Source organism: Vombatus ursinus, unplaced genomic scaffold (assembly GCF_900497805.2).
Source record: "Vombatus ursinus unplaced genomic scaffold, bare-nosed wombat genome assembly UNPS02014791.1, whole genome shotgun sequence".
NCBI lineage: Eukaryota > Metazoa > Chordata > Mammalia > Diprotodontia > Vombatidae > Vombatus > Vombatus ursinus.
The window spans coordinates 29,892,833-29,964,921 of NW_020954569.1; the positions used below are offsets into that span (position 1 = coordinate 29,892,833).

Here is a 72,089-nt window from a genome sequence, read left to right on the forward strand (position 1 = left end):
GATGAAAATTTGGAACTCAAAATCTTGTGGAAGCAAATGTTTAAAACTAAAAATAAAGAAATTTTTTAAAACAGGGGGAAAAAAGAAAAGCGTGGAGGGATTAAAAGTCATGATTAAAATAAAGAACGGGCTTATTAGGAATAAAGCATAATGACAGAGCATATGATAGGAGATTTTGATCAGATAATGGAATTTTATAGTTCTTAATCATGAAAATATATTTGTGGGTGATGTTCAGATCAAAAGATATGTAGCTATGGTAGAATGAAAGATCCAGTCATGGGAACCAGGCAGATCACAGCAACACGATATTTGAGATTTGGAGAGGACCTCAGCAGTAATCTGGTTTAACCTGCACAGGAAATAAAATTTTAAAATAACATATTTGAAAATTTTGAAGGACTGTGAGCTTAGAGTATTAGATTCTTGCCATGATATACAACCATGCAACTTTAGTATAATTTTTTAAAATGAATTTTATTTTATTTTCAAAAAAAATTACATTGGAAATTAAGAGAAATTATATCAATAGTGAAAAAATAACCAGAAAATGAGTGATTCAATCATATATTTAGACTCAGGAATAAGAAACAGCCAACAATTCTCTTTGGCATCTGCCATATCAAGAGATCTAGAAGAATGTTGGGTGGACATTCCTAGGATGATACAAATAACAGTTGCAGGGGATCAGAGATTGTGGCTAATCTGTGATGTCTACCCACATTAATGAGGAAACAGATCCATCAAATAACAGATTAAAGAATTTTGAAGAACACTTATAGGTAATAATTTAAATTCTCAATTTTCTTTTACATAGGTTCAGACAATATTATTTATATTTTCCACATTAAATATACCTATGTTCATTTTTCTTTTTGACAATTTGACTCTCTTTCTCTCTCTCTCTCTCCTTCTCTAAATTTGAAGCTTACAGGTTATACATTTTGTTAGGCTTAAAAAAACCCTATAATTCATTTGTTTTAACAATTTGATTTATTTCCAATTCCAATTCTCCTTTCATTTTTTCAAAATTTCTTCTTCTGTGTTTGTCTTTAACTTTTAAAATTATCTTTGTATTTTATATATATATTGTATATATGTATATATATCATATATACAATATATATATATGTTCCTCTTACTTTTTAAAACTAGCTAGGAGATGTGAGCATCTTTTGTTATAATATATTTGTTATAATATATTTCCCCTCCACTGTAAGAGCCTTTTGTTCCTTGAGACTGGTTTACTACCATTACTATTATTGCCTTACTCCCCCATCTCACAATATATATATATTTTATTCTATCAAATATAAGCTATAATCTTATCATTTGTACTCTCAATATGTCATGAAGTTTGTGGTTTAAACTGCATATTGGACTCATTGTACATCGATTTGCAGCTTTTTGTTTCATATAGAATATCATTTTCCATTGTTTTGAAACTCTCAGCAAGCACAAATTTTCATTCATTTAATTAGCATTTAGTAAACAGCCACTTTGTTCTTGGTACTATGAGTTCTTAGAACTATGAGAGGCACAGTGAAATGTGGAAAGATGAAGACATAGTAACTGAAACCACATCACCTGGGTCTCTGATTCAATGATATTTAGGTGAAACATATCAGAGTCCCCTCCTCACCCCAACCCAGCACCCATTGTCCTGGACCTTCACATTTCTTCACCCAACCAACTTCTTGTCTTCCTTCTAACCACTGGGACCAGGTACCTCTTTTCCCATGTCCTTTGCAGCTAGACTCCTGCCACTAGTGCCATGAGCTCTACTTCCAAGATTTGCCAAAACATTTCTGGAGGTCAAGGCTCATGTCAATCACCTGTCCAACCTCTACCTGCAGGATTCCTACTCCTATGAAAGCCTAGGTTTCTATTTTAGTTGGGACATAGTAACCCTGAGTAGGGTGTCTCACTTTTTCCATCAGCTAAGCACCTTCTATAGTTTGAGAACCAGTATGAGGGCTGCATCCTCCTCCAGATTGTACAGAAACCTGGCCAATATTAATACAGGAGTATCCTGGAAGCCATGGAGGCTGCTCTGAACCTGGAGAAGTGTATAAAACAGGCCTTCTGAAACTGTATGCCTTAGACTCCCACCAAACAGACCTATGTTTCCAAGACTTCCTGGAGATCCACTACCTGGAAGAGGAGAGAAAATTACTGATGCACTTTGACAGCCATCTAATCACCCTATATGACCAGCAAGTGGGCCCCATTAGTGGATTATTAGAGTACTTGGTCAATCCAGAGATGTTGACTGGAAACCTGATTGGAATCTGGTCCTTGCTGTCAGCCTGGCCTAGACTGACCCTGATATTTTGCCTTTCTATTTTACCTGGAAGTATATGTCAACAATAAAGCTTTCTACCAATAGGAAGTAGCAAAAGAAAAAAATAAAGTAATGAATCTCAAGGAACTCACTGTGAAGAGAGAGAAAACTGAAAAATTCTACATTATGGCTCAGATTCTTAAAATCTCGCCACTACTCATATTCTTATAATCTAACCAATAGCTCACAGATGTTCAGATTCCTTAAGGGTACTGGGAAACTGCCTAACCCCAAGTTCTTCTCAAGTCAATACTGGATGGTATGTAAGCCTCCTCCCCTGCTCCTTTCTTGCTCTGCAGTTGGGGTTGTTCTCCAAGCATGAAGGCTTGGAAGTGCTTTTCAGGCAGACAGTTACAAGGCTGTCTCACATTCAGCCTGATGCTGTCAGGCTCTCGGTCCACTGGGTCGGTGTGAGGCCATGGACCTGAGTATACCTCCCCCAGCATAGAGGACAAAGACTGACACTGTATCCAGAAGCTTATGCTGAATTCTGTCTAGGTAATTGGGGAAAACTGCAGTTGCTTTTCAGTTCCCTGAGGCTTACTTACTCCCCTCTACACTCCTGACTCCTCCTTCATGGAGGTTACAGGGAAAAGTTAGAACAGCTAAAAATATTTGGGCAGATTCTGGAGGTTTTGTAAGTGATGATAAAGGAGTTTTGAAACACCTCCTTACAACCTTGGTCACTCCCTTCCCTTGAGTCAAGAGGGTATCTGTTAACCCCTCTCATAGCAGAAGAGAGTTTCACCCTTTCCCCCTCACCTTTGATTTCACCCTCTCCTACCTGGGGAAAAGAAGGAGGTGGGAGGGGCAGCAGCTACAGCATGGGCCCCACTAACAATGGCTTTGGGCCCTAGGGCAACGTTTGCCTGGAAGCATCACCTAGGTTCAGCACATCCTGCTCAAGGTAAAGAAGTTGGCCTCTGAACTTGGGTAAGCACACTCTTTTAAATTTGTAATTTTAACTGTTAATGATGAGATGTTGATTCTCTGTGTAAAGTAATTTGGAAATGCGTTAAACAAAATTGAAGTCACTTGATTCAGAATGGGTTCATTTCAAGTTTCAAATTGGTGAACTTTTTCTCTCAGTTATGTCAAGCAACTTTTCATAATTTGGTTACTGCTAAAACAATTTGGCTATTGTCAGTTTTTGGTTTAATGTGTGAACTTGCCAAAAAGCTTGTTTGCGTTTTGATTTACTGAGAATTTGCAAGTATATAGAAATTTCTTACTATTGACTTTTTACACCAGGACAAATTTAAATTTGAGATGCCAATCCTGGAAAAGTTTTTCCTAAGCTGTGATTAGTGAAACTTGCTGTTTGAGGTAAAAGCTCATAGGATTTTATTTTGAGTTGTCTGATGGATCATAATAATCCATTGATAATCAATAACCTATCTTCTAAGGGAAATGCCACAAGCTACTCAGAGAATATGATAGTGGTGGGAAATCAGCATTGGGAAAAGCTGAGAGGATAATTTTAGCTAACCTCAGTCTAAGATGAGATCCTCCTGGCTCAATTCCCTCATTATGTTTTTATTTATTTATTTTTTTAGGCAGTTGGGGTTAAGTGACTTGCCCAGGATCACACAGCTATTACTAGCTGTTTGGTCTGAGGCTAGATTTGAACTCAGGTCCTCCTCACCCCAGAGCCAGTGCTCTATTCACTGTGCTATGTAGTTGCCCCTTCATTATGTTCCTTTAAAAAGGGAATGTTACCCACCTGGCTATTCTTGAGTCTGGCTATGAGGTGAATTTGCATGCATGAATTTGGAAAACAGAATTATCTAAATCCAAACAGAGCTAAGGATATTTTATCCTCTTATATTTGGGCCCTAAATATAGGATCTGGGCACTGCAGTCTTTTCCATCAGATTTGTGTCTTCTAGACTACAGGTCATTCACCTATAGTCCATAGCTCTGTTCCTGTCAACCTATTCTTTGGGACCCCTCAAAGCAGGGACAGCTCTTTGCCCCTTGTAGGAAGGAAGCAGTTTCAGAACCTGAGAGCTTTGTCCCTTGCCCCAAAAGAATTTGGGTCCCATTTGTTTGAAGGGGGAATGATGAGGATGGGACCTAGACCCCAAAGTGGAAAAACCCCTGACTTTCCCACATGGCCAAATCTCTGGCATTTCCCTGAGGCTATAATCTCATCAACTGGCTTTTCAGTGTGGCTACACCCAATCTCTGTTACCCTTCACCTAGCCTGGCCCTCCATTGTCTTACCTCCCTATGGCCCCTGGTCACTTCCCACCCTTAATCCTAGCTATGCTTCCTTCTCCCTTGGCCATATGGTCCATGGCCCTGGCATTCTATTGCTTTACAGTCTCCCTCTCCCACTCTCCCCCCACTACTTGGTCTCTTTTACATTTCTCCCACAGTCTTTCTGTATATAAAATCTATCTTGTCTCCATTAAGGTACTCAGATTCTCAAAATCTAGCCACTATTCAGATTCTTATAATCTAGCCAATAGCTCACAGATATTCAGGTTTCTTAAAAGTCTGCCCAATATGACAGATATTCTAATAAACCTTTTATTTGGCTGAAGAAAAAAAAGAATTCTACATTATATGCTTAATGCCTACTCTGCTTCCTTAGGGCTAAGATTATATTAAACAAGGCAATTACTGGTTGTGATTATGATAAAAGGAAGGTTAACTTCCTCAAATTTAGGAATACCATGACAGTAAATAATGTGATTTTTTTTTCTTGCTAGGAAATATGTGACATATGATCCATTCATGTTTTATTCTGATTTATTTGTTCAAATTAAGCTGGATCCTCATTTTAATAGAATCCCTGAACACTACAGAGATGGTATAGGATAAATCTTTATTGAATATTGTCCCTAGAAGTTCATTATTTGGAGTATCAGAAGAGCCCAGTTAAAAGTTTCACATATAATACAGCACTGCAACATGAATTTTAACATTAACATTAGAAGCAAATTGCATTCATTTTTCTAAGATTTTTAATTAGAACCCCAAAGAACAATGTGTGAATTGATAATTTAAATTATTGAATAACAATATATTTACTCCATATTTCTCAGCTTAATCGCATTAAATCCAAGTATGATCCTAGAATATATGAACTAAGCACTGAATAACAACTTCAAATAATACTACAAATGAATACCAAATGTCATATTTACTAGGATTTTATTGGATAATTTTATCAGTTTTAACTCATGAAAGGGCTTTAGAGGCATCTAGTCTAACCACTTCATTTTAGGGATGATGGAATTAACATCCCACAAAGTTCAGTAACTTGACACACAGATTTTAGGTGGTAAAGTTGAGATTTGAACCCAAGTCCTAAACAGTCTTCAAAGCAGATCTGTTTTTTTTAAATAATAACAATAATAATAAAAAGCTATTGAGGAAGTAATGACTGGATCCCCAACTAAATGGCTTAGTATGACCATATACATGACCATTGTGATTATTTTTGCTCATGAATAAAATAAAATAGCTAGTATTTGTTTATATTTCTTTAAGACTCCAACAGACCTTTAAAAAGATATTGTGAGTGTACAAGGTAAATGCCTACAGAATGGGATGCACAATGGATACATTTTCTATTGATTTTACCATGTGTTACTTTTTGATATAACTAATCAAATACCCTGGATAATTGAATGACCTTTGTATCCAAATAATTATCTAAAACCTAAGTACACTAAAAACAATGACTTCATTATTTTTGCTCTTCATGTCACTTTTGAGGAAAACTGTGTATTTATTACTTTTCCAGTTGTAATGTCAGATTGAAAGACAAATATTGTCCCTGAAACATATATTCTCTCTCATTTTATCAAAGGCTTAAGAAAGTCTAAGCTCTGTATAAGCTTCCAGCTCCCATATGTACCAAGAGAAATTAGAGAGTGGCAATGCTTATTTAATTACCTACCAGTTGCCAGGTGGCAAAAAATAAGGCAATGTTCTCTTTGATCAATAATGGAATTTTTTTTAATCTTCACTACCATAGAATGCCTCTGGAATGTCAACAAAAGAGGCAAGATATTCTGTGGCTATAACTACCTATAAATTAGGGTGAAATGTTATGTATTATGAGTAAAGCAATGGCATAGCTGCTGAGAAATGGAAACAATTCTCAGTCCATAGTTAATGAGGCCATTATTGTGTTCTCCATAGCCTTGAACACTTAGAAATTGTTAATGCCATATTCTAACTGATTTGTATCATTATTTTCTATGAATGATGGAAATTAACATAACTCCCCTGAAATGTAGCATTTGAAAAGCAGTACAGAGTGATGTTGAGTGCATTGTCTTCCTGATTTGCAAAACATTAGTTTATAATTACCTGGCATCCCTCCCCCTAAAAACCTATATATGTTAATGTGGAGAATCACCCACTGAAAGCAAAGTAGTAAACCTGCTATTGGTTTTGAGTGCCACAGATTTGCTGTTAATTAAATAATTAAAATAGATATAAGCAGTGTTGAGTGATGAAAATATTCTTACCTAAAATTTCACAAACCATACACATGGCGTGTGCTTACTGTGCAACAGTATCCACTAGAGGCTTCCTAACAACAGAAGCTTAAACAGTAATTCATTTCCTAGGTAGGGGTAAGTGAAATTAAATTGCAATGGAATCTCAGGTTTTCAAAACTTTCTCTTGAATTTGGAAATAAAACAGAGGCAGATGAGGATATGAAGCCTTTTATGTAGGCCTCCTTGCTATTAAAAGAGTTCCTATGGGATATGCTCTAACAATATTTAACAAATCATTTATCATTCGTGCACAACATGTCAAGCTGCTCATTTTCAAGTCTATCTTTATTAGCATGACATAGAAGGAAGTTCAAAGATCATTCTATTTCCATACAGCATTGGTCACATTTCTTTTCAGGAGAAAAATGCTAATTACAAGAGATATGCCAAACTAGTGCCGAGATAACAAGATAGGTGAATATGCCCTTTTCTGGGCAGGGCAAATTAGTTTGGACTCTTTACCTGTTTTCCAAAAGCTCTGAGCATGTCAAGCTTGGAAAAGATGAATAATTTCCAAAATTTGGGACATTCATTGACCTCTCTGCCATATCTTCATATAGCACTTGGCTCATTGCATTATATATACATATTCACTTGTGATGGTGTTGAACCTCACAAGTTTTTCGGGTACCTATAACAATTTTGATAATGTTATTGGCATCTTCTAACTTTCCTTGTTTGAACACTTGGCATTAAAACAAAATCTCCATTTTCTAAGCTGCCTGTCACATCAATGAAGCTCTTCCTTATTTTTTCTGTTTCTTCACACTCCTTGTATTTTCCCACCTGAATCCCTAATCTCTACCCCAAAGGGCACCCAAAATTTTGGAAATCAGATCTGAAAATAAGAGAAAATACACTCAATTAATGAAATTTGAAAAAAAAATAAGAACATAATCTTTAGGTTATTTTTCTAAATATAGTAATAAAACATTTCTCATAAAACATGTTTATTTTTCATATTTTCCAAGAGTCTCATGAACATATTAGCTTTTAACTACAACAACGTTACATTTTGGTTAAAATGTACCCCAGAACATACATTCACATGAATTTTTCCTTAAAAAATGTTTGACTATATTTTAAGCTTATGGAATTAAAATATGTTTTGTATTTTATAGCAATGGGATATTCTGAAGTATCCTAACATAATTTTTGTAGGTCTTTTTAAAAACATATTTCCACATTAGTTATGTTGTGAAAGAATAATCAGAACCAAAGGGAAAAACCATGAGAAAGAAAAAACAAAAAACAAAAGAAAATAATATGCTTCAATCTGCATTGAAACTTCATAGTTCTTTCTCTGGATGTGTATAGCATTTTCCATCATGAGTATTTTGGAATTGTCTTAGGTCATTGCATTGCTGAAAAGACTTGAGCTACCAAAGTTGGTCATTGTACTCTGTTGCTGTAACTGTGTACAATGTTCTCCTGGTTCTGCTCACTTCACTCAGCATCAGTTCATGCAAGTCTTTCCATGTAGGACTTTTTCTATAGTCCTTCCCACTATTCCTAAATATCCATTAGCACTAATTCAATTTTCAGATATTCCATTCAGAACCACAATTTTTCTTCAGTATGTCTTCCATGAGCCCACCAGTAAGCTGCCTGTTAAGACCCTGTCCCCCATTCTCTCTACTCTTGGGCACTTAGCTATTCAGGAAGTTCAATTTTTAAAATAATTTTATAAGCTCAAATAATTTTAGCTAAGTCAACAGAAGTACATAATGAATAGCATCCATGACAAATGAAAATTTTCAATCATACAGGTATCTATCATCTCAATCTGCCTAAGTGGGATTACTATACTACTAAAAAGAGGCAATATCACTGAGATGGTATACAGCTAATTTCTACATTAGCTATAATTCTTAATTATAAGGACACATTAATAAGGATAAGATTTGATTAGTTAATAATGCCTTTCAAAGTTCAATAATATTTTTATTTTCATATATAAAAGTATTATGTTTAAGGTTCTTTAGGAAACTTCTCCCAAGGTCAATGAATGAAACATCTAAAGAATTGAAAAGAAAAATGATAGTATCCATTAGCTGTAGTAGGACATTTTCATTCTTAAAACATCAAACAAAAGAATTTAGAAACTGTTCGACTCCATTCCATAAATGAGAGGGAAAAAAAGTGTCTAAATCTACTGAACATTAAATTATAGGTTTAAGCAACTTACTTGACTAATGGATTATCTACACCTGGGAAAAGCTGAGCGTATTCTTCTCAAGCAAATGGACAAGAAGGGGCAGGTGCAAGATCAGAAAGAACATTATAGGTTGTAGTCTGGAAAATTATTCACAGCTTTTCAGTCCATTTGGAACTTGGTGGCAGCTGCTTCCAGAGCTCTCAGGCCACAAAGGGAGGGGACATTGAGTGGCTGATCAGAGGGGGATTACAGAGATCTCTTTGCTGGTGCTAAGGCACAAATCCCTTGCTTTGTCTGTGCTTGGATTCGGGTCACAGTTCTGGGTGGCAGTCCTGGGGCAAGAAGGAGCACTGGCATGGTGGATCTTGTAGTGGTGGTGGACAGGAAATCCTCCTCATAGTTCCAAGGCAGAAAAGAGTGCTTGTGGTTAATCATAGGCATGAGCACAGACAAGGAAAGGAGTAAACAACTCACCTTTGATCATATCACCATAGAAGAACTAAAAACTTACAGGTCCCTAGAAGTATCTCTGAAAACAGCAGCACAAAACCCCCAAAGCTTGAAACAGCACATTCCCCATAATGGAAGCAGACCCCTACCTTAACAAAGAGTTTATAACTCAAGTAATTGGCTGGGATCCTGAGCAAACTGTGCAAAAAAAGTCAGACCATGGACTCTTTCTTTGGTGACAAAGAAGATCAAAACATACAACCAGAAGAAGACAACAAAGTCAAAGCTCCTATATCCAAAGCCTCCAAGAAAGATTTGAATCTATCCCAAGCCACAGAAGAGCTCAAAAAGAATTTTGAGAAGCAAGTAAGAGAAGTAGAGGAAAAACTGGGAAGAGAAATGAGACCGATGCAAGAAAATCATGAGAAACAAGTCAACAGCTTGCTAAAGGAGACCTAAAAAAAATACTGAAGAAAATAATACCTTAAAAAATAGCCTAACCCAAAAGGCAAAAGAGGTCCAAAAAGGCAATGAGGGGAAGAATGTCTTCAAAAGCAAAATTGGCCAAATGGAAAAAGAAGTACAAAGCTCACTGAAGAAAATACTTCCTTCAAAATTAGAATGGAGCAAATGGAAGATAGTAACTTTATGAGAAATTGAGACATTGTAAAACAATACCAAAAGAATGAAAAAATAGAAACCAATGTGAAATATCTCATTGGAAAAACAACTGACCTGAAAAATAGATCCAGGAGAGAGAATTTAAAAATTATTGGACTATCCAAAAGCCATGATCAAAAACAGAGCATAAACATCATCTTTCAAGAAATTATCAAGGAAAACTGCCCTGATATTTTAGAACCAGAGGGAAAAATAGAAATGGAAAGAATCCACTGATACCCTCCTGAAAGAGATCCTCAAAAGAAAACTCCTAGGAATGTTGTAACCAAATTCCAGAGTTCCCAGATGAGGAGAAAATATTGTTAAGAAGCCAGAAAGAAACAATTCAAATATTGTGGAAAGACAATCAGGATAACACAAGATTTAGCAGGTTCTACATTAAGGGACCAGAGAGTTTGGAATATAATATTCTGGAGGGAAAAAGAGATAGGATTAAAACCAAGAATTACCTACCCAGCAAAACTGAGTATAATCCTCTGGGGGGAAAATGGACATTCAGTGGAATAGAGGACTTTCAAGCATTCTTGATTAAAAGACCCAAACTGAAAAGAAAATTTGACTTTCAAATACAAGACTCAAGAGAAGCATGAAGAGGTAAATAGGAAAGAGAGATTATAAGAAACTTATTAAGTTTGAACTGTTTATATTCCTGCGTGGAAAGATGATATTTGTAACTCATGAGACCTTTGTCAGTATTAAGGTAGTTGAAGGTAAATAAATTATATGTATGTATGTAGATAGATAGATAGATAGATAGATAGATAGATAGATAGATAGATAGAGGGCACAGGGTGAGTTGAAGATGAAGGGGTGGCATTTGGAGAATAAAATTAAGGGGTGAGAGAGGATTATACTGGAAGAAGGAGAAAGGAAGAGGTAGAATGGAGTAAATTATCTCACATAAAATAGACAAGAAAAGGCTTTTACAGTGGAGGGGAAACAGGGGAAAGTGAGAGGGAATGAGTGACTCTTATTCTCATAGGATTTGGATCAAGGAGGGAATAACCTACACAGTCAATTGGATATGGAAATCTGTCTTACCCTACAGGAAAATAGGGGGGGAGGAGGGAACAAAAGAGCAAGGGGATGATAGAGGAGAGGACAGATTGGGGGGGTATAACCAGAAACAAACACTTCTAAGGAGGGACAGGATCAAAAGAGAGAATAGAATAAATGGGGGGCAGTATAGTATGAAGGAAATACACTTAGCTTTTCACAACATGACTACTGTGGAAGTGTTTTGCATGACTACACATGTATAATCTGTATCGAGTTCCTTGCCTTCTCAATGAAGGTAGGTGGGGAAGGAAGAAGGGAGAAAATTTTGAACCCAAAATTTTAAAAACAAACATTAAAAATTCTTTTCACATGCAACTGGGAAATAAGATATGAAGGCAATGGGGTATAGAAATCTATCTTGCCCTACAGGAAAACAGAAGGGGAAGGGGTTAAGAGAAGGAGAGAAGATAGAAGGGAGGGCAGATCAGGTGACGATGCATTCAGAATGTATGCCATCTTGGGTTGGGGGGAGGGATGAGATGGGGAGCAAATTTAGAACTCAAAATCTTGATGAAGTGAATGTGAAAACTAAACCTAAATAAATTAATAAAATCTGAAAGAAAAAAAAAATGATAAGTCTTCCTGATTCCAGGTCTGACATTATCCTGTATGCCATTTACCTGTACCATATGATGGTGGCCAATAATTATTAGGTTTTGCTGATGCATTGTCTCTTCATTAGGGTAACATACAGTTATCCCTTCTACATTGAGACGGTTGGGTGCATAGCACCTCCATCATCTGGAAAATCCACATAAAAAGTTTTGGTCCTCCCTTCATACCACAGAAGAAGTCTGATTTTTTTTCTTTTTATGGGGCATTTAGAGTATTAAAATATGTTGGTATTATACAATACTATATATATATGTTATGCATTCCTGTATGTATAAACTTTTCATGTGTTGCCCAAGGGACTTTGCATGTCATCTACAGCTTCTACAAAACTCCTCAAAAAATCCCATTTGATTTCTCATGTCAACCTCTGATATATCAAAACCCTGATGGGGAAAGAAATAATATGGAAGGGATAACTGCATATCATCTAGCCTGTACCCTATGTATCAGATCATTTGAAATTTTTTTGATGTAGGCCTTTAGTAAAGTTAGAGATTGGAAGTATGATTGCCTGTGTAGAATGATACCAAAGGCATGGTCTCCTGTTCAAAGATACATAAGACTCCATCCTACAAATTGAATATAACATTAATTTGTTCATATATTCATTCATTTGTTTATTGAGTATGTGTATTGCACTATCTAGTTTGATGTGATTTAGGAGAATAGAATTTTGAAGTGGAAGTCAGAAATCCTTGGTTTTAGTATTGACCCTGCCCTTAACTTTCTTGTTTACCTTGGACACATCACTTAATATTTCTGCTCTTCTTTTCTCTCATTTTTAAAATAAAAAGGCTGGATTATATTACTTCTAATGAAATATTTAGGGCCCTATATTTTTTCTACCCCATAGTTTTTGTTTGTTTGTTTGTTTCTTGTCTATTGGAGATAGACCTAGTCTATCAAAGGTTCACAACACAACATCTATTTTTTCATATACCCAGAAGGAGAGTATTTGCTTGGTATGATCATTCAATCAGACTTCCTAGTACTCAACCTTTTTGATTTGCTCCAATGCCATTTCACCTATATCTCTCTACAGTATTCCACCATCCCCTTCCTGAGGACCTAATGAATCTACCCTAAGGCAGACTCACTGAATATTTAAGTCCCTGAATGTCTACCTGGAACTTCCTTATGGTGAGAATTCACACTGCTTTCTCTAGTACTATCCTGCTGCCTATTCATGTATTATAATTTATTGACTTCTCATAAAGTCACTAGCTTCCATTTACTCCATTCTAATTTTTAAGGAATTATTTTCTTATTTTTTTGTTTGTTTGTTTTTAGTGAGGCAATAAGGGTTAAGTGACTTGCTCAAGGTCACACAGCTAGTACATGGCAAGTGTTTGGTCTGAGGCTGGATTTGAACTCAGGTCCTCCTGACTTCAGGGCCAGTGCTCTATCCGTTGTGCCACCTAGCTGCCCCAGGAATTATTTTCTTAAGTGAGCTTTTGGACCTCTTTTTCCATCTGGCCAATTCTGTTTTTTAAGGTACTCTCCTCATTGGCTTTTTGGACCTCCCTTGTCATTTCGGTTAGGCTATTTTTTAAGGTGTTATTTTCATCAATTTTGGGGGGTCTCTTTTAACAAGCTGTTGACATGTTTTTCGTGGTTTTCTTGCACCACTCTCATTTCTCTTCCTAATTTTTCCTCTACCTCTCTTACTTGCTTTGCAAAATCCTTTTTGATCTCTTCCATGGCCTGAGTCCAATCCATACTTTTCTTGGAGGCTTTGGACGTACGAGTTTTGACTTTGTTGTCTTATTCTGGTTGTATGTTTAGATCTTCTTTGTCACCAAAGAAAGATTCTATGGTTGGACATTTTTTTTTTGCGAGGTTTGCTCATGATCCCAACCAATTACTTGAGTTATAAACTCTTTGTTAAGGTAAGGGTCTGCTTCCAGTGTGAAGAATATACTCTCCCAAGCTTTGGGGGTTTTGTGCAGGTGTTTTCAGAGATACTTCTAGGGACCTGTAAATTTTCAGTTCTTCCAAGATGGTATGATAAGGTGCGAGGTATTTACTCCTTTCCTGACCTGGGCTCTGGTTTATGAGTGACCCCAAGCACTCTTTTCTGCCTTGGAACTGTAAGAAGGATTTTCTCTCCACCACCACAAGCTCCACCCCACCAGTGCTTGTCCTCCCCCAAGACTGCCACCCAGAACTGTGACCCAGATTCAAGCACAGGCAAAACAAGAAAATCCTGCCTCAGAGCCATCAAAGAGATCTCTGCAATCTCCCACCCATCAGCCACTTGATCCCTCCACCATCTGTAGACTAAGAGATCTTGAAACAGTTCCCACCACTGCTGCCCCATGGTTATGCCAAGACCAACCTCCTCTCTCACTTAGGTTTGACCCACCTTTCCTACCGACCTTCTAAGTTGTCTTTGGCATTTGTGGGTTAAGAAATTTGGAAACTGCCACAGGTGCCTGTGATCCAGGCTGGCTGGGGCCCTGTCCTTACCTGCATGGCCCACACTGAACTGCACTCCTCTCCCATCACAGCACAACAGACTTTTCCCATCAACCATCCAGGTTGTGTTGGGCTAGAAATTTGTTTTGCTCTGTCATTTTGTGGGTTCTGTTGCTCTAGAAATTGTTTAGAGTTATTTTTTTAATAGGTATTTGGATCACTTTCAGGAGAGCTCAAGGAAGTCACTGCTTTTACTCCATCATCTTGGCTCTGCCCCCAGCATACTATTTTTGATCTTTTGTTACTACATGTTTTTATATATTTACAAGTTTTTCATGACAAAAGACTTGAAGATGTTTTATGTTATAGAGAAATATATGACTGACCAATGTTTAGAATGGTCACTGCTCTTGTCTTTTTGTAATAGATATGTGATACTCTCTGGAATAAAGAATGGGTCAGGCTTATGTATAAAAAGAAATCAGGTAATGGGTCTTGCTAATTGAAGCACCACTGTCAATCACTTGAGCCAATAATTTTGTATCTTATCTGCCCCAACCCTTATCAGTTTTGTTGGGAGCCAGAGTTTCAGTCTCCCCCATTCGACATTGCTCCTCTGACAGTCATTTGATCTAATATGTTTCCATTGTGTTAAATTTCTGTCTACCAATAGTTAAGGAGTAATTGTTAGCCTCTTCCTTCTTTTGAAATTTTTTCCTGCCCCTAATGATTATTTAAGTTACTGTAATAAAGTTGACTTGTGTTGAATTATTCATTGTACTCCTTTTAATCTTTTTCAATCTCTGTTTCATTTTAACCTTTGAAATTTTTCCTTTTTATTGCTAATTAGGGGAATCTACAATTTGAAATATGATTTTATTATAAATTCTTCTTTGAATTTAAAAATTAATTTTTTTGCATGTTTCTTTTTTGTTCTTTTAATTTGGTGATATGACATTCATTTTTTCTTCTGCCCAACCCAGCTAGATATTGAGGCAATTACTTTTGATAAATCTTCAATCTCTCAAGTCACTTTTGCCATAATAGTGATTGATGCTTTTTCTTGATAACTCCATCTTTCCTACTATGGCTGTCACTGTGGCATTGTCTGACACATATACTACATAATTCTCTATGTAGGTCCTAAAAATTGCTATTTCTTGTTTGTTTGGTTATTTCATTTACATTTTATATCAAACACTATGGAAGAAAGCATTTGCTTAGGTTTTGTTGAAAATTATTATTTGGTGTAATTGGTTTTCTCATTGTATTTAACTAATTTTTTTTAAAGTTTTGTGTATTTCTTTTACTACAATCTAAGTGTGCCCATCTATTAAAAATCACTTGAGACTGTAGTGCTGTTTTTGTCATGTGTTTCGTTAATAGTTATAACTTCTCAAATTTTTATTTTATGAAGATTTTTTTCCACTGGTTTCAGGGCTCATAACTTTGCCCTCTTCAGGTTTTAGTATCTCCTTTATTTCATATTTTGTTTGTGAGACTTTAAAAAAAAATGATTGCCCATTGACAAAAAGCTATACAAAGCCTTGGTGACAACTTTCTCTAAGGACAGTTACACTAATATTGGTAAATATAAATTATTTATATCTTCTGTCCATTTCATGTACTCTTAGGATTTGTCCTTTTTGTTCATCAGCACCATATCTACTCATTTATTTTCATCTGGTAGGAAATACCACACCTTTTCTGATTTGTGTTTTTGGTTGTTTCAATGAATTTTGCCTTCTTGTGGTAACAGAACATGAAAAAAAGCACTACTCAGTATGTTGTGGTTTATATTAAGCTGATTATCACAAACAATTTCAAAAAAGACTGGCTTCAACCCTTTGCTTGTCTGTTTCTAGATTCATAGAAGGAATTTCATTATATATCCCACGGTATTCACTCAGCTCATGATCTTAACAAATCCTAATTGACCAGCAAATCAGAGCTCCCACCAGGCCTTCAGAACTATTGTGGTAGTTTTGGATCACATATTATAATTATTATAACTCAATAACACTAATATTCCCTTAATGTACAACCGCTATTCTCTCACCATATGACATAGATAATTGGTTTGATTTTAAGGTTTAGTAGTAGTTGGAGGAGCAGGTGAAGGAGGAGGAGGAGGCTAAAATTGTCCTCTCAACTTTTTCCAATGCTGACTTCCCACCAGTATCACCTTCTCTGAGTAGTTTGCGGAATTTCTCTCAGATGGCGGATTATTGATTATTGGTGGATTATGACCCATCAGACAACTCAAAATAAAATCCTATGAGCTTTTACCTCAAACAGCAAGTTTTACTAATCACAGCTTAGGAAAAACTTTTATAGGATTTTCATCTCAAACTGAAATTCATCTTAATGTAAAAAGCCTATCATTAGAGATTTCTATACACTTGTAAATTCTCAGTAAGCCATACATAACCCAAACAAGCTTTTTGGCTAGTTAACATGTTAAAACAATAACTAACAATAGCTAAATTATTTTAGCAGTAACCAAATTATGAAAAGTTGATTGATATAACTGATACAGAAAGTTCACCAATTTGAAACTTGAAACAAACACATTACCAATCAGGTGACTTCACTTTTGTTAAATGCACTTCCAAATTACTTCACACAGAGAATCAACATGTCATCATTAACAGTTAAAACTACAGATTTAAAAGAGTGTGTACAAGTTTGGAGACTGGCTTCATTACCTTGAACAGAATGTGCTGAACCTGGCTGATGTTTCCAGGCAAAGGCTACCCTAGGGCCCAAGGTCATTGCCAGAGATGCCCATGCTGTAGCTGCTGCCCCTCCCCCCTCCTTCCTTTCCCAGGTGGGGGAGGGTGAAATCAAAGATGAGGGGTAAAAGGGTGAAACTCTCTCCTCCTGGGAGAGGGGTTAACAGATACCCTCTTGACTCAAGGGAAGGGAGTGGAAGTAAAGAGTGACCAGGGTTGTAAGGAGGAGTTTCAAAACTCCTTAATGATCAATCACAAAACCTCCAGAATATGCCAAGATATTTTTAGCTGTTCTAAATTTCCCTGTAACCTCCATGAAGGAGGATTCAGAGGGAGAGAAGTAAGTAAGCCTCAAGGAACCAAAAAGCAACTACAGTTTTCCCCAATTCCCTGGCACCAAGGGAATTAACAGAATTGAGCATACACTTCCAGATAGGGAGTCCATCCTTGTCCTCTATGCTGTGGAAGGCGTACCCAGGTACATGGCCTTGAACTGACCCAGTGGACTGAGAGCCTGAGAGTGTCAGGCCAAGTGTGAGACAGCCTTGTAACTGTCTGCAATAAAAGCACCTCCAAGCCTTGGTGCTTGGAGAGCAACCCCAACTGCAGAGCAAGAAAGGAAGGGAAGGGGGAGCTTGCATACCTTCCAGGCTTGGCTGGAGAAAAACTTGGGGTTAGGCAATTTCCCCGTATTGGCCACCAAAATGATGTGGTTTAGGGGCTCAGGGGTACTGGTACCCCAATATCACAACACGCGGGTCCTGCCTAAAAGAATTCAACCCAAGCCTTCTTTCAGCCAAAGACAAGGTTTATTAGAACATCTGTCATATTGGGCAGACTCTTAAGGAGTCTGAACATTAGTAAGCTACTGGCTAGATTATAAGAATCTGAGCCATGGCTAGATTATAAGAATCTGAGCAGTGGCTAGATTTTAGGAATCTGAGCCTAAACTAACTACTTTCAGCAGTTGAATAAAAATATTGAGACATAAACTCATCTTTTCTAGGCTCCAAGGAAGAATTTTCATGACAGCAGTCAGGGTGATGGGAATGATTTGTGATTTATTCCCATATGATTTTACTAGGTCTTTATATTTGAACGCTATTCATTTTATATAGCTTACAAATTAAGCACATTTGCTATGGTAAAATTCACCAAAACATTGCTTGTAGATTTTTTATGGATCAATATTATACCTATATGAATGTGGGAATGTTTTCCTAGTAAAAATATTCCAGTTTCAATATAATCTATTTGTTGGATTCTTGGGCATATTTTGAGGCCTATATTTGTACTACAGGAAGTTGTCATCTAATAATTTTTGAAAAATAATGTATATAGTCATTATTTCTGGCTACCAGAGATAATGATGTTGATGAATTTTTTTTTTTCAGTCAAAGAAAAGGTTTATTAAAACACCAATTGGTGTGAGTGAGATTCCCAGTGAGTGTGCACCATGGCCAGATTTTAGGAATCTGAGCCTGTTGATGATATTTCAATTTATTTTCTCCTCCTAAATATAACTTGTTCCCCATCTCTGACCTCCTACTCTCATTTCTCCTTCATGTTTGCTAGGATAATTCTTTGAGCAGGAAAAACATGGCCTTGGTAGGATGGAAAAGGTTTTCTTATTTTTTTTGGTTTTTTTTTCTTTTTTTCTTTATTTTAAACTGGAATACAAAATGAGAAAAGAAACAAACATTTCCATGCATACAGCAGAACATAAGAGAAGTTTCACTATAAAATAATGAATTTCCATGTCAAGAAAACCTATATAATAAATACTACATATTGTTTTCAAAACTGCCCAGTTTTTCTTTGCTTCCTTGTAAGTATTTTTTTGTTCTCTTCTGTGCACTTTTTACATTATTCCCCTCACCTTGTCCTGCCCTAAAGAAGGTTAAAATTAATTGTGGATATATAGGCATATATATAGATATCTGTAAACATACACATATATACACATATACACTCATACATATATGTATAAGACAATACTATGCTTATTTCTGATTGCCATCCATTTCTCTGAAGGTGGATAGCATCTTCCTTTGTAAATCCAATTCTTTCCATGTTTTTCTAAATCAAGCAGTTCATCATTTCCTACACCACAGCAATATTCCAAATCAATCACATCCTACCTAAGAGATTTTCTTTTTTTTATGGTAATTTCTATTTATTTCTTTTTTTGTTTCCAACATTTACTTCTACAAGATTTTGAGTTCCAAATTTTCACCCCCTCTAGCCCCTCTCCCCACCTCAGGATGGCATGCATTCTGAATACCTCTTCCCCTAGTCTGCCTTCCCTTCTATCTCTTCACCCTTCTCTTATCCCCTTCCCCTCCAATTTTCCTGTAGGGCAGGATGGATTTCTGTACCCCATTTCCTGTATTTCTTATTTCCCAGTTGCATGTGAAAACTTTTTTTTAAACTTGTGTTTATAGAACTTTGGGTTCCAAATTTTCTCCCTTCCTTCCTCCCCACCCACCCTCATTGATAAGGCAAACAACTAAATATAGGTTATATATGTGCAGTTATACAAAACACTTCCATAGTAGATATGCTGTGAAAAACTAACTCTATTTCCCTTAATCCTATTCCACCCGCCCATTTATTCTATTCTTTCTTTTGACCCTGTCCCTCCTCAGAAGTATTTGCTTCTGATTACCCCCTTTCCCAATGTACCCTCCTCCCTATCATCCCCCTACTCTCTTGTCCCTTCTCCCCCTATTTTCCTGTAGGGTAAGACAGATTTCCATACCCAAATGAGTGTGTATGTTATTCCCTCCTTAAGTCAAATTCTGTGAGAATAAGATTCACTCATTCCCTTTCACCTTTCCCCATTTCCCCTCCACTGTAAGAGCCTTTTCTTTTCTGTTTTTTTTTTGTGAGATATCTTACCCTGTTCTGGCTCTCCCTTTCTCCTTCTCCCAGTATAATTCTCTCTCACCCCTTAATTTTATTCTCCAGATATGACCCCTGCATTTTCAACTCGCCCTGTGCCCTCTATCTATCTATCTATCTATCTATCTATCTATCTATCTATCTATCTATCTATCTATCTATCTATCTATATCTACATATATTTACATATAAATTTTTCCCCTCCAACTACCCTAATACTGACAAAGGTCTCATGAGTTACAAATAATATCTTTACATGCAGGAATGTAAACAGTTCAACCATAATGAGTCTCTTATGATTTTCTCTTTCCTGTTTACCTCTTCATGTTCCACTTGAGTCTTGTATTTGAAAATCAAATTTTCTATTCAACTCTGGTCTTTTCATCAAGAGTGCTTGAAAGTCCTCTACTTCACTGAATGACCATTTTTTCCCCTCTAGAATTATACTCAGTTTTTCTGGGCAGGTGATTCTTGGTTGTAATCCTATCTCCTTTGCCCTCTGAAATATTATATTCCATGCCCTGTGGTCCCTTAATGTAGAAGCTGCTAAATCTTGTGTTATCCTGATTGTGTTTCCACAATACTTGAATTGTTTCTTTCTGGCTGCTTGTAATATTTTCTCCTTGACCTGGGAACTCTGGAATTTGGCTACAATATTCCTAGGAGTTTTCATTTGGTGATCTCTTTCAGGTGGTGATCAGTGGATTCTTTCAATTTCTATTTTACCCTCTGGTTCTAAAATATCAGGGCAGTTTTCCTGGATAATTTCTTAAAAGATGATGTCTAGGCTTTATTTTTGATCATGGCTTTCAGATCATCCAATAATTGTTAAATTCTCTCTCCTGTATCTATTTTCCAAGTCAGTTGTTTTTCCAATGAGCTATTTCACATTGTTTTCTAATTTTTTATTCTTTTGGATTTGTTTTACAGTGTCTTGATTTTCATAAAATCACTAGCTTCCAATTGCTCCACTCTAATTTTTATGGAAGTATTTTCTTCAGTAAGTTTTTGGACTTCCTTTTCCATTTGGCCAATTTGAGTTAGGCTATTTTTTAAGGTGTTATTTTCTTCAGTATTTTTTTGGGTCTCCTTTAGCAAGCTGTTGACTTGTTTTTAATGATTTTCTTGCAAAATTCAGTTATTCCTCTACTTCTCTTACTTGCTCCTCAAAATCCCTTTTGAGCTCTTCCAAGGCCTGGGACTGATTCATATTTTTCTTGGAGGCTTTGGATGTAGGAACTTTGGCTTCATTGTCTTCTTCTGGTTGTATGTTTTGATCTTCTTTGTCACCAAAGTAAGATAATATAGTCTGACTCTTTTTGTGCTGCTTCCTCATGATCCTGGCCAATTACTTGAGTTTTAAACTCTTTGTTAAGGTAAAAAGCTGCTTCCGATGTGAAGAGTGTACTGTCCCAAGCTTCAGGGGTTTGTATAACTCTTTTCAAAGGTACTTCTAGGGACCTGAAAATTTTTAGTTCTTCCAAGGTGCTAAGATAAGGGGCAAGGTGTTTCCTCTCCACCACCACAACAAGCTCCACCACACCAGCGTTCCTTCTCACCCCAGGACTGTCCCTCAGAACTGTGACCCAGATCCAAGCATTGGTAAAGCATGAGATTCCTGCCTCAGCCCTGCAATCCCCCTCTGATCAGCCACTCGATCCCCCCTCAGTATGTGGACCAGAAGCTCAGGAAACAGCTGAGGGCCCGGAGGTGGCTGAGACCTAGTTCCTTCTCTCACCACAGTCACAGACTTTTCCCACTGACCTTCTAAGTTGTCTTGTCATTCGTGGGTTGAGAAGTCTGGAAACTGCCACAGTTGCTTGTGATTCAGTCCTCTGAGGCCTGCTCCAGGATCACTGCAGCCCACGTGCCCACACTGCACTGCACTCCTCTCCCTGCCTGGCATGATATACATTTCTAATCAACCATTCAGGTTGTCTTTGGCTGGAAATTTGTTTCACTCTGTCTTTTTGTGGGTTCTGCTGTTTTAGAATTTGTTTAGAGCCATTTTTATAGGTATTTGGAGGGGTTTGGGGGGAGGGCTCAAGCAAGTCACTGCTTTCCCTCCACCATGTTGGCTCCGCCCTCCTTGAATTTCTTCTATAATGAGAGAATGAGTTTGGTTCCTGTAATGAAGGAAGGATTCCCCTCTCCTCTACAACTTCTGTGTATGTGTGTGTGTGTGTGTGTGTGTGTGTGTGTGTGTGTATGTGTGTGTACTTTGAGGAATTAAATAAAATGTTTTCATAGAATGTCTATTTCTTGAACAAGATTCAATACGTCCTTGAAATGAACACCAAAGTTGGGGAATGTTTCAACTGTGCAAAAGTATTCAATATCAAAGAAACTACTAACACAAAAGACCTTAGTGATAATACAGGGATATGACAATTTCTGGACTAGAGACTCTACCTACATGCTTTTGGTGTGGGCAACATCACTCTATTGTGGATCCATAGCAGTATTTTGCAATTTTTTCCCAATTTTACAACCAAGACAGCCATAATGTGTCAGGAAGATACTTTATTAAAATGAAATTTAAATATTAAATATTTACAATTGAGAAATTACATTTATTTTAAATTAATCAATCATTTAATATTTATTAATAACCTACTACTGACCGGGCATTTCCCTAGGAATATAAGCACCAAGAATGAGACCATTTCACTTTGTAGGAAGTTTATATTCTAATGATGGAGACAATGAATATATGTTCTATAGAACTTGACAAATACTGCTCAATACCCCTAAATACTAAAAGTTTTTTGTGAAGCATCTCAGGCAGATTTTACTAACTCTGGGACCTGCCCAATTTTCTGGTGGTGGAACATGAAGCAATGGCCAAAAAGACTAGAAATTTTCAAGTATAACTCTAGCATAAATTCAACTTCATTTTTAAATGAAAATAAAGATCAAATAAATGTTTTAGAAATCAGAGTAACAACAAATTCATTCCATCTGACAGTGAATACAAAAGTTATTGTTTAATAGAATATGTGTAAATGAGTTCATATTTGATTTTGTTAATATTGCAGTGGATAAAATCAGCCTCTGTCACTAGTCAAGTAGACTCATTAAAATGATGAGTTGACAGGAGCTTTGTCATCATACTGCTTGGTACATGGGAATATGAAGTATATAAACTCAAAAGTAAACAACCATTGCTTGGAAGTCATAAATGCCATAATAGTTGTTACATTTTTTTTTAGCATCATTCACTTAAGTCCAATAATTTAAAATGATTTTAACAAAAAGTTATAATTTTTAAAAAGTAGAAATAAATTAAGAATTGTCAATAGATATTTTCAGAAGTTAAATTTCAGTTTAATTTTCTTACATGCATTATTGTCTATAACTGATCATGTTCAAAAACATGTGAAATGTCTAACACCTCCCATTTACCACTTCCCACTTCCATAAAGGAGTGTGTTCTGATATTCTCTCATATTTATTCATTTGAGCCATGCTTTACCTTCACAGCTGTTTTAAAGTCACCTTTAATTTTTGGTGTATAATTATTCTTCTCATATGTATAATGGTGGTTGTTTTGTACATTGTTTTCTTGGCTATGTTTACTTCAATCTCCATCAATTAGTGAAGATATTTTTATGCTTTTTTATATTCATGGCACAGAATATTTCTTATAGTATGGTAATATTCCATTGTATTAATTTATTAAAGAGTCTATTAAAATTGTATTCACAGAGTTCCTTTGTGTGTCTTGATAAATAAATTCACCAAATTGTACCAAGTCTATAGATATTTTAAATGGATTTCTCTTTCTAATCATCCCTGTTTGGTTTTGGTAAAATAAAGAAATCCTTGTTATTTATGTGTTTATTTCATATCCTTCAACTTTGCTGAAATTTATTGTTTCATTCAATTGACTTTAGTTTCCTCTAAATAATTTATGATTACTCCTTCAATTTCTTCTACTTATGGTATTGCTATACCAGCCACTTATAGAACTGTATTAAATAACAATTATTATAATAACCATAATTGCTTTACCTTTATTATTATTGGAAAGGATTCTAGACTTTATCTATTATTTTTAGGGGATTTTTAGGCCAATTTTAAAATATTGCTATAAATGCAGCATGCTCAGAGCACATAATATTTTATAATATACTGTTTTAGTAACTTTAGTTCAATATTTCTTATCAGTATTGATCTATCTATATCTACATTTCTATATCTATATCTATCTATCTATATTGATTTTGTGTCTCATTGTTTTAGATGTCAAGAATGTATTTATAATATAGAAGGCATTATGTGGTATAGAATAGAGTATAAGTTGCAGTGACTCATTCATTTGGGCAGTGCATCTTATAGATATGGCATCTGTAAGGCTTTTCCTTTTCTCTCTTACTTGGCTAATGACCCAAATTTCAATTATATTTCCAGGCCAAGGAATCCTTTTGTCTCTCTCTCTCTGTGTCTCTCTCTGTCTTTCTCTGTCTCTCTGTCTGTATTTTACTTTAATGTTATTATCTTTTAGTAGATATATTCTTATTTTTGTTAAAATTATCTAGCATAGTGCCTTGAATATAGCAGGTGTTAACATACCTTTTATTTTTGAATGTTGAAATAATAAATGAGCTAATTAAGTTCTGTTAATAATGAGTTAGAACAGAATCAGATATGACTTTTCCATTCCAATCAGTTTGTGCTACCTGATTCCCTAAAGAACCTTATATATTCCTATGATTTCCTATCTTTTCATTCAGTTCTTCCAAATTTCCTACCTGTAAACATCCTACTCGCTTTCCAATCTTAGCACCTTTGTGAGGTTTCCTTGATTCTTTTGACTAATTTTTTTCCTACTTCCTAAATTCTTTATCAATTTGTTTTCTATATGTCACATGGTCCTTCCTACCAATTGACTTGTATTTCCAGCTATCTTTTTATCTACTTATAACTTGTGAAATGAGATCATAAACTCCTAGATGTAAAGAATTATATTTTGAGGATTTTCCTTTGAACTTCTTCCAGCCCACACTGTATTGGATCTTGCACACTAAAGGCTTTGAAATGAAGAACTCTGCCATAGTTACTTCCCAAATAATATCTTATCTCTCAGCACAAGAAAAATTAAGGACAATGCTGCAGATTGGCATAATTTATTATTGAAATGGAGACTCTCAACAATATGGGGTTTTCTGTTGTAAACAAAATAGGAAACATCAAAGTCAGTCCAATTAGTGAAAACAAGGTAGAACTAAAATCCAACAGCATTGCTTCTGGCTTTCATTTTCAAAAGGTACATACAAAATATAATGAGGAACTAGAAATGTTTTGAAAGGAACTTCATGACATATTGGAAAACTTGGCTAAGTTACAGGTGAAAATAGAAAAGTTAATAAGGAAATTATCAAAAACCCCATTTTCCATATATGACCCACTACCAAATTCGTTGAAGTTGCCCATAATCTTTTAGAAATGTGTAAGAAAGAAATATTCCTCAAATGAATCATTTTTTTAAAAGCTCACCCATGTTATGAACCAGGATCTCATTTTAAGATACTTACCTATGTGGTTGTACCAGACCTACCAGACCTACATTGAGAACAGCGGACTCGAGGTAGAAAGCATGAAACTCTACATCAGGAAACATAATTTTTCCAAAGCCATTTCATTTTTAAGCTCAAACTCCCAAAATTTGAATGAACTTTTCTTTCCAGGTCTTATGATCAAGGCCCATTGTTGCTTCATAAATTTCCTTCCGAGGTCACAGCTCTACTTCTTTTCTCACTTGCAGAATGAGTTACTGCAATTCCATCTTATGTATCTCTTAACACCCTCTGTTAGTAACTTTTAAAGTTTATGCAAGTCATCCATTAAGTACCAACTATTAAAACCATGACCCTCCTTATTTGACAAAAATTATTAGGAAGGGGGCAGCTAGGTGACACAGTGGATAGAGCACTGGCCCTGGATTCAGGAGGACCTGATTTCAAATCCAGCCTCAGACACATAACACTTACTAGCTGCGTGACCCTGGGCAAGTCACTTAGCCCCAATTGCCTCATCAAAAAAAAAAAAAGAAAAGAAAAAAATTACTAGGAAAATTGATCATATGTTTGTCAGAAAATGTTTAGATCAGCATTTATTTCTGCAATAATTTCCAAATGGATTCTCAAGCTACTGTTTAAAAAAAAAAGTTACAATACCCACACAATGGGGTGAAATCAGGAGAATGAAAGGAGGTGCCTTTCACAATTACAAGTAGGAAAATTCTAAACCAAAAGATAGAGGTATAAAATTAAAATGCATGTGCACACACAAAAGCAAGAGAAACTAGATTGGGAAAAATAGTTTCATCAAATAATAGAATAAAGTCTTGCTTAGTATATTAAAATAAATAAGTAAAATATATTTTTAAATTCCCAAAGTCATTTAAGTCAAAAAAGTTTGCTGTTCATTCAACCCATGGAAAGAGTTTATCCATGTCGAGTTAATATATTAGAGTTTTAAAATTTGCGAATTGCTATGTTAAAGAATTAAAATAAACTTCCATCACTCATATTTTTTCCACTCACATGGGCACAGCTTTTTCTACTATAATGGCCAATGGTATTAACCAATGTTTCTGAGTATAATTTTTTTTAAAAAAAGACTATTACTTTTTTCCTTAGAGAAATGATAGATGAGAATTAGAAAAAAATTGGAAACCTTTCCTCCTTGTTTTCTTACTCATTTATGTATCAATCCCCCCTACCAAAAAAAAAATTGCAAAATTTTGGAGAAAATCAGGGAAAATCATGGGAAGAAGATTCTTTGAGTAGTGCACTATTAGTCTTTGACCTTTATATATGGGAAGGGTCAATGGGATATATACCATGGAAGTTGTGACTGAGCAGAATCCATGGTTCTGAATAATGAACTATTATTTTGGGAGGAAATAAGTTTGCCTAGGGAAGCAGCAGAAGGAATAAAATCAGGAAGGTTTTACATAGGAAAGGGGCAATATTTTCATGCTAAAGAAACAGAATCATTAACTAGGAAGACAGATTATGAACTTAAAAGGCCAGAAAAATTGGCCAATGTCCTTAGCATAAGCTAGGCCAAAATGAGAATCAACAACTGAAGTCAAAGAGAGTAAATTAGAGGTGAGGTCTAAGGTCTTATAGGCAAAATTGGCACTATGTTAAACAATAAAGAATCAAGCTTAATATTCTTAATTTATCCATGTTAGAGGTTTTGTAAGTAGAATAAAAGTTTTGTATCTAGTTGTGTGTAGCCAATGCCCAGGCATCCTTATCAATCCCATAGGAGCCCATGGGAAGTATGCAGAAAACATATTCAACAGGAACACCTCCAATGAAACAATGATGCTAAGCCTCATATTTCTTGGCTAATTTCAGAGTATAGAAGTAGATTGTGAATGCTTTCTCTGAGAATGGGCAGGAAAACATCCTTAAAGCCATCTGTGTGACTAAGCCCAGACCACCTTCAGTCTCAGAGAGACCTATATTGTAACAAAGAAAATTGAGTTCCATATTATTTTTCTTCATGGAATGTTATCCAAATAGATTTTTGTTTTGTTTACTATAGTGTATATCATAACCTCTCTATAACCCCTTCTTCACATATCATTGTTTATATTATCTTTGTAACTTTTAGTAAGTATCATCTTGCTGTGTCTCTAGCAAATGACTCTAAGTGAGAGGGAAGGAAATATATGGCAAGGTAAGGTAAGGTAAGGTAAGTTGATGTAGGTAAAGAAGGAAAGGGAAGGAGAAGAAATGGAGAGGAAAGGAAAGGAAAGGAAAGGAAAGAAGAGGTAAGGAAAGATAAAATTAAAGGAAGGAAGAGAAGGCAAGCCAAGGCAAGGAAAAATATACAGAAGGAACTGAAAATAACAAGAGTCATATGGCTAATTTCATTAATGAAGTAGATTAAAAACAAGATATCAATAAATATTAGTTCATTTCATCTCAATCAAATTAGACTAAAAAGAAACTTTCCTTAGTTGGAAAGAATACACTTCCAAGAAGTTAAAAAAAAGCTTACTTTTTCTTCAACTCAAGAAAAGGCTATCATGTGGATCAACAAGCTATCTCTATGAATAGTGCCTGTTGCATAATAGGCACTAAATACATGCTTTTTTCCCCTTCCATCCTGTATCAGCTGAATTTCTTTGTATATGTGGAGGGTGTTACCAAAACCTCAAAATAATGAAACCTAAGCAACCTAAAACATGAAAAAAATGGCTAAAATTACACAGTAAAAATCAGTACTTTCACATTTTATGTTCTTTTTTAATATACAGACAAAGATAGAATGATTTAAGTGCAGTACTGGCTAGGGGCAAGTGCTAGTCAGTGTTATCAATGCAAGTATCTTCTGGCTCTCTGGTTTATTTATATACATGCCTTTTCAAGATCACTTTATTTGAACCAGGAAGAGAAAATGAAATGTGCGACTACTTGTCTTCTTGCCAGATCATATTCTACTAGGAATATATACTATACCACTACAAGGAAATAACATAAGGCATATATTTTCTTGGATTAGCATTCAGAGCTTGTGTGCGGCATGAAATTCTGTGTTGTAATTTTCCATTTGCATATTGACTATTTCAGTAGGTAAAATCAGGAGGAACTGTGGTATTTATAGGCATTTATGAAAATACTTTTTTAAGACATGATTATCATGTTTTGTCTTTTATTTAGGAATATTTGGCATGTTGGACCCAAGGTTGATTTACAATTTTATCAAAGTAGACCCATGATTTTCATAGCTGTATTTAACTTTGTTTTTAATATTCAACATTATTAGTTAAATTCTAATAAAAATAAATTGTGCAGGGTGCAGTTACTGTGTACTTTTGTGTAATATGTTTTTCATAAGTCTTAAACAAAATGTTACAATGCTAGCAAAGAGTTCTATAAGATTCTCTCTCTTTCCTAAATAATACTACCATACCATTCAAATACATATTGTTGTTGAGTAATTTTAGTCATGTCCAACTCTTTGTGATCCCATTTAGGGTTTTCATGGGAAAGACACTGGAGTGGTTTGCCATATCCTTCTCCAACTCATTTTACAGTTAAGGAAACTGAGGCCAACAGGTTAATTGTCTTGACCAGGGTCACACAGATATTAAATGTCCAAGGCGAGATTTTAACTAAGGGAGATGAGTCTTCCTGAATCCTGCCCTGATCATCTAGCTACCATGACATTTAGCTGCCCCTCAAATACCTGACATTACCTAAATATCTAAATTAGAAACATTCTTTATGTATTTCAGTGGATGCCTAAAACAGAATTAACATATATGGAGTGTTTGGAAGTAAGAAACTGCAGAGAATGCTACAAATTTTTCTTTTCTTTTTTTTAAATAGACTATAGCACAATGAAATTTATTTATGTTTTAAATAATATTTTATTTTAGTTATATGAAAAGATAGTTCTCAACATTCATTTTAATAAGATTTTGAGGTCCAAATTTTCTCCCTCCCTACCTCCTTTTCCCCTCCCCAAGATGACAAGCAATCTAACATAGGTTATATGTGTGCAATCATGTTAAACATATTTCCACAAAAGTCATGTAGTGAAAGAAAAATCAGAAAAAGGAGAATGCTACTTATTTTTCAAACAACTTATATTATTACTTGTGGTGATCAACAATTTTTTTGTGGGTGCACATTACACTATTTATTTCTATGTAGACAATGACTATTTCTGTCATATCTTTAATACTCTTTCTGACTCAAATGAAGATTAGATTACACTATCTATATCCATTTATATATAGATCTTATAACTACAAAAAAGATGAAAAAGTAGAAACATAAAAAAGATATCAATATAGCTCTACCTATTGATGAGGCTATAACCTTTCCATTGTTTCAATGACAGTGGCAGGAAAGGGAACATAGAGTATTATGAACCACATAGGGTTTAGACTAACCATCAGTTTTAATGCAACTGTTGATAATGTGACTTTTTGTTTATCTCACATTGCATTACTGCTGATAAATATTTGTGAGGAGGCAACCATTATAATAATTGCCATTGATACGACAACATTGCTTGTTAAAGAAGAAGTAGAGGAATTCTACAAAAAATTAATTAGGCTTTCTAAATTGAATAAATATGCACTATACTATCCAGCAGCTTCAACTCAAAGATAGGAAAAGAAAAGAAAGATGAGGTACTTTTGGGAAAGCATGGTTCAAAAGGAAAGAAGCTTTTAAGTTAAAGAATTGTACATAACACTGAAGTTTGACTTAACAAAATAAAAACTTATTTAAGAAAGGAACCAAAAAACCTAAAAAAAGTTAAGCACTATATTTTTTTATAATGAAATATTGTTGTTGTTGTTGTTGTTGTTGTATTTTTGGTGTTATCCATTAATCAACTGCCTACATAAAGCCAGAATACCAACTTGTTGGGAACTCAAAGGAGAGAAAAAAGACAAAAAAATGGTAGTAGTGGAAAAAAAAACTATAGTCACATCTTTTATTATAATTACATCTTAAAGTAAAAATTTACTAATACAATTAATTACATAGCTAATTATAATTAATTCAGTCATAAAAGATTAAAGAAGCAATTGCTAATAAAATTGGGAAATCAAAAGCAGCATTTACATTGACATCAAATATTAGTAATTTTATTAATAAATTTATTAAATTTAAATCAGTTTTAACAACAAAAAGAACAATAAATCTCTGAAAGTACATTAAACAACAAACATTTGACTTAGTAACAAGTAGAGATAAAGAAAGGGAATAAACTTTTACATAGCACCTACTCTGTGGGAGAAATTTTTTTTTTTGCAAATATTATATCATTTGATCCTCACAGCAACCCTCCAAGTAGGTGCTATTATTATGCCCATTTCACAGTTGCATGAACTGAGGAAATAGAGGTCAACTTATTTGCCCAGGGTCATGAAGCTAAGAAGGGTCCAAGATCAGATTTCAACCCAGGTCTTTCTGATCTGAGTCAGATTTTTAAATCTCGGGAAGAAGAGGTATGGATACTTATGAACAGTATCATCTCATTTCATAAAGCAAAGAAAAACAATGAAGAATAAAACAGAAAGTAATGTGATATTGTAGTAAGAACATTGTATTTGGATTCAGAAGACCTGGACTATAAGCTCAATTCTTGCCATTTACTACATTTTTGACTACAATTGTGGTCACATTGCTTAACTTCTATTTGCCTTGGCTTCCTCATTGGTAAAATATGGAAATTGGAATAGATGGCCTCTCAGGTGTCTTCTACTTTGACATCTATGATCCAGTGAAGTTCACAGAGAACTTAGCCACAGATTAAATTAAGCAACATCACCTTGATGGTATTTAATAATAAAAGTTAAAGGACAACAAACAAGAGAAAAAGGGGTGGGAGGGAACTGCAAAGAGTGTGATAATAAATCATCCTCATCAGCAAAGGCAGTGAAACAATGACAGTTGGACCCTAATATCACAAATCTACATGCTTATAAAGGAGTTAGATTTCTTAGGAAAGAAAACAGAGATGATAAAAACTTCTATATAGGACCATCTATATATAGAGTAGATGTGTGCTAATGTCTATGTAATTAGGAGGGCATTAAGGAATTGGTATGCAATGTATTTGAACTATCTGAAGGAGTCAAGAATACTTCAGGCATTGAAAAAATCCTGGACTTCATTAATACCAAAATTATTTTAAAAAAGAAACTGAAGAAACTCAAACAACTAACTATCCATATACCAACTCTCTCATTTAGAGAAATTCATTATGATACTATTCTTCGTAAGCATTGAGTGCATCATAGATTAGGGTATTAATAGGGAACAAGTAGACTTCCACAAACAATATTCAACAAAGAACCACATTTTTTGCTATTTTGCAATCAACTTAAAGGTGTTATAAAATGCCACTTAATGATTGATTAAGAAGAAGCCTTTCAGGGACAGCTAGCTGGCTCAGTGGATGGAGCACCAGCCCTGAAGTCAGGAGGACCTGTGTTCAAATCTGTCTCAGACCCAGTGACTGGGCAAGTCACTTAACCCCAATTGCCTTAAAAAAAAAAAGAAGAAGCATTTCATTGTGTAGACAAAAATATTACCATCCATCTTCTTTTTGTTTGTTGTCTTCCCCAATTAGAATTAGTCCTTAAAGGTAGAGACTGTTTTTCTTTTGGCCTATACTTGTATCTTTACCACTTAGCACAATTCAGACACATAGTAATCATAGAGTAGATGCTATTACCAACACACTTATCTTTTTTTTTTTTTAGGCAATTGGGGTTAAGTGACTTGCCCAGGGTCACACAGGTAGTAAGTGTTAAGTGTTTGTTCTGAGGCTGGATTTGAACTTAGGTCCTCCTGACTTCTGGGCCAGTGGTCTATCCACTGCATCACCTAGCTGCCCCCAACACACTTATCTTAAAGGCTCTTTTTGACTAAGGTGACTTCTTTACACACATGAAAATCATTCATTGAAAAATAAAACAGAAGAAATCATTAACTTCAATGACACTCTGATGATAAACTTTTGGACGAGATATATGCTTGCCAAAAGTGTTTGCCAGTAGGATAGAGGGGATCCAGTATAGAGTACAAGACAAAGAGAATTTGTCTTTGAACTGTCATGTCCTTTAGATTTTCTATTTGCAGAGGACATTGTTAGTTGCAGCATGGCTCAGAATTTTGAAGACCCTTTTGGAAAAGAGCTGAATCCACTTGAAAGAGTTTGGAAGGAAAATTTATAAAAAATCATTTTTTTAAAATGACTACTATGTCCTAGGTACTATGCTAAGCATTTTAGAAATATAATTTAATTTGGTCCTCAAAATAACCTTGGGAGACATGTGCTACTATCCCCATTTCACAATTATGGAAAATTAGACAAACAGAGATCAAATATCATACAACTAGCATCTGAAGCCAGATTCAAAAGAAGAGCTTCATGACTATAAGCCTAGAACACTGTCCACTGTGCCACCTAGTTGCCTCTAGTTTGTACTGACTAACCACAAAGGAAAGGTTAATTAGATGAAAAATATCTGTTATTAATATTGCAACATTCATTTGCATAGATAACATATGTTATCTATGCAAATGAATCTATGTGTATATATATATATATATATATATATATGTATATATGCTAATTGGGGTTCAGTGACTTGCCCAGAGTCACACAACTAGTGAGTGTTATGTGACTGAGGCTGGATTTGAACTCAGGTCCTGCTGACTCTAGGACTGGTGCTCTATCCACTGTGCCATTTAGCTGCCCCTGATAAGATATACTTACTACCTATCTGTATCTGGGATAGTACATATGGATAGTGATTTCAGCTCATAGTTAGATAAGAGGAAAGTAGGCTGGATTGGTTTCCAAAAATTGCAAAGCACTTTCAATGACCCTCAAATTTTCCACAGAACCAAAAACCATAATCACAGAATTCTACTGGCATTATTTAAGATAAGAAAAGCAACATAATATTTACCAAAAATTCTAACATAGCACAGTGTAGAGACATATGGTGAATGCAAGGAGGTTATAAAAGGTAACCTACATGGAGCTTCAGGTGGTGCAGTAGATACAGTTTTGGTCCCATAGTCAGGAAGACATGAGTTTAGGTTTAGCCTCATATTTTCCAAGTTGTCTGCTCCTGAGCAATTTATTTAACCTATTTATGCATCAGTTTCTTCATAATTGCACACTTTAAAAAACTATTTGAGTGTTGGCTGTTATCATCATCATCACCATCCTCATTATCATCATTCAAAGAAGACTAATAATAAATTATATCAGTAAGGAATTATATAATAGGAAGATAAGATTGGCTTGTCTTGTCATGTGTTCAGTGTGAAGGATGACAGGTAAACAACAGATTGCTCCACTCTCACCCTCATGATGTCACAAGAAATTGTGAAAAGCCTCTAGCAAATTAGGTAGTGATAAGAGTAAAGGAATAAGGGTCAGACAAGATGGGCACAAATGAATACATTGCCATTTTCATCACTGGAGAGAATATGCAAAGCAATGATATTATAGAACCATCTGAGTATATAGCTATAAATACATGAATTTTAAAGCACCAAAATATAAGTATATGCATGTGTTTATAGAGCAGCAAATATATTGAAAACAATTAGAGATTTTGTTCAGTTTTCAATAACTGAAAAGTTAAGAGATCTTATAACATCCAACCTCTTTTTTTTTTCCTATGCGGAACATTCTTGATTATTATTTCTATAACATAATGGGAAGGATAACATTTTAATTTAAATTTATGATTAGTAAGGAGAGAAAATGCCATGTGGCAGTATATACTAACCTGTATTTTGTATGGCATGTGGGTAGTAGGAAGAATATTTGTATAAATGCCAAAGAAATGAATAAAACATCAATGCTTCAAATGTACATTTAGTTCACACTACATATTAGCTGATATAATAAAAAAACTTACTTTTAAAATGACTTATTGTTTCAACATTCCTCCTACATATTATACATGTACCCATGTATGCATATAAATACACATATAGACAAAAGCATGTAAATGTATACATGCCTACATACGTACAAAAGGCTTCTCTTGTATAACTTCTAGCTACCCATGCAGAATAATTTTATTTTCTGAATCAATTAAGTGTGTAATGGTATGGTCAACTAAGCTTTTTCTGAATAATTAGGTCTTAATTAAGGTTCTTTCCCCTTTTTTCAAATTGAGAGACTTTAAATCAAATCTATCACAATCTCCATTCAAAAAGAACAACAAATAGAGTCGTTCCTTATTTACCCTTTCACATTTCATGAATTGATTCATTTGGAACAGCATATGGGTATTTTATTAGAGACACTTCATAAATCAAGAATGAAAATTGAGTCTTATTTCAGCATAAAAGCTTATAAATGGGAAGTGTCATAGAGTGAAAAGCATACTGAACTTGGCACCATAAACAACCTGATTTTGAATCCTACACTCCCTGCATTTTTACGGCTATGTCACGTCATCTTATTTTTTTTTCTTTAATCCTCAAATAAGGCAAAACAGAAGAATGAGAAGGCAATGGGAGCTCAGTTGTAGTAATGACAAACCTGTTAACATCTATTCTCTGTTTCTTTAAGATGGTGTTTTTAAGTACATTTTTGTTTGTTTTGTTTTATCAAGTTTATGGGATGGGTGGAGGAGTGAGTTGGGAGATGGAGTGACCAATCTATGCTTGTGACTTCAGCAAGGAATGGATCCTCTAGTGATCACTCTCTCTCTCTCTCTCTCTCTCTCTCTCTCTCTCTCTCAATGCAGACCTGGAACTGTTCTACAATTTATAGTACTAGAGAGTGGTCTGGGACACTAAAAGGAGACCTTCCTGACCCAAGATCAAGATCAGCCCTCTAGAAATACACTGCCCCTCTTATTCATGATGCTGCTTCACATTTGATTTCTTAGCCACTTCAGAGCTTTTTGGATAAATTTTTAGCATAAATTCTAAAGAAAAAGGGAGGGAAGGAGAAAGAAAATGGCAAATTATGAATGTATACATTATTGGATAATAATAGAATGAACAGTACAGATGATGAAATTTTATTAAAAAATGGACTGAATTTTATGTCTTATAAGTACATTGCTCTCCCTGCAGTACAGTAGTGTACAACTTGAATAGCAGCAGTTTTGTAACCGATTTTTAATTAGTTTTTTCGATTTATCAACAATCATTTCCATAAGCTTTTGAGTTTTAAATTTTTCTCCCTCTCCCTCCTCAAGATGGCACACAGTCTGCGGTAGGCTATACATATACATTCCTATTAAACACATTTTCACATTAATGATGTTGTAAGGAAGAATTAGAACCAATAGGATGAACCACTAGAAAGAGGAAACAAAACACAACAGAAGGAAAAAATAGCAAATAGTATGCTTCAATCTGCATTCAAACACCATAGTTCTTTCTTTGGATGCAGATAACATTTTCTATCATGAGGCCTTTGGATAAGTCTTAGATCTTTGTATTGTCGAGAAGGGTGTGACCCATTTTTTAAGGGAGTGGTGGTACCAATTAGTTAAAAATCCTCTTTAATTAAAAATTAATTAATGTTATCCAGTATCCACTCTCTTATATTTCCCTTCCTTTTCCTACTAAGGTGTATAAAAAGCAAATCATAAGCACTTCCAAAAACTTGAGGCAGAAACAGTATTCAATGCTAGTAAGAAGAAAAAAAAAATAGTAAATACCAAAACCTTGACAACCTTACATAATATTTATTTATTTATTTATTTATTTATTATGTTTTCATGGTAATTTATTTATTTATTTTTTTGTTTTCAACATTTACTTCCACAAAATTTTGAGTTCCAAATTGTCACCCCATCTCACCCCTCCCCCCACCCCAAGATGGCATGCATTCTAAATACCCATTCTCCTAGTTTGCCTTCCCTTCTATCTCTCCCTCCCTTCTCTTATCTCCTTCCCCTTCAATTTTCCTGTAGGGCAGGATGGATTTCTGTACCCCATTTCCTGTATTTCTTATTTCCCAGTTGCATGTGAAAACTTTTTTTTTAAACATGTGTTTTTTAAAACTTTGGGTTCCAAATTTTCTCCCTTCCTCCATCCCCACCCACCCTCATTGATAAGGCAAGCAACTAGATATAGGTTATATATGTGCAGTTATGCAACACACTTCCATAGTAGACATGCTGTGAAAAACTAACTCTATTTCCCTTAATCCTATCCTGCCCACCCATTTAAGGGACCCTGTCCCTTATCAGAAGTATTTGCTTCTGATTACTCCCTTTCCCAATCTGTCCTCCTCTCTATCATTACCCTACTCTCTTTTCCCCTTACCCCCACCATTTTCCAGTAAGGTAAGACAGATTTCCACACCCAATTGAGTGTGCACGTTATTCCCTCCTCAGGTCAAAACCTATGAGAATAAGATTCACCCATTCCCTCTCACCTTCCCCTATTTCCCCTCCACTGTAAGAGCCTTTTCTTTTCTGTTTTGTTTTTTGTTTTTTTTTTTTTTGTGGGATAATTCACTCCGTTCTACCTCTCTCTTTCTCTTTCTCCCAGTATATTCCTCTCTCACCACTTAAATCTATTCTCCAGATATGACCCCTTCATTTTCAACTCACCCTGTGCCCTCTATCTATCTATATCTATATATACGTACATATACTTTTTTCCCCTCCAACTACCCTAATACTGACAAAGGTCTCATGAGTTACAAATATAATCTTTCCATGCATGAATGTAAACACTTCAACCTTAATAAGTCTCTTATGATTTTCTCTTTCCTGTTTACCTCTTCATGTTCCACTCGAGTCTTGTATTTGAAAATCAAATTTTCTATTCAACTCTGGTCTTTTCATCAAGAATGCTTGAAAGTCCTCTATTTCACTGAATGACCATTTTTTTCCCCTGCAGGATTATGCTCAGTTTTGCTGGGTAGGTGATTCTGGGTTTTAATCCTATCTCCTTGGCTCTCCGGAATATTAAATTCCACACCCTGCAGTCCCTTAACGTAGAAGCTGCTAAATCTTGTGTTATCCTGATTGTGTTTCCACAATACTTGAATTGTTTCTTTCTGGCTGCTTCTAATATTTTCTCCTTGAGCTGGTAACTCTGGAATTTGGCTACAATATTTCTAGGAGTTTTCCTTTGGTGATCTCTTTCAGGTGGTGATCAGTGGATTCTTTCAATTTCTATTTTGCCCTCTGGTTCTAAAATATCAGGACAGTTTTCCTTGATAATTTCTTGAAAGATGATGTCTAGGCTCTTTTTTTGATCATGGCTTTGAGATAGTCCAATAATTTTTTAAATTCTCATTCCTGGATCCTATTTTCCATGTCAGTTGTTTTTCCAATGAGATATTTCACATTGTTTTCTAATTTTTCATTCTTTTGGATTTGTTTTACAGTGTCTTGATTTCTCATAAAGTCACTAGCTTCCAATTGCTCTATTCTAATTTTTAAGGAAGTATTTTCTTAGTAAGCTTTTGGACTTCCTTTTCCATATGGCCAATTTTGCTTTTTAGGGTATCCTTGTCCTCATTGGCTTTTTGGACCTATTTTGCCATTTGGGTTAGACTATTTTTTAAGGTGTTATTTTCTTCAGTATTTTTTTGGGTCTCCTTTAGTAAGCTGTTAACTTGTTTTTCATGATTTTCTTGCATCACTCTCAGTTTTTCCTCTGCTTCTCTTACTTGCTTCTCAAAATCCCTTTTTGGCTCTTCCAAGGCCTGGGATTGATTCATATTCTTCTTGGAGGCTTTGGATGTAGGAGCTTTGACTTTGTTGTCTTCTTCTGTTTGTATGTTTTGATCTTCTTTGTCACCAAAGTAAGATAATATAGTCTGACTCTTTTTGCGCTGCTTACTCATGATCCTGACCAATTACTTGAGTTTTAAACTCTTTGTTAAGGTAAAAGTTTGCTTCCAATGTGAAGAGTGTACACTCCCAATCTTCTGGGGTTTGTGCAGCTGTTTTCCAAGGTACTTCTAGGGACTTGTAAATTTTCAGTTCTTCCAAGGTGGTATGAAAAGGGGTGAGGTGTTTTCTCTCCACCACCACAACAAGCTCCACCGCACCAGCATTCCTCCTTGCCCCAGGACCACCCCTCAGAACTGTGACCCAGATCCAAGCACCAGTAAAGCAAGAGATTCCTGCCTCAGCACTGACAAAGAGATCCCTGCAATCCCCCTCTGATCAGCCACTTGATTCCCCTCAGTCTGTGGGCCAGAAGCTAAGGAAAAAGCAGCTGAGACCTAGCTCCTCTCTCACTAAAGTAACAGACTTTTCCCACTGACCTTCTAAGTTGTCTTTGGAATTCAGGGGTTGAGAAGTCTGGAAACCACCATGGCTGCCCACAATTCAGACCTCTGAGGCCTGTTCCAGGGTCACTGCAGCCTGCACACCCATACTGAACTTCTTTCCTTTCCCTGCACTGAACAATGTACCTTTCTGATCAACCATTCAGGCTGTCTTTGGCTGGAAATTTGTTTCACTCTGTCTTTTTTGTGGGTTCTGCTGCTTTAGAATTTGTTTAGAGCCATTTTTTTAGGTATTTGGAGGGCTTTGGGAAAGAGCTCAAGACAGTCACTGCTTTCCCTCTGCCATCTTGGATCCACCCTCAACAAGTATTTCAACCTTACATAACTCTTATATGACCTATCAACTCCATTGTTTTAGCAGAGCTGGTCTTCAAAGACCTATATGTTCCATGTTTTCAGCCAAAAGACTAGTAGGTAGAAAGATAATCTCAAAAGAGTATGTTTTTCCCTTGGATAAATAGTAGCTGGTAATAGGAAAATGAATATCATCTTTTGAAGGATATAGATTCAAAATCAAAACAGAGAAGTGAAATATAACTTAGTTTGATAATACATGCTCCCTAATTAGATTATTTGAGAGACATCAGGAGAGTAAGTAATTTGTCAAATACTGCATTGAGAAGTGAAACCTGGGAACTATTCATGATTCAATCAATGACTCACAAAACAGTAACTTCTCTTCTAATACCTTAACTGTAAAATGGAGATGATTATATTAATCACTTAATTATTTGAATATATAGGTAGAATAAGTCCTTTGGAAGAAAGGAATGGAGAAAAGGCAGTGATTTGTTACTGGTCCACATAAGGTTATTTATTAGTGTTTTCTTAATCAAGTATATAACCAGCATGCTTCTTGTATTTTAATTACACCAGCATGATGGAATTGTAAATAACTACAGACTTTCTTAACATAAGCATTCACATTTAAAATATTTGAGTATAACAATTACTTTTTAAAAATTTCTCTGATTTTATTATGAGAAAAAAAGTCAGAAAAGAAATAGCATTTCATTAAACAAAATTTCAGACCATCACTGTTTTAGTCAGGAGAATCCAACTGAAACAGAAGCAAATGACTCATTTTGAAGATGAGACTCTCCTTGAGGCTTACCAGGCTGCTTAAGGCACTGATTTACACAGGCCAAGGAAAATCAGAGTCCAGTCATAGTACATAAAATAAAAAGAACACAAAGTCTCTGATGATACCTTTTACCTCCACTGTTGAAGACAGACAATTATCACTGCCCAAAGCTAGAGTTATGACAAAGCAAATGAAATAACTAAAGCAGAACAAGAGTTCAAAAATGTTAATTTGTATATATTAAAAAATCTTGGCAATATACACTTCAGTATAAACTTACATCTGACATCAAATAAAAAAGTAAGCTTAGAAAAAATACCCTTGACTAAAAAAACTAAAAGATTAGAAATATTCCCTAAATTTGATCATCAAGGCTGAAATCTGAAAAGTAGGACATGAAGTAAGCATTGGGACAGGAGTCACAAAAAACTGAGTTCAAATTTGATCTCAAGCATTTACTAGTTCTGTGACTCTAGAAAAACCATTTAAGCTTTGTCTGCCTCGGTTTCCTCATCTGTAAAATGGAGATAATAATAGGATCAATCTTCCACAAATGTTTTGAGAATCAAATAAGAGAATACTTGTAAATCTCCTAACATTCTTCTTGTTTTATTGATGAGCTCATTCCATTCCCATTTTTTATTACTAACTGCTTATTTTACAACATCCTATTCATTCTATTCATCTTTCTCTTTTTATTTTTTTCTTCCTCAAAAATCCATCTGTTTCTGCACTGTCTTCCTTAATCTGTCCTCCCCCCTTTCTTTTATCCCCTTCCTTTTTTATTTCCCTAGCAAGATAGATTTCTACATACAACTGAGTATGTATGCATGTGCGTATGTATGTATGTATGTATGTATGTATGTGTGTGTGTGTTTGTGTGTATTCTCTTTTTGGATCAATTTAAATGAAAGTGAAGTTCAAGCATTGCCTGCTCTCTTATTTCCCCACACAAACTTCGAAAAACCCTTCCTCACATGCTTTTTTGTGAGATTATTTTCTCAATTCTACCTTTCCCTCTTCACTCAGTGCATCCTTCTTTCTCACCACTACTTTTTTTTCTGAGATCATCCCTAAATAATCAACAAACACTTATGAGTTGTATAAGTAGACTGCTTATAACTGCCCTAATAATGATAAAGTTCTTAGTAATTACATGTATTTTCTTCCCATATAGGAATGTAAACAGTTTAACTTTATTGAGTCTTATGATTTCTCTTTCATGTTTACGTTTTAATCCTTTTCTTGAGTCTTGTGTTTGCAAATTAAATTTTCTATTCAGTTGTGGTCTTTCCATCAGAAATGCTTCAGAGTTCCCTTTCTTTAAATATCCATTTTCCCCAAAAGGATTATACTCGGTTTTGCTGGGTAAGTGATTCTTGGTTGCAATTCTAGCTCCTTTGAGCTTCAGAATATCATATTCTAATCATTTTGATCTTTTAATGTGGAAGCAGCTAAATCTTGTCTGATCCATGAGTGGAAACTCTATAATATTTGCATTGTTTCTTTCTGGCTGCTTGCAATATTTTCTCCTCCACATGAGGTCTTTTGAATTTGGCTATAATATTCATGGGAATTTTTCTTTTGAGTTTTCTTTTAGTAAGAGATGGAAGGATTCTTTCAATTTATATTTTTTACCCTCTGAATCTAAGATATCAGGGCAGTTTTCTTCTATAATTTTTAAAATATGATGTATAGGATTTTTTTTAAATAATTGTTTTCATGTAGTCCAAATTTCTTAAAATACTTCTCCTCAATCGATTTTCCAAGCTAGTTGTTTTTCAAAAGACGTATTTCACATTTCCTTTTAGGTTTTCATATATATTTACTTTGATTGTTTCTTAAAGACACATGTAGTCATTAGTTTCATTTGTTTAATTTTAATTTTTAAGGCACGATTTTCTTCAATGAATTTTTGTATCTCTTTTGACATTATGACAATTCTGTTTTTTTAAGGTATTATTTTCTTCAGTAATTATTTTGTGCCTCTTTTACCAAACTCTTAATTCTCTTTTCATAATTTTCTTGTATTACTCTCATTTCTTTTTTTTTATTTTTCCCTCTACAACTCATATTTTTCATTAACTCTTTTATTATTATTATTATTCATCCAAAGACAAGGTTTATTAGAACATCCATCATATTGGGCAGACTCTTAAGGAGTCTGAACATTAGTAAGCTATTGGCTTGACTTTAAGAATCTGAGCAGTGACTAGATTTTAGGAATATGAGCTGTGGCTAGATTATAAGAATCCCAGCATCTTAATGGAGACAAGATGAACCTTATATACAGAAAACCTGTGGGAGGGATCTAGGAGTGGCCAAGTAGTTTGGTTTGATGGGAGTAGGGGCCTAAGGAAATGTGTATGGAAGTAACCAGTAAGCTTGGGTGAACAGAACTCCTGGGACCTGGACCATGGAGCCTAGCTAGGATTAAGGGTGGGAAATGGCCAGGGTCTATAGGAAGGGCTAGGCTAGGTTAAGAGTAACAGAATTGGGAGATTAGGTGTAGCCACAAAGAAAGGCCAGTTGATGGGATTATAGCCTCAGGCAACAACTAGAGATTTGACCACATGGGAAAGTCCTGGGTTTTTCCTTTTTGGGATTTAGCGCCCATCCTCATCATTCCTCCCTCAAACAAATGGGACCCAAATTCTTTTGGGGTAAGGGGCAAAGGTCTAGGCTTCTAAAACTGCTTCCTGCTGGCAAGGGGTATAGAGCTGTCCCTGCCTCAAGGGGGTCCCAAAGAGGAAGTTGACTGGAACTGAGCACAGGCTGCATCCAGGGAGCCATGGGGGGACATTGGCTGGTACTCGCTGTTTGCTACCAACTGTAGGTGAATGGCACATAGTCTGGGAGACATAAATCTGTCAGAAAAAACCTGCAAGGCCCAGATGTAAAGCAGAGACTAGATTTAGGACCCAACTTTGAGAGGATAAAACACCCTTAGCTCTGTTTGGATTCAGATAATTCTGTTCTCCAACCATGCAGTATCAAATCCACATCATAGCCAGACTCAGGTATAGCCAGGTGGGTAACATTCTCTTTCAAAGGAACATAATGGGGAAACTGAGTCAGGCAGATCCTATCTTAGACTGAGGCTAAAATTGTCCTCTCAGTTTTTCCCAATGCTGACTTCCCACCACTATCACCTTCTCTGAGTAGCTTGTGTCCTATCTCTCAGATGGTGGATTATTGATTATTGATGGATTATGACCTATCAAACAACTCAAAATAAAACACTAAGAGCTTTTACCTCAAACAGCAAGTTTTACTAATCACAGCTTAGAAAAAGAAAAAAAAAACTTTTCCAGGATTTATATCTCAAACTTAAATTTGTCCTGGTATAAAAAGCCAATCATTAGAGACTTCTATACACTTGCAAATTCTCAGCAAACCATACATAACCCAAACAAGCTTTTTGTCTAGTTTACATGTTAGAACAATAAGCAACAACAGGTAAATTATTTTAGTGGCAACCAAATTATGAAAAGTTGCTTGACATAACTGATTCAGAAAATTCACCAATTTGAAACTTGAAACAAATCCATTAACAATCAGGTGACTTCAGTTTTGTTAAATGCACTTCCAAATTACTTTACACAGAGAATCAACATCTCATCATTAACAGTTAAAACTACATATTTAAAAGAGTGTGCTTACCCAAGTTTGGAGGCTAGCTTCATTACCTTGAGCAGGATGTGCTGAACCTGGGTGATGTTTTCAGGTAAAGGCTACCGTAGGGCCCAAAACCATTGCCAGAGGGGTGCATGCTGTAGTTGCTGCCCCTCCCCCCTCCTTCCTTTCCAAGGTCAGGGAGGGTGAAATCAAAGGTGAGGGGTAAAGAGTGAACCTCTTTTCTCCTATGCAAGGGGTTAACGAATACCCTCCTAACTCAAGGGAAGGGAGTGACCAGATTGTACAGGTGTTTCAAAACTTCTTAATGATCATTCACAAAGCCTCCAGAATATGCCAAGATATTTTTAGGTGTTCTAACTTTCCCTGTAACCTCCATGAAGGAGAATTCAGAGGTACAGAGGGAAGGGAGAAAGTAAGCCTCAGGGAACCAAAAAGCAACTGCAGTTTTCCCCTATTCCCTAGCACTGAGGGAATTAGCAGAATTCATCTATACACTTCCAGATAGGGCATCTGTCCTTGTCCTCTATGCTGTGGAAGGTGTATCCTGGTCCATGGCCTTGACCCAGTGGACCGAGAGCCTGAGAGTGTCAGGTCAAGTGTGAGACAGCCTTGTAACTGTCTGCCAGAAAAGCACCTCCAAGACTTGGTGCTTGGAGAGCAACCCTAACTGCAGAGCAAGAAAGGAGGGAGGAGAGCTTTACATACCTTCCAGTCTTGGCTGGAGAAGAACTTGGGGTTAGGCATTTTCCCTGTACGAGCCACCAAAATGATGTGGTTTAGGGGTTCAGGGTTCCTGGGACACCAAAATCGCAATACATGGTTCCTGCCCAAAAGAATTCATCCCAAGCCTTCTTTCAGACAAAGACAAGGTTTATTAAAACATTCATCATATTGGGCAGACTCTTAAGGAGTCTGAACATTAGTAAGCTATTGGCTAGATTATAAGAATCCCAGCCTTTCATGAACTCTTCAAGGAATTTTTGTTGGCCTTGTGTCCAATTAGCACTTTTCTTTGAGGCTTGGGTTTTAGCTATTTTCACATTGTTTTCTTCTGAGTTTGTGTCCTGGTCTTTCTTGTCACCAAAGTAGCTTTCTGGTCATGCTCTTTTTTGTTGTCGTTGTTCACTTATTTTTCCAGCCAATATGTTGCCTTTGAAATTTATGTTAATCTCTACTCATCTTTGGGTGGGAAGGTATTTTCCCAACTTAAGGCTTTTTTCATGCCACTATTTTCAGAGTTAGTTCTAGGGATCCATAATTTGTCATGATTTCTATAGTGGATGTGATCCAGGGAGTGGTGTGGCCACTGTTCTCCTGGGTTACACTCTGGTTTCTACCCAGAAAGGGCCTCTGTTCCTCTGCAGTCAAAAGCACTAATGCTTATTTTGACCTTATAACTGCAATTAAGAACCTTGCACCATTGTGACCAACCACAAATGCTCTTTTCTGCCCAGAAACTGTGACCCAGAACTGAATATGGGCAATAAAAGTGCCAGTCAGCATTAGCTGCATTCAGTGCCAACAAGAAGTCCCCTGTAATCTCTCTCTTATTGTCCAACCGGTTTTCTGACCCCACCCCTCACCCCCTTTAGTATCTCTGGGCTGACAGCTCTGGAAGCTGATGCTGCTGTAGCCCCCTGTTTGTTTGCACCACATTTAAGGCCTACCACTAGTGCTGAGGCATGTATTCTCCAGCCTGGTACCAACCCCAGTGTTATAGACCTCACATGCTGACCCCCCAAATTTTACTAGACTGGAAGAAATCTTGAAACCTGGCCTTTTATTGGCTCTGACACTCTAAAATTCAATTTCAAACATTATTTTAGAGTTGTTTGAAAGGGGGTGTTGGGAGAGTTCCGACATCTTCTGGAGAGCTTCTGCTCTCCATTCCATCATATAAATAATCTTAAAACATGAACTGCTCTTCTTTCTCTCTCACCTGATACAATGATATACAATGTATGAGGGACCTGAGGCAGATAGAGGTTATGCCCAGCATCATACAGCTAGGAAGTACTTAAGGCCAAATTTGAACTTAGACCTTCCTAACTTTAGGTTCAGTGCTTGATTATTTCTTACCTGTCAGACTTTAGCATTGATAAAGAAATTCAGGCATTAGAATCATTCAAACTCAGAAAAAAAAAAACTTGTGATAGATGTGGACAAATAGGTTTAATGAAAAATAGTACAATTCACGAAATACAAAAGTTCAAAACACATAGTAACCTTGGAACAACAAACAATCATCAGACATGGAGTTCCATTAGTCATATCTGGTAATCAACCATAGACTACAAGTTACTTAGTTACTTCACCCAATGAATAAAATGAAGCTTACAACAATCCAATCAGTTTCCTCTGGTGACAATTCAAAAATCAGCAGAGCACAAAATAAATTACTGAATGCTTTTATGAAGTAGCTTTTGATTTTCAGTATTGTTCATTTTATTTCAGGCTCAACCATTATTTCCATCTTGGAATAACACTAGTAACACATAGTTTTCTATGGTGAGGAGATGGGAGGCAATTATTAAGTAAATAGAATTGAGCCATAAAATGTAATGGGAATGCTTACAAAAAAAGGAAAGTACTGAGAATTTCCACACAAAAGGGATTCAGCATGCCCTACTGGAGAAATTGTAGAAGGAAAAAATAATCATTCTTACCTAATATTTAAGGAAACCAAAATTAATTGCAAAAATTTTGTACCCTACTTGTTACACAATGAAATACCTACTGGAAGATTCCATCTGTTTATTACTTAAGGCAAAACCATTGAATTAAAGTTTGCAGAAATTTGTGTCAGAACTATGACTGGATAAGAATTTTTAGGATTACCATTTTTACGAATATATCCAATGATGTTGATGATGGCTTTTAATTGTTACTGATATCTTTTTTTTAATAGTAAATGAGAATCAAATGTAAATAGCAACCAAGTATATTTTGAATGGAAGATTTTGCCAGAAAAATTAGTGAGAATTCCATACCTTATACTTAAGTATGGATATATAGGAACTCTTTGCATAAACATGGTATTACTTTAAGGCTTGAAAGACATAAGAAGTGAAAGAGATAACACATTAATTTAAATAAACTTAACTCAAACCAAATCTACAAATATTTACAAAACAATCATTATGTGACAGGTATTGTGCTAAATATTGGGGATACAAAGAAAAGCAAATAAAAATAATCTTTCCCCTCTACCTTTTGACTGTTCTCCTCCTAGCAAGGAGTTCATAACATAATGCTTTCATTCCAATATGTTAATAAGCTGGTAGATAATAAACTACGTACACAAAAATGGAAGGAAATATCAGAGAAGAATGAATAAGCATCTGTGGAAATGAGGGGAAAAAACTCCCACAAAAGGTGAGATTGAGCCTAAGAAACCAGAGAAATTAAAAGGTGAAGAGAAGGGGGGAGCATTCTATGCATGATGGTTAACAGATACAAAAATGTATTTCTAGTTTTGGGGTAAAATATGCACACAGAATAATTTTAAAAAAATAATTAATACAAGATTTTTGTATAAGCCACTTGATAGAACAGCATATTACTGAAGTTGCATAAATAAACTGAATTTCTTCTGTAGCTTAATTTGCTAATTAGATGTGGCATTTCTGAAAAACAAAATAGATCAGCAAAGTATTTTGTAACAATAAAACCAAAAAAAAAAAAAAGATTTGCATCCTATATGTGTTCTGACCTGATCCCATAGAATTTAATTGAAAAACACAAACTCATCTATGAAATGCCCAAGGCTTAATGATGCAGGTATTGTTCCCTTGAAGTACCAATCATCACAAAGACTAGATGAAGATGAGAGAAAACAAGAGAGGAAATAAACACAAATACTTTTGAAATAACAAACTACACACAATACATGTATATTGCCCACAATGCAATAAGAGAGTAAGTAAATAATAACAAAAATAATTGTCTTCTATCCAAAAGAAATGAATTTTAGTGTCCATATTTGGTGGATTTAGTGTAGAGCACCACTGAAGTGATGGTGAGTTCCATTCCTGCTCAAATTTTTCTTTCTACTTACAAGTCAAAGAAGGAAATATTCAGGAATAAAGTCTAAACAAACAGATATATGAGAGTTTAATGATAACAATGAATTCTTGAAAGCCCATTAAAGAACCATTTCTAAATCTAGGCAAATTATCAGAAATCCTAATTCTATTTTTAGTTATGATTCAACTTAAAAATTTCTCAAATATGTAAAAGAAAATGACATAAGAATAAGCATAAGCCAACAGAATTTAAAAAATCTTTACATAGATACATATTATAAGTTCTCAAGATGTCTTACGATATTCTCAAGAATATCATTCAAGAATATATATGTATACATGTATATATATATGTATGTGTATATACGTATGTATATATGTATGTATATATACACATACATACATAATCACTAGATATGGTGGCACATACTTGTAGTCTCTGATGCTGGGGAGGGTAAGGCTGGTGAAATCACTTGGATTTAGGGATTCTGAGATATAATAGGGCTAAATCACATTCAGGGTCCAGACAAGTCAGACACCAATATGATGAAGCCCTGGGAGCAAAGAGTCCCTAGGCTTCCTAAGAAAGGAGGAAGTGGTACATATTGGAAAAATGGAGTAGGTTAAAACTTCTGTGCTTTAATTGATCCCAATTCATATAGAGATTTAGCACGTTGAGTGGCTGTTGTACTTTCAGCACAGACTAGAGTGGGAGGCACAATCATGAGTTAAAAAATTTAAATTAAAATAAAATGAAGCAATGTAGAATATTAGATATCCTGGATAATTAATTTCTGATTGAGTTTTAATCAACTATATCTTAAGAAACATTTTTTCCAGTGATAGAGTAATCTTTTCCTGCTCCTACAATTTAGGAAACTTGAAAACATCGTCATTACACTTTTATCAATACATTGAATCATAACTGACTTTCTGCAGTTCCTATAAATACTCATTCCTTCTATTTACTCCCTTGTAGTACTCAACCAAATATATTAACCAGCCCTTAAACCTAGTTGTAGAAGCTAAAAAGTTGAATCACTCTTTACTAGACTCTTACTGATATTCATGGTTATTGTTAAAGACAGTAACTATCCTTTTGAAAGGGAGGAGAGAGGATGGAAACAAGGATGATTGTTTTGTTGATTTTAAATGGGGACAGGAACTGGACTTGTGATTTCATTGGGATAGGGAACTCCCAGATGAGGAAGTTATTACTACCAATCCATTTAATTGATTTCCTTGCAATTTGTAGTTTTAGAGAATTCTTGGAGCACTGAGAGGTTAAGGGACTTGCCCAAATCACACAACCTGTACTTGCCAGAAGCAGTACTAGAACCCAGGTTTTCCTAGATTCAAGTTCAGCTCTCTTTCTACCACATTACACTGATTTATCTCTAATAGAACTAGAAAAATATGTTCTGAGCATTACTTTTTTGTTGTTTTGTGTTGTTTAGAAGCTTTCTTTGGATTTTTAAGATAGAATGATTTTTGAGTAAGTTAAGAGATCTACAAAAGTTGTCAACAGCCAACTCCTATGGTGGTAAATTTCAATCACAAGTAAATAAAATGAAAATACTCACACCCCACTTCATCTTTCAATCTGAAAAGGTTCTCTACAAAAATGAGATTGAAATAACTGCCTGTCAGATTTGCCTTATAGCATTCATCCATCCACATTGCATTGGTTCAAAATCTGCCGCAAATGATAACAACATTGGAAACTAGCATTCTTGATTGAGATGATGAGCTATTATGTTGCAGAATGCAGCACTGAAGTATCCTATTGTCTTTTTAGAGTTGCAGACATTATCAAAAAGATGAACATAAGCATGGATTGTTTAGATTTTTTTTTTTAATGACTGAGACATAAGTGCCTATGTGGACTTCTAGCCTATTTCAACAATGTAATTTAAATTCACAATTAAATGAAAACTTAAATAAGTTGAAGGAAGCTTTTTTGCTATCACAAGAATATCAGTTCCTAGATAGTATATTTTATGGAAGGCTTCAAGAAACCTAAGTTAAAATAGAGAAAAAAAACAAATTAAATCAAAATGAGTCATAATAGGAAAAGATGACCACAAATATGATGGAAAGTTCCTTCCATAGAATACAAAGTTCATTGTACACTGATTATGGTCATTAGTTCAAATGCATAAATCTATCAATTTGGGGAACTCTAAGTATGGAGAGTTTCTTCACAGGTACAGCTCAGTAACAAAATATTAAAATATAGTTACCTGGAAGCATTGAGAATGTGATTGGTTTGCCACTGATCACGTAGAAAGTTTGGGGGAGCTAGATGGCACAGTGGATAGAGTATGAGTCCTGGAGTCAGAAGAATCTGAGTTCATGGCCTGACATTTACTGGTTGTGTGACCCTTGGCAAGTCATTTAACTATATTTGCCTCCATTTGCTCATCTACAAAATGAGCTGGAGAAGGAAATATCAAACCACTCCAATATTTTTTTCAAAAAAAAAAACCAACAGATGGGGTCACAAAGACCAGCATGACTGAAAAAAATGACTGAATAACAACATAGCAAGTATGTGTCAGACTATGAGGCAGGACTTGAACCTGGGATTTTCAGACTCCAAGTAGTCTTTGATTTACTGTGCCATGATACATATTACACACACACACACACACACACACACACACACACACTTGTGTGTGTGTTATTGTATTATAAAGTAGAAAATGTATTCTTAACTCACAAGCTGTAATCAATTTGGCCCTCAGCCTGTAGTTTGCAGAACACTGGTCTAGAGCACTGAAAGGTTGTGACTTGCCAAGGATTATGCAGTTAATCATTGTGGAACTTAAGTCCCTAACTTCTTGATTTCAAGGCCAGTTCAACAATACTAAATCATATCAAATATATCAACTATACTAAATATACATACATACATATACATATATATATATGTGTGTGTGTGTGTGTGTGTGTGTGTACAATACATCTAAACACATAGAGAGATAGACAGATAGACAGATAAAAATATAGATATAGCTATTCCCTTGGTAAAAGTAACTTCTGACTTTAAGGTTTCTAAAATGCCTGCATACAATGTAGAAGTAGAAAAAAACACCATTATAGATCTAAAGATTTTCTCATGACTACCACTCTCATGGGAAACAGGTCAAAATAAGTCATTTTTCTTGGCACTCAGCTTATAATTAAAAAAATATCAGGATTCTGCTTTTGATTTGGTGTGCTTAACCATGCTAATCAAGCTTATTGGAGATTGAATTTTAAGTTTTCCTGTCATTACTTGTATCTATATGTAATTGGATGTAGAACAAAGATATAAAAAGCAACCATCCTACAAGTGAATAGGTTTATTCTATTAATTACATTATTTCTCAGAAGGTTGATTTCGTGGAGTAAAAAAAAAATAGATTTTTTTAAAAATTTCAGTGGTTGAAAGTTATTGAACTAATTGTCCAGAATGAAGCACTTTCATTTTGAGTGAACAAATTGTTCCTATCTCACTTTTCAAACTAACATAATCCTTAACTGACTAGACTATTTTGTTCTTAAACATTATTCTACCACTTCTTCCTCCCTAATTTCTTTAGGGAGTTCCATTCTCATTTTTTTAATGTAATCATGTAGAAATATATATTTTCTCCCAAATACTATTTCAGTTGAAGCCCATCAATTTTGATGTATTGTCTTAGTGTTGTCTTTGTCTTGAACGAAATTGTTCATTGTTTTTATGATTTGTTCTTTCACTCACTCATTCTTTCAGATTGGATTATATTTATTTTCCAAATAATACTTAATCTATGCTTCAAGGTTCTTAATGAATGTTCTTTTATTGCATTATGATTAAAAATTTTTGCATTTAATATGCCTGCTTTTTATGCATTTGTTTGTGAGGTCTTATGCCCAAAAACATTATTAATTTTTGTGGTGGTGAAATGTAAATCCTGGAAATAAACACATTCTTTCCTGTTCCCATTCAATATTTTCTAAATCTATCATATCTAAATCTTCTAAAATTCTATTCTTCTCCTTAATATCTTTCCTGTTTATTTATTATTTATCCTGTTAGATTTATATAGATCTGATGTGGGTAAATTAAGATCCTCCATTAGTATACTTTTACTCTCTACTTCCTCCTTGTGACATTTTTTTTTGGTACATGTATATTGATTATTGATATTATTTCATTAACTCAGATACATTTTAGCAACATACTCCCTGTATATCTCTTTTAATTAGGTCTTTTTAAACTTGTTTTTTCTAAAATCATGCTTGCTACCCTGATTTATTTTTTTAGTTGAAATGAAGCAAAACCCATTCTGCTCCAATGCTTTTTTTGTTTTTTAAATTCTGTGTGTATCTCACTCTTTGAAGGGTGTTTCTGGTAAGCAATCTACTCTTTGATTCTAGTTTCTATTTCATCTACTGCCTTCTTCTATTTTTGGAATCAGTTCACAAATAGTTATAATTGCCAATTGTATATTTAATTCTATTTTCTATGCTCATTCTTCTTTTTTGTTTACCCTGGGCTTTCTTTAAGATTATATTTTGCTTCTGACCACTTTTTTTTTGATTCAGAGAATCCTCTCTTTTTATTTTATTTTTTAATTAATTTATTTATTTTTTGTTTTCAACATTCACTTCCACAAGATTTTGAGTTCCAAATTTTCTCTCCATATTGTCCCTCCCACCATCCCAAAATGGCATGCATTCTGAATACCCTTAATCTGCCCTCTCTTTTATTTCTCCCCCCCTTCTCTTATCCCCTTCCCCTTCAATTTTCATGTAGGGCAGGACAGATTTCTATACCTCATTTCCTGAATATCTTATTTCCCAGTTGCATGTGAAAACAATATTTTTGACTGTTGTTTTTAAAATTTGGGTTCCAAATTTTCTCCCTCCTTCTCTCCCCACCCACCCTCACTGAGAAGGCAAGGAACTTGATACAGCTTATACATGTGCAGTCATGTGAAACACTTCCATAGTAGTCATGTTGTGACAAACTAAGTGTATTTCCCTTCATCCTATCCTGCCGCCCCATTTATTCTATTCTCTCTTTTGACCCTGTCCCTCCTTAGCAGTGTTTGCTTCTGACTACCCCTTCCCCCAATCTGCCCCCCCCTCCATCATCTTCCTGCTCTCTTGTCCCCTTCCCATCCCCCATTTTCTGCAGGGTAAGATAGATTTCCATACCCAATTGAGTGTGTATGTTATTCTCTCCTTAGGCCAAATCTGATGAGAATAAGATTCACTCATTCCCTCTCACCTTCCTTCCATTTCCCCCCACTTTTACAGGGGTTTTTTTCTTCTTTGTTTTATGTGAGATAGTTTACCCCATTCTACCTCTCTCTTTCTCCTTCTCCCAGTATAATCCTCTCTCACCCCTTAATTTTATTCTCCAGATATCACCCCTTCATCTTCAACTCTCCCTGTGCCCTCTATTTCTCTCTATCTCTGTGTATATATATATATATATATATATTTACATATGTATAATTTTTCCCTCCAACTACTCTAATACTGACAAAGGACTCATGAGTTACAGATATCATCTTTCCATGCAGAATGTAAAGAGTTCAACCTTAAGTCTCTTATGACTTCTCTTTCCTGTTTACCTCTTCATGTTTCTCTTGAGTTTTGTACCTGAAAGTCAAATTTTCTATTCAGCTCTGGTCTTTTCATCAAGAATGCTTGGAAGTCCTCCATTTCACTGAATGTCCATTTTTTCCCCAAAGGATTATGCTCAGTTTTGCTGGGTAGGTGATTCTTGGTTGTAATCCTATCTCCTTTGCCCTTCAGAATATTATATTCCAGGACCTGCAGGCCCTTAATGGAGAAGCTGCTAAATCTTGTGTTATCCTGATTGTGTTTCCACAATACTTGAATTGTTTCTTTCTGGCTGCTTGCAACTCCTTGACCTGGGAACTCTGGAATTTGGCTATAATATTCCTAGGAGTTTTCCTTTGGGAATCTCTTTCAGGAGGTCATTGGTGGATTATTTCCATTTCTATTTTGCCCTCTGGTTCTAAAATATCAGGGCAGTTTTCCTTGATCATTTCTTGAAAGATGATGTCTAGGCTCTTTTTTTGATCATGGCTTTCAGATAGTCCAATAATTTTTAAATTCTCTTTTCTAGATCTACTTTTCAGGTCACTTGTTTTTCCAGTGAGATATTTCACATTATTTTCTATTTTTTTTCATTCTTTTGAATTTGTTTTACAGTGTTTTGATTTCTCATAAAGTCATTAGCTTCTAATTACTACATTGTAATTTTTAAGGAAGTATTTTCTTCAGTAATCTTTTGGACTTCCTTTTCCATTTGGCCAATTTTGCTTTTTAGGGCATTCTTCTCCTCATTGGCTTTTTGGACCTCATTTGCCATTTGGGTTAGGCTACTTTTTAAGGTATTATTTTCTTCAGTATTTTTTTGGGGGTCTCCTTTAGCAAGCTGTTGACTTGTTTTTCATGATTTTGTTGCATCACTCTCAGTTTTTTCCTCTATTTCTCTTACTTACTTCTCAAAATCCTTTTTGAGCTCTTCCATGGCCTGGGACAAATTCATATTTTTCTTGGAGGCTTTGGATGTAGAAGCTTTGACTGTCTTGTCTTCTTCTGGTTGTATATTTTGATCTTCTCTGTTACCAAAGAAAGATTCTATGGTCTGTTTCTTTTTGCACTGCCTGCTCATGATCCCAGCCAATTACTTGAGTTATAAACTTTCTGTTAAGGTAGGAGTGTGCTTCCAGTGTGGAGAATCTACTGTCCCAAGCTTCAGGGGTTTTGTGCAGCTGTTTTCAGAGATACTTCTAGGGACCTGTAAATTTTCAATTCTTCCAAGGTACTATGATCAAAGGTGAGGTGTTTACTCCTTTCCTGGCCTGTGCTTTTGTCTATGAGTGATCACAAGCACTCTTTTCTGTCTTGGAGCTGTGAGGAGGATTTTCTCTCCACAGCCACTACAAGCTTCACCATGCCAGTGCTCCTACTCACCCCAGGACCACCATCCAGAACTGTGACCCAGACCCAAACATGGGTAAAGGAAGAAAGTCCTGCACCAGCAGAGAGATCCCTGCAATCCTCCTCTGATCAGCCACTTTATTCCCCTCAGTCTGTGGTCCAGAAGCTCAGAAGGCAGCCGCTACCCTCGGGCCATGGTCAGGGAATAGGGCTGAGACCTTTTCCTATTGACCTTCTAATTGTCTTTGGCATTCATGGGTTGAGAAGTCTGCCTGTGATTCAGTCCTCTGAGACCTGCTCCAGGTTCTCTGAAACCTGTGCACCATGCCGAACTTCACTCCTCTCCCCATCTGGTGCGATATACCTTTCTGATCAACCATTCAGGCTGTCTTGGGCTGGAAATTTGTTTCACTCTGTCTTTTTGTGGGTTCTGCTGTTTTAAAATTTGTTTAGAACCATTTTTTGCAGATATTTGGAGGGGTTTGGGGGAGAGCTCAAGCAAGTCACTGCTTTTACTCTACCATCTTGGCTCCACACCCTCCCCTCTTTTTATCTCCCTTTCTTTTAACCCCCTTTCCTTTCTACCTCTGTGATGCACAAAATGAGTTTCTGTATCCAACTTTGCATGTATATTTATTCTTATCTCCTTTAACTAGTTCAGATTAGAGTGAAGTTCAAGCGTTGCCTGATTAGCACTCCTCATTTCCCCATCCATTAAAAAAAAACTCTTCTTGTACTCCTTTTATTAGAAATAACTTTCCCCACTGTTTCTCTCCATTCCATCCTTTTCCATTGCATCCATCTTTCCCACCCTTCTGCTCATCTTTTGAGATTATCCAACTACAATAGAATAATTCTCTAGCTCTCTGTTTAATTAGACTCCCTATTTAGATCCTTCTAAATGATAAAACTCCAGGAAATTACGTGTATCATCTTCCCATGTAAAATTTGAATCTGATTTAGTACATTACAATTTTTCATTCATATTCACCTTTAAGACTCTCGAATATTCTGTTTCAATGTTGAATTTTCTATTCCACTCTGTTTTTTTTTTCCTCAATCAGGAATGCTTGGAAGTTTTCTATATCTTTAAATGTTCATTTTTCCCTGTATAGGATTGTACTCAGTGTTGTTTGGTAAGTTATTGTTGATTGTAATCCTAGGTTCTTTCATGTTCACCTCAGCAATGGATCTGTGACCCAGAACTAGGGAATGGATAACAGAACTGGCAAATGACACCCATTCTTGCTCTTAAAACTTGCTTTCAGAAAGTTCAGTGGTCCCCTGTGTTCTCTTTCTGCCCCAGCATTCAATCTTTGTCCCTTCACCATCTTGGGTGTCAAAGACATCCAGCAGCTACTGCCAGTCACATGCTCCTGACTAGCCCCAACTGCAATCTCCACAGACCTCTCTTTCTTTTTTCCCCTAAACTGTCTAGTGCTGGAAAAAAATAACTCATTGTTCTTTTTTTATCATTTATTTATTTTTTAACATTCTTTCTTTTTAAATTTAGAGTTCCAAATTCTCTCCCTCCCTCCCTTCCAGCTATTATGTAATCTATAGTGAAGACAAGCAATATTATATCAATTATATATGTGAAATCATGCAAAACATTTTACTACATTGAAAACAAAAAAGTGAGAAAATTATACTTAAATTCGAACTTAGTGTTCACCTGTTCTCTCTCTGAAGATAAATAGCATTTTTTTCATCATGAAACCTTTGGATTTGTCTTGGATAATTGTATTGATCAAAGTAGTCAAGCCTTTCACAGTTGACATCATTTCCACATTGATTTTACTGTGCACAATGATCTCCTATCTCTTCTTACTTTATTTTGCATCAGTTTATATGGGTCTTGCCATGTTTTTCTGAAACCACACCTGTCACCATTTCTTATAGCACAATTGTTCTGAATCACAATCAGAGACACAACTTGTTCAGACATTCCCCAATTGATGAGCATTATCTCAATTTTCAATCCTTGGCCATCATCAAAAAATAAAAACCAAAACCAAAAACAAACAAACAAACAAAAAAAAACAAAAAAAAAACAAAAACGTAAAGAATCGAAGAAACAAAGAAAGAGAGCTGATATAATTATTTTTGTACATATGGGTCCTTTTACTATTTCCTTGGTCTCTTTTGGGTACAAGCCTAACAATGGGATTTCTGAGTCAAAAGGTTAGTGCAGTTTTAGAGCCTTTAGGGCATAATTCCAAATAGTGCTCCAGAGTGGTTGGACCAGAGCATTCCTTCAAAAATAATTCATTAGAGTACCTATTTTCCCTCTTTCTTCCTCTTTAACATTCTTCATTTATAATAGGTGTGAGTTAGTAACTTAGAAGTTTTATTTTTTTAATTTGCTTCTCTCTAATTAATAGTGATTGGAGATTTTTTTTAAAAATATGATTATGGATGAATGATTTCTTCTCCTGAAAACTGTCTCTTCATATCCTTACACCATTTATCAATTAGCTTTGGGTCCTATTTTTATAATTTTGATTCAGTTCTCCATATATTTGAGAAATGAGACCTTTATCAGAGAAGCTTGCTGTAGTTTTAAAAATATTATTTCATTGTCAAAGGTATCTTTTAACAAAATGTACTTTCCCTAATTATTTCTTTTAATTACACTTAATTTCTGTTTTCCTTTGACTGATATAATGACTACTACCTCTGCCTTTTTTTTTTTACTTCAGCTGAAGTATATTAGATTGTGCTCCACCTCTTTTTTAATTCTGTGTGTGTGTCTCTCTATTTCAAGACTGTCTTTTGTTCTGCTTCTGGGATCCAAGATGGTAGAGTAAGAAGTAAGTTGCTCTCCCCTTCCCTCATTGACCTCTGAAAACCCAGAAAATATTGACCTAAGATAAACCCTGAGCCAGTAGAAAGATGGGGTGCAGCAGTCTTGTAGCCCAGAAAGCTTGAGGGATTGACAAGAAAGGCCCCTTTCACTCTGGGGAAGGGGGAGCAGTATGGGATGGGAGAAGTCCCAAGAAACCAGGGGCAAGCCCCATTTCAGCATACCAGGGGGGAGATCCTGAGACCCAGGTTGGTGGAGCAGGCAAGTTTCAACACCAGGACCCCCAAAAGCCTCAATAAAAACAGAGGAACTAGTAGACACCAGCTCAGAAAACTACCATGTACACTGGTATTCTCCAACAGTGAAATCTCCTGGTGCCTCAGCACAACTCTGGGAAGCACAACTCCATGAGGCAAAACTCCAAGCTGACAGACAGACACCAGAGCCAAACATCCCTGTGCAAGGCCCAGGTGAGGAGGAGCCAAACATTCAAGTGAAAGGCCCAGGTGAGCAGGAAAAGAAGCTTGGGTAAGTGGCCCCTTCTCTCCAGCAGGAGAGCTCAACTTTATTTTTTTTTTAAGTCAGGAAATAAGCAAACATCATGAGCAAAAAGCAGAAATAGACAATGACCATAGATTCTTCTTATAGAGAAAGGGAAGATCAAGGCAAACATTCAGAAGAAGACAACATTGTCAATATTTCCACATCCAAAACCTCAAAGTGGAATATGAACTGTTCTCAAGCCCTAAAAGCTTTCTTGGAAGAGTTCAATAAGAATTTTAAGTCAAATAAGAGGTAGAAGAAAAACTGGGAAAAATGAGGGGTATGCAAGAGAAAGGCAACAGTTTAAAAAAGGAAGGACAAAAATGAACTGTAGAAAACAAGTCCTTAAAAAGTAGAATTGGTCAAATGGAAAAGGAGGCATAAAAATTCACTGAAGAGAAAAACCATAAAAAGTAAAATGGGCCAAATGGAAAAGTAGATACAAAGTATAATAGAAGAAAGCCACTACTTAAGAACTAGAGTGGGGCAAGTGGAAACTGATGACTCTGTGAGAGAGCAAGAATCAGTCAAACAGAAACAAAAGAATGAAAAAAAAAATAGAAGAAAATGTAAAATACGTCATTGGTAAAACAACTGGCCTGGAAAATAGATACAGGAAAGACAATTATTGTGCAAATAATTGTCCAAAATTATTGGACTTCCTGAAAGATATGATGGGGAAAAAAGAGCCTGGACAACATCCTTCAGGAAATCATCAAAATCTGTCTCTTATAAAAAATAGATTGTTGGATTTTGGTTTCTAATCCATTCTGCTATCTACTTCCATTATGTGAGTTAACTCATCTGATTTACGTTCAATTGTGATTACTCACTATGTATTTCTCTCAATTCCATTTTCTTCTATTTGTTCTTCTTCCTACTTTCCCTTTCCTTCCTTAAAAGTCTATTCCGCTTCTAACCACTGCCATCCTTAATCTGCCCTCCATTTTATCACCTCCTTCCTTTCTTTTATCTTGTTCCTCTCTTACTTTTCTACTGGGTATGATAAATTTCTATACAAAACTGAGTGGGCATATTTATGTGTTCTTCCCACTTTAAACCAATTCTAGTGGGACTGAAGTACAAACTTTACCACCACCTCTGTCATTGCCCCCTCCACCATAAAACAAACAAAGAAACAAGAAAAAAGCTCTTCCTTGCCTTTTCATGTGAGATGATTTTCCACCTTTTCCATTTCCTTTCCTTTTTCTTCCAGTACATTCTCCTTTATTCCCTTTTCATATTTTTTTGAGAACATCCCTATATTGTTATCACACATATATGCTATCTATCTATGTAAACTGCTCATAAGTAGCCTAAAATGATAAAGTTCTAAATAATTAAATGTATTATTTTACCATATAATAATGTAAATACTTTAAAATTATTGAGTCCTTTAGGATTTTCCTTTCATGTTTACATTTTTATACTTCTCTAGAATCTTGTATTTGAAAATCACATTTTCTAATCAGCTTATGTCTTTTCTTTAGGGAATGCTTGAAAGTCCTCAATTTCATTAAATATTCATTTTTTTACTCTGATGTATTATACTCAGTTTTTCTGTGTAGGTAATTCTTGATTGAAGTTCTAGTTCCTTTGCCCTCTAGAATATAGTATCCCAAGGACACTGATCCTTTAACTTTGAAGCAGCTAGAAACTATGCTATCCTGACTCCATTTTCATATATGATTTTTTTTTCTGGCTGCTTACAATATATTCTTCTTGACATATGAACTTTGGAATTTGACTATAATATTCCTGGGAGTTTTCATTTTCTGATCTCTTTCAGGAAGAGATAGGTAGATTCTTTCAATCACTATTTTACACTCTTCATCTAAGATACCAGGGCAGTTTTCCTTTACCTTTATAAATTTTTGAAATATTATATCTAGTTTCTCTCTCTCTCTCTCTCTCTCTCTCTCTCTCCTTCCTCCTCTATTGGCTTTCAGGTAGTCCAATAATTCTTAAATTATCTCTCCTTGATCTATTTTCCAGGACAGTTGTTTTTTTACATGTTTTCTATTTGTTTTAATTGTTTTTTTTAGTAAACACTTTCAGTAATCATTTGTACCCCATCTATTCTACTCTGATTTTTATTTCTTTTTCTTAGTGAATTTTTGTGCCTATTTTACCATTAAGACAGTTTTGTTTTTAAGGTATTATTTTCTTCAGTATTTTTGTGCCTTTTTTTAAACAAGCTTTTAATTCTCTTTTCATAATTTTCTTTTATCACTCTTTTTTTTTTTCAATTTGTCCACTAACATTTTTAGTTCTTTCTTTAACTTTTTCAGGAATGTATATTGGGTTTATGTCCAATTAGCAATTTTTTTTTTTGGTGCTGGATTGTAGCTGTTTTCAAATTATTGTCTTCTTCTTGTTTCTTGGTCTTCCCTGCCACTGGAGCTTTTTATAGTCAAATTATTATTTTTGGAGAGATCAATAAATTTTCCATCCACTTTTTGGACTTTGAATTTAATTTTAAAATTGGTCTCTGTTCAAGGGGAGGCATTGTGCCAAGCTCCAGTCTTTTTGTGCTTGTGTTTTCAGAGCTAGAATCTTAGAATCTGTAAATTCTTGGTTCTTCCAAAGTGGTGTGATCTGGGCAGAGGTTTGGATACTACTTTCCTGGTCTGTGCTTTTTATACAAGAAGGGCCCCTACTCCTCTGTTTCCATGAATCCTGGCAATCTTCTTAGATGTGGAATTGTGATCAAGCTATCTTCTCTCCTGCAGCTTCCTTGCTACTCTTCTCTCTTTCTTGGAAATGTGGACGAGGCTTCTGCTCCTGTATAAGTGACCACAAGTATACTTTTCTATCCTATAAATGTGACCCAGAACTGCATATAGGTAATATTGCTGTCAATCAGTACCAGTTGTATCAGTGACAGCAACAGGTCACCTATAATCTTTTTTTTAACCAGTTTTCCAGTATCCTTACAATTTATTTTATTTTATTTTATTTTTGTTTTCAATAGTATTTTATTTTTCCTCAATTACATGTCAAGAAAATGTTTAGCATTCATTTTTTACAAGATATTGAGTTTTAAAATTTTCTCCCTTGTTTTAATTGGCATTTCTCTAATCAATAAAAAAAGAACTTCTTCATGTGTCTATAGATATCTTTGATTTCATCTGAAAACTGCCTATTTATATCCTTTGACTAATTATCAATTATTTGGGAAATTATCAATTGGGAAAAGCCTTGTGTTCTCATACATTTGACTCAATTCTCTATATATTTGAGAATTGAGTAGTTTAGCAGAGACATTTGCTGTAAAGATTGTTTCCCAGCTTTCTGCTTTCCTTCTAATCTTGCTTCCAATGGTTTTCTTTGTACAAAAGCTTTTCAATTTAAAGTGATCAAAATTATCTATTATGTATTTCATAATGCTCTCTATCTCTCCTTTGGTCATGAATTCTTCCCTTCCCTATAAATCTGACAGCTAGATTATTTCTTGTTCTTCTAATTTGATTGCTTCATTGTCTATGGTACCATTTAGCAAGATATAGTTTCCTTCCTTATTTCTTTCAATTAGGTCTGTTTTTGCTTTTACTTTGTCTAAGATCGGACTTGCTGCCCCTGCTTTTTTTTTTTCTTCATCTGTAGCACAATAGAATCTGCTCCAACCTCTTACTTTTACTGGGTGTGTGTCTCTCTGCTTCAAATGTGTTTTTTGTAAGGAACTTATTCTAGGATTTTGGTTTTTGATCCACTCTACTATCTTTTGTTTGTTTGTTTGTTTTATGGGAGAGTTTATCCCATTCAGATTCACAGTTATGACTACTACCTGTGTATTTCTCTCCATCCTTTTCTTCCTTCTGTTTATCTCTCTCTCTCCTTTCATGGTTTCTCACTTAGCCAGTGTTTTGCTTATGTTTACCATCTCCCCTGATCCACCCTCCCTTCTGTCAGTTCCCACCCCCTTTTGACTTAATATCCTCCCCTCCCTCTACTTCCCTTTGCAGTAAGATAGATTTCTATATTCAATTGATTGTGAATATTATTCCCTCTTTGAGTCAATACTGAAGAAATTAAGATTCAAATGATGCTGATTGCCAACTTTCCATTTTCACCTCCATTGTAATGGGTCTCACCTGTTAATGACAGATAATTTACCCCCTTCTATCTCTACCTTCCTTCTGTACCCATTGTGATCCTTTCTTATCTGTTAATTTTTTAAAATTATATTCCCTCAAATTCACCTTATTCTCATTGTCTATGCTTCTCTTGGGTCTTGATATTGAAGGTCAATTTTTTTTGTTTAGTTTTGGTCTTCTCCTTATGAAGGCTTGAAAACCTTCTATTTCAGTGAATGGACATTTTTCCCTAGATGTATTATGGTTCATTTTGTTGGGTAAGCAATTCTTGGTTGTAATCCAAGCTCCTTTTTTCTTTTGGAATATGATATTCCAAGCCCTCTAATCCTTTAATACTGCAGCTGCCAAATCCTGCATAATTCTGATTGTGGCTCCTTGTTTCTTTCTGGCTGCTTGGAGTATTTTGTCTTTGCTCTGATAATTCTAGAATTTGCTCTATCATCTTGACTCTACTGCCTCTTTTTACCTAAATTCCAACCTCTAATTGTGCAGCTCATTTTCTGCTGCTGGTAAAAATATTTTGTCATTTTAAAAAAAATTTATTTATATTACCACCCTCTGAAATTATTCTCATAATTTGCTCAGTTTTTCTTCCCTTTCTTGGTTCAAGTCCTTGGAGAAAGAACAAAACAAAACAATGAATCAAACCAAAGAAAAACAAATAATAAAATAACATAACATAACAACAAGAAATCTGTCTATATTTTTTGTCTCTACTTTTTATATGTCTCTTTTCCTCATCCTTTTAAAAATTTGACTTCCATCCAACTGAAACTACTGTTTCTATTGTTTTCCTTGCTAAATGATGTGGTGTCCCCTCCCCTGAGGCTCTTTTGCTTTAATTTTTCTGCAGTGTTTGTCATTGTTGACCACCTTTACTTTCTAGATTTTTACTCTATATTGATGCATGTGACAGTACCACAATGGTCTCCTTTCGGATACCCAATGAATTGTTAATCTCCTTTGTTGGTTCATTATCCATGTCCCATATCTTTGAAAAGGTGTACCAATAGATACACCTCTCTAATGAGTCCTTTTTTTCTTCTTTTTCTACACTGTCTCTTTTGTGAATTCATCTATTTTCATTGATCCAACTGTTATTTCTATGCAGAAAGTTCTTAGATCTGATCTTCATTTCTTTACCGAACTCCATGTCCACATTTTAAACTGCCTATCAAACATATCCAACTGCATAGTCTATAAATATCTCAACCTCAACATTTCCAAAGGATAATTCATTATCTTCATCCCCAAACCCTTCCATCTCCTATCTTGTGTATTTAGTTCAAGGTTGCTATTTTTTTCCAATAAGAAAGATTATCTTAAACTCAGTATATGTAAAACATAATTCATTATATTTTCTTCTAACCAGGAGTCGGGAATCTGCGGCCTCAAGGCCACATTTGGGCCTCTAGGTTCTCAAGTGTGGCCCTTTGACTAAATTCAAACTTCATAGAACACATCCATTTGTTCAATCCATTCAATCAAAGGGACTCACTTGAAGACCTAAAGGACCACATGTGGCCTCAAGGCTATAGGCTACCCCACTCTTATCTTCAATTCTACATCTCCTATCCTGCATATTATTCTAAAAGACCACATTATTCTCTCAGTCCCTTGGGCTCACAACCTAGAAATAAATATATATTCCTAGTTATCTTTAACTCCCATTTCCAATTTGTTGCCCAGTACTATTGATTTCATCTTTGCTATGTCTCTCAAATAAGTCCCTTTCTCTAGAGCCTCAGACAATATCACAACTCTAGTGCACATCCTTGTCACCTCATACTTGCATTGCTCCAATGGCCAAGTCTCTCCCCACTCCAATCCATTACCCATTCTGCATTAAAGTTATTATCATATCCTTTACGTCCAAATATGTCATCCATCCATCCCCTATTAAAAAAACTCCAATGGCTTCCTATTGCTACCAGGAAAAAAATACAAGAGACTCTGTTTGGCATTCAAACCCCTTCATTAATATGGTCCCCTCCTACCTTTCCAGACTTTTTACACCTTATTTCTCCAGACATACTCTTCAATTCAGTGACACTGACCACCTGGAAGTTCCACAAATATTGAAATGACTATTCCACCTCCTCACTGCAAGTATTCTCTCCAGCTATCCCCTGTATCAGGAATGTTCTCCATTTTCTTCTCTTAATATTGACCTCCCTGGTTTCCTTTAAGTATCAATGAAAATTCACCTGCCAAAGGAAGCCTTTCCCAACCCCTTTTACTTCCAGTATTTTCCCTCTGTTAATTATTTCATATTTTCCCTACATATAGCTTGCTTTGTATACATTTGTTTGCATATTGTCTTTTTTTATTAGACTGTAAGATCCTTGAGGGCAGAGATTGTCTTTTGCATTTTTTGTATACTGAGCACTTAACATAGTGCCTGTCACATAGAAGACATACAATCATGTTTGTCAATTGATTGCTTAGCCTAGATGTGATCATCTATTCTACATACTTACGTAGTCCTTTTATTCAATTTGATTTGAAATAGTTTCAATTCTGTCTGCTTGGTATTGCTGGATTATTTTTCCTGATTTCTATACATGCCATAAATGTACAAGGTCAGACTTTCATCACTTTCATCTGGAATATTATGATGACCTCTTAATTGGTCTTCTTGTCTTCATTTTCTTTTCTTTAGTCCATCTTCCATGTGGAGACTAAATCAGTTTTCCAAAAGTCTAGACTTGACCATGCCATTTTTCTATTCATGAAGCTTCTGTAACTGTCCATATCAATAGAAATAAACACAAGGTCCCCTGGCATTTAAAGTCCTTCATAATCTGCTTTCAGCCTGTCTTTTCAAGCTTATTGAACTGTCTTATTCCTCATGCAATATACATTACAACCAAGCTGGCCTACTTATTGCTCTATGTTTGACACTGGGTATCTAGAAGATGGAGTGGATAGAGCACTGGGTCTTAAATCAGATAGATGTGAGTTCAAATCCAGCCTTAGACATTAACTAACTGTGTGAACCTGGGCAAATCACTTAACTCCTATTTGTCTCAGGGCCTCATCTATAAAATGTAGAGACACTAGAGAAGGAAATAACATACCACTCCTGGAGAAGGAAATAACATACCACTCTAGTATCTTTGCCAATAAAACCCATGGACAAGTCCATGGGGTCATGAAGAGTCAACACAATTGAATGACTAAAAATGGTTGACATTCAATTTCCTACTACTTTGACTTGGAACAAGCTTCAAATGCTTGCCTTCATTACTTTCAAATATTGGATCCACTAAATCTTTTCTATGCTCATATGAATGCACCTGCTCCAAAAGACCTTTCCTGATTACGTCACATATTAGTGACCTTTGCCCATTACTGTGATTTAAAAAAAAATATGTTTACTTAGATGTGTATATGTTGACTTTACCCATTCAAATGCAAGATCCTTGAGGACAAAGATTGATTTTACATTTGTGTTTCCAGTGCTTAACATAATGTCTGGCACATAGTAGGTTATTAACAAATGATTGTTGATTTATTGACACTTGATGTCCCATTATTCTATCTTAAGCTATTACAATATTTGCATTTTTCATTTATACTCTTTGCCAAGTTCAAATTATATCACATGTGGGGTAGATTAAATGATTAATTTAAAGGCATTCATTTGAGTAATTCAAGATGACTATCATAATTTATACTGAATCAAAATAAGTGAACTGTATTTTTATAGCATTTAGTAAGAAGATCTTAAATTTTATAACACTAGTTTCTGAAACCTGAAATAGATGCTTTTTTTAGTCAATCAAAAGCATTGACTAAGCAACTACAATGCCCTACATACAATTCTATGAATACAAAACCACAATTGAAAAATCTGGTCAAAAGAAGCTTATAAAAAGGGTTTTGGAGAAAGTAGAGAACAACATATGTGTATCTAAGTGTATTGTGTACATATGTATGTGTGTAGTATGTATCTGTATGTGTATGTATGCATGTATACATATATAAACATAATACACATGCACCCCAACATATATATATATATATACACATCCATATGTAATACAGATATATCTACAAATAACTTTATATATTTTACATACTTGTTATATAGTGTGTAAATAAAGTATACACACACATGTATACATACATATGAATGTACATGCATCTTTATGTGTATATATAAATTATATGTAAAGTGCTTATACACACTTAGGCATATATAGCAATATGCATGCACATGCCTATATACATACATTGACATATGTGTGTATGTGTGTGTTGTGTATACTTTGTATGCTATATATGGATGTAATATATACAGATGCATGTATAGCCTATAAATAAGCATGTATGAATATATGTATGTTTGAATATGTCAAACAACATGTAAGTATGTGTGTATATATGTGTCTGTGTGTGTATATATATGTGCATATATGTATATATATATATATATTTCTATATTATATACTGGGGTGTCAGAGGGAAAAGAGGAAGAGGAATGGAAAGGAAACAGAGAGGACAATTATTAACCTTTATAAAAAAGCTGGGAAAGTCATGCAAATAAAGAATTTTTTATTTGTTTCTTTAATATTCATGGTGAATACAGTGATCTATCCCTTTAAAAGTCAAGCAAGGCATAAGAGTTATATCTTAGAATATTCTCTAAAATACACAGATTACAACAAATCATTATCCATTCAGGAGATAGGCAGGGTCAATACCAGTCAAAGGTCAAATCTTTAATTCTCAGACTTAGCATAAGATGCCATATGAACCAAGTAGCAGAGAAATTTGAGTTTGAAGCCAAACCTGTCATTAACTTTGCCAATTTGTTATTAAAAGAGGAAAAGGTCTAAGTGCAACTCTTCAGCTTTAAATTTCCTGGCTTTTGTCAGTTGTCATAACCTTAGAAGTATTTAAATGTGGTATTTTGAATTTAATTGTCTGTTAAATTATATTCCCCAAACTCAAATGTCCCAGTATCTAACAATTTAATGAAAATACAGTCATATCATTGTCTTGTGAGTCACAAAATACATTATATTAAACTCAGTTAAGCAGCAAAAAGAAAATATATTTCCTTGAAAAATCAACCATTCAAATATCATCAGAGGTTTGTGTGGCCTCCCTTCAGGGAGCTCATAGCCTTCCTTTATTCTTATAGTTTCAATTATTTGTTTATATACACATGTGTATATATTATAAATATTATATATAAAACTATGATAATATATACATGTATTATATATTACATATGAGGAATATAAATTATATACATGCATGTGTATGTATCTTTTTTTTTATTGCCAGAATCAAATGCAGTTTCTTAAACATATGTGTTTATCAAGGAACTGTGTTGGATTCTGGCAATGAAAAAAAAATAGCATAATTCAGAGATTCCTAAACTTCCTGAGTTCAAAGTATCTCTACTCTTGCAGAATTTTTTTTTCAGCTGAATCCTTAGAACCCAAAAGAAATACTTAATGATTCAATTTGTTAAGTAGTTAGGTCCAAACAACTATTTAGGTCCTAACAGCTTATTAGATATTTTTAAAAAATGCAAATAAATTGAAAGAAAAATATTTTTATTATTTTATTCCATTCTTATATAACCACAAATAATTATTAATTGTGTGTGTGTGTGTGTGTGTGTGTGTGTGTGTGTGTATTGGCAAGAGAACAGCTTATCAAACCATGAAAACAGATTGGATGTTGCCAAATTAATTCTCTATTTCATGTTAATTTGTTGATGGTACTTTTTTTTTTTAATAACAGCCATTGCTCACAACTCAGCTTCTCAAAGATAATACTTACAAAAGAAAAAAAAATCAAGAAATTACTTCATAGTAGAAAGTACAATGATGTAAAACCACATCTCAAGCATTTGAGAATGTTTGGTAGAAATATCAAACATTGAAACTGTGAATACCTTCAGCTAATATTTTGCTCCCTGTCCTATGGATGTTATCACAGATTTTCTCTTGAAGATTTAATATATATCATGTCAGCCTTCTGTGAATTTTTCTTGATGTTTTCGGGCACCACATGCACTGAAGGGGTGAGGAGAAGAGGAGAGGAGAGGGGGAAAAATGAGAGAGGAGCATAATGCAAACATAAGCAAGCTTTGCACATACTCAGATAATCTAAGATGGAGACACCAATGTAGTTTTCAACAAGGACCTGCTTTTGTCCTGCACTATAGGTGGGATCAGCTTCTTTACTTTGGCTGCATAGTCAAAACAGAATGGATCTTCAAAACTAGTAGACAAGAATTAATTTGTTCTTTTTACACTTGTATTCAGAGATTGCAGATGTTGTTCACCCAAATCAAGGATACCATGAACTAAGCTATAGTGGGGTGGAAAGTTGCCTTGTACCTCTTTGATTTAGGCCTTGTAACCCTAAGAATAGTATTTGAGGTGTTATTTTGTCTCTGTTTTGTTTTTGTTTTGTTTTCACCTGTAGCAGAAGGCAATGGAGTCCCCATACCTAGGACTTCTATTAATCTTTCAGCACTGCAAAATGTGGTGACCCTCATCACACTTTGGTAGAGCTAGATGACAACTAGATTTGGATTAAGAGGAGATGAATGAACTGGACTAAACTACATTGATTCTTTGTGCTCAGTATCCTTTTCTATATAAATGAAGTGGCTATACTAGAAGGCCCTTTAAGATTATTCAGCATAATTGACTTGGAGTCAGGAAAATCTGAATTTATATTTTGAGATCTTTAGCTCTGTTACATGGAGCAAGTCAATATATGTCTGCCTCAATTTTCTGATCTGTAAAATGTGGATAATAATAATGTCAATATCATAGGGCTTGGTGAAGATCAAATAAGTTAAAATATATAAGGTTTTGCAATCCTTCTGAGCAAGTCACTTAACCCTATTTGTTTCAGTTTCCTCATTTGTAAAAACAGCTGGAGAAAGAAATGGCAAACCACCCCAGTATCTTTGCCAAGAAACCCCCCCCCCAAAAAAAAAAGTCACAGTCAGGCATGACTAAAAAATAACCAAAAAACAAAAGTTTTAGATAGATAGAAAGATATAGATACATACATACACACACACACAAATATGTATATACATATATGTATGTGTGTATGTTCATATATAATCAGTATTATTGTTACTATTATTATTACCATTTCTGTTTCTACTGGCCATCTCTCAATAAATAAATACCATGAAATAAAGGAAAATGAAGAAAGACCTCCAAAAGAAAATAAATCAATGCTACAAATATGATTAGATACTCAGAAATGAGAATAAGATTGCCACAACTACCTCCATAGTGTGTTAGAAGCTTAAAAGGCTTTTTAAAAGACACCCTTAGTGAACTTTCATATACATCTGTGATTTCATTATCGTGGGTATTCTATCCAGTCATGCAAATATTTACTTCCTCTTTCATTATGCCTATCTTTTGTGCTCTTGTTCATTTTTTCCATAAATTTGCAACAATGCATGTCATTCAAAATGCTGAGACCTTCCTCATTTTTTTTTGCGAAATTGGAGGATAATAGAGGAGTATGTAGACTATCCCTAACATACTTGTGCAAATTATTCTCTTCAAAGTGGAATATAAGTAGTAGGCACACCTGATCATCTTTATTGATGTTCTATTGTTTTTGTTGTTGTTGTTGTTGTTGTTGGCATTGATGTTGCTATTGCTGTTGATTTCTAATGATAAGATCTTAATTTTTCCTACACTTTTATGTTTCCCTGCTTCAGATATCTTAGATATCTATTCTTCAACAGGTTTGAAATTGTCAGCTCCAGCTTGTTCCCTTTGATGTATATTTAGTCTAGGCCTCTTTCCCCTCTTTTCCTTCTTTTTCACTTTAGAAACATTTCCACTTTCTTTATGAGCATATCTGAATCTGTTATATTAGAGTTCAAAAGTGATGATTTTACTGTGATTGTTGATTAAAAGAAAAAGGTGTTTCAAGGAAAAAAATAAAAACTTTTTAGTGCTTTTCCATTTTTCTTCTGCTTTTGTCTTCCTTCCAGATTTATCCTTAAATTTTCTATGGATAACTTTCATGACTTATTCTCTCACAAAACTTTCTTTAATCTGTTTTTCCTCTTTACTAATTTTCATTTGTCATCCATTATTTTTGATAGGATTTTACAAATTAGTATAAATCCTAAAAAGGTTTTGCCAATGACTGCCATTTTTACTCACTTGTCAAGAAAACAAACAAACAAACAAACAAACATGAACCTGACAATTAAAGCTGTTTTTAGGCTCTTTGGTTTCTTATTATGACATTTTATTTATATTAAATAAGCATATTTTGAAATTATAATATTAATATTTATTGCTCACCATCTTTTTTGTAATTTTCATTTTTTTCCTTTAAATCTGTACTAATTTTGTTCTTTGCCCTAACAAGTCAGTGTTCTGACTCTATAGAATCAGACGAGTAAATCCAACATCATAAATAAATCTTTTTCTGAATATTAGGATGCAGTGAATTTCATTTTGTGTTGTTTCATGCTCTTCATACTTATGGTCTTCATATTATTTTTTTAAAGAAAGTATACATTTACATAGATGTGTGTATATATACACATTTTGCTATATATTATGCAAGCCTTTATCCTCTCTCATTCCTTACTTTTAATCTATGTTTTCCAACATTTTTTGACATTCTCACCTTCACATTGAAATCACCAAATACCAAAGCATATGTTGATTTAATTTGAATAGTCTTAAAACTTTCTTATTACACATTATTTCTCTCTTCATTCTCTAAAGCAGATGTTCATTCATAAGCTATGATTATTTTGATCATCTTTTTGTAAATATTTAAAAGGAACAACATAAAACAAAATAAACAAATTCTCCCCAAAATGATTATTTCTTGTTGCCTTTGGAAGGATAGAATTAACTTCATCAATTCTATTTTTTACCTTTTCAAAGAACATCTATGAAAAATAACATAAACATTTTATGACTGAGGTATGATTTTAAAAAGGACTAGTGTTTTGATAAGGGAAATTTGGATAGTTGTAAATTTTTAAATGACAAATGTGTCCCTGACTGTCAGGAAGATCACATTTAAGGCATAGAAGTTTAAGAATTCATTATAGGAAACAAGTAAAAATAACTTAATATAGGAGCTTGAGAAGTGAAAGAAATGAAAACATATATGGGGAGTAGTGGAGGTACACAGGTGGTGAAAAGCTGCTCTGTTAGTTTTGACAGATACAATCAGCGGATATCAGTATTAAGTGCAGTGATTTTAATTGGTCAAATTGAGAAGTGGCTTCAATGGTCATGATAGTTACAGATTTTCCTATTCAGTGCTACTGAGAGTTAGAGAAAGGTGAAGCCTCTCATAAGGGTCTCTTGTTCTTAATTCCTCCTCTATCCTAGGTAGCTGGCTTAAAGATTGCATCTGCGCTCTTTTGCTTGGATCTTCATTTTCATTGGACTGCATACTTGAGCTGATCCGTGTAACCTAGAGATATTCAGTTTGAAGAATCAGTCAGTCAATAAATACTCATTAAGTATCTACTAAGTGTCATGCACTGTGCCAGGTACTGGAGATATAAATAAGAGCAAAAAACAGTCAGCCCACAAAGATTTCACAGTCTAATGGTAGAGAAAACTTGCCAACAACTGTGTATAAACAAGCTATACATAGGATATGGAAGGATTGAACAACAGAGATCAACATTTGCATTATGGGGGATTGGGAAAGATTTTCTGTAGAAGATGAGGTATCTAGGAACTGAAGGACATAAGGAGGAAGAATATTAAAGGCATAGAAGATAGACCATAGTAACAAATTTCTTTGTTGACCTGGGTTCCTCTGCAGCTCTGTTCTCTCCTCCACACTGTTTTCTGCTAAATGCTTCTACTGCTGGGATACTTCTCTGGTGCTATCATTTTTCTCCTTTTACTGGACAATTTGACTGTCCATTCCTCTGAGAAACAAAACAACTTTTCTCTTTATAGAAAATATTTAGTTTACCTAGTTTCTCTTTAAAATATTTCTTATATAATTTCTATATAATTTATACTTAGAGACAACTTTAGACACCTAAGTTTTAATAAAGGAATTGATCTGATAGAAAAACAACCTGAATGAAACATGTACTCAGTGACACTGACCATTCAAGTTTATATCTCTACTGAACACATTATGCTTGGATTTATAAATAAGCAAAATTATCACTATCCTTTGGCAGTTACCTTACAGTATAGTCATAATGTTTCTGAAGAAAATAGTGGCTAAAAAGAGTGCCTAGC

General features: G+C 35.0%; 1 pseudogene; it reads left to right on the plus strand.

Moving 5' to 3' along the window:
* Positions 1 to 24,927: 24,927 nt before the first annotated feature.
* LOC114048137 lies at positions 24,928 to 55,767 on the plus strand (annotated as a pseudogene).
* Positions 55,768 to 72,089: the final 16,322 nt, after the last annotated feature.